The sequence below is a fragment of the Cyanistes caeruleus genome, chromosome 2 (genome assembly GCF_971803275.1).
Source record: "Cyanistes caeruleus chromosome 2, bCyaCae1.hap1.1, whole genome shotgun sequence".
NCBI lineage: Eukaryota > Metazoa > Chordata > Aves > Passeriformes > Paridae > Cyanistes > Cyanistes caeruleus.
Window position 1 is genome coordinate 13,546,450 of NC_141702.1, and position 72,089 is coordinate 13,618,538.

At 36.2% G+C, this 72,089-nt stretch overlaps 2 long non-coding RNA genes across 2 annotated transcripts in view; both read right to left on the reverse strand.

Moving 5' to 3' along the window:
• Window positions 1-2,208, reverse strand: part of LOC111926108 (uncharacterized) — a 6,298-nt gene extending 4,090 nt beyond the window's left edge. Inside the window, exon 1 of the long non-coding RNA XR_002862689.2 lies at window positions 2,100-2,208. This is a non-coding gene — a long non-coding RNA (uncharacterized LOC111926108). The remainder of the gene's footprint in view (window positions 1-2,099) is intronic.
• Window positions 2,209-14,314: 12,106 nt separating this feature from the next.
• On the reverse strand, window positions 14,315-39,640 carry LOC147654619 (uncharacterized). The gene is made up of 5 exons (XR_015282745.1): window positions 39,529-39,640; window positions 32,057-32,583; window positions 30,976-31,078; window positions 21,436-21,486; window positions 14,315-14,435 (listed from the first exon to the last, which is right to left on the reverse strand). It is a non-coding gene; the product is annotated as an uncharacterized LOC147654619 (long non-coding RNA).
• Between the last annotated feature and the right edge of the window lie 32,449 nt (window positions 39,641-72,089).

The following is a 72,089-nucleotide window of genomic DNA, read 5'->3' on the forward strand; positions in this document are numbered from 1 at the left end:
ATATAGAGGAAAAAAAAATTATAAGTCAAGATGTTTGGATCAAATTCAGAATTCCAAGTATGATTAACAAAGTGTTCTGTATTGTGATTTTAATATCACTGCAGAAATTCGACATTATGAAAAAGGAAACAGGTACAGAATTACAATAACTATTAAAGTCACATAGAATGGTTTCTCATATCCTGTAATAATAACAACAATCTAAGTAAAATTTAGAATTTCATGTGGATTCATCTTCATTCAAAATGATGAATCAATTTGAAGAATTCTGAGAATTGTCAGGGCACCTTTCTGAAAACATGTAAGTTATGATTACTGATAAAAAAAAGAATAAATAAATAAAGACTCATTGATCAAAACTAAAACCTGCTTGTTTGTTCAGATGTTCCTTGGGTTTTGTTTGGAAAGCACACAGAGGCCATGTCTCATGACAGAAAATGTACATTATTTTGTTAAAAATTCATATATTTGCACTTTCAATCCTGAAATTTATTCATCAAATATCTGCTTGGAAATACTTCCAGTTTTTAGTTTAGTGGAAATTTAGGTCAGATTCTGTGGTGTGTTCTAAAAAACAGGGTAGTTTTAGATATCCCTTTCATTTTGAATGTCTGCTGTTGTGAGGTGCCTCAGGGAGGCAAAACTTTAGTTTCAGAGAAGCATTGTTAAAGTGAGAGGCATGGCTGTAAGCCAAACTAGTGTGAATTTTGACCTCCTGTGTTGGACATGTGAGCCCTGGATGAAGTTACCCCACCCCAAACCCCTTGGGAGGAGTGGCCCAGGAGTTCTGACTGGGTATGAGTCCCTGGAGTTTCCCCTTTGTGTTTCTTTCAGTCCCTGACCCTGAACTCCACCCTCAAAGGTGGAGACCCCCAAGGGCTCTGTCCCTCAAAACCCATCACCCTGCCTTTGTTCAGGGTTCCCTGTCTCTGGAGGACAGTTTGTTCCCATGCTGAATAAATGGTTTCAAGAACAGAGGCCCCTCTGGTTTGTTTTTCATGCTGGTTCCCAGAAACTGTGGCTTCCCTGGACTTGATCCTGCAGTTGCAGACTGTAACAGTCTGCCTACAGGCCTGAGAAATCTGCTGTGCTTGCTGCTATTACACATCTTGGCTAACATTTCTGGGACTAAGAATGGGGTAAGTTTCTTAGAATACTCCTAAGGAGTCACCACATTAAAGTTCTCAGTATTTCTCCTCAATGCCTGACATTCTGCAGACCTCACACTGCACCAATGAGAATGAAAAACTCAGAGTTAAAAGGTAATCACAATTTGAAAATAAGACTACCAATTTAATTCCTCAGTAAACAGAGGAAGTAAGTCTCTGTGACTATTACCAGCTGTAAGTGGAACTTTCTTTTCTTAAAAAAAATAAAATAATTAAATTTATTGTCTAGAGGTTGTGTGGACAATGTTTTAGAAATATGATTTGACCTACTTTTGTTCATATTAGTAATAGAAGTCAACATCACAGTGGTCCTTGATGAGGATTTGGAGAAGACAGAGTGAAGAACTGGGCTTAGTCATCATATTGAATTGAATTCCACAACCTAACACTTTCAAGCTATTGATAGAAGGCACAAAATACACAAGAAAAAGCAAAATTTATTTTCCCTAGGTGACATTTGAATGTAATCTCTTATTAATATAAATCTTAAAATATAACTGGGTCATTAAGTGAAAATTTAATAAAAAAAATTATTCTTGTCTGTAACATAAAGCACATTTCTAAGGCAATTAGTTTATCTTTTTAGAGTTGCTACAGATAATTTTTTTTTAATCCAATAATATTTAGCAAGTTTTGGTTTTTTGGTTTGTTTTTTTGGTTTTGTTTTGGGTTGGTTTTTTTTTTTGGTTTTGTTGTTTATAATTTTTGGAAGATCTCTTATTTTAGTATGTCTAGGTTTGGTCTTGTCTATCCTTTTTCTGGCAATTTTCTCTCAATTCTCACTAGATTTCTTGACTTTTGACATTTTGTAAAGTAAGGCACCAGGGTTTCAGATTATGAAAAAAAATATTATTATATCATAATTTTTTTTAAAAAAAGCCCGTAGAGAAAACTACAGGTTCTTGGAGCATCTTCTTAGAACTGAATTACCTGTTAGTACCTTTAGCTTCTTTGAGACCAGACCCAATGAAAGTGTTCATAAGACTCAAACCTTCTTGCTTTTCACTTCAGCTGCAAGCTATACTTCTCTGAAGTTACTTTCACTGGCCTAGATGTAAAAGAAAATGAACATATGAAAAATTAAAACACAGAGCTGTATCAAAACACTGAAATGTTAATATTGACAGAAAGTGAGATGGAGAGGGAGAGGACTGCATCTGGCAGACAGTCAGCTCGCTGCTTAGTGCTTCCAGGGTCTGAGGGGGTGCTGCAGTCTGGACTAGAACTACAGCCAATTAGCAAACTTGACTGAGTTTAAAAGAGCCTCATCATTAAACCAAACTACAAGAGCTGCATCATGAAGACACACATCCCTAAAGGGGAGAAGATACTGTCATGGAAAAAGAAGTGGCTGATGTGCTTTCAATAAAAACAAAAAAATAAACAAAAACCCCCAAACAAAACAACAAACAAAACCAAACAAACAAACAAACAAAAACCTTAGGGGAATAATCCACAAATGTAACAACATAATTACCAAATATAATACTGATGCCACCCACATCACAATTCACACCCTGCCACACCCTGATTCACAGCAGCTTTGACATCTTTAATTTTGCTTGTGTTTTTAGTGTACTTCTGAGAACATCTGTATTTGTTTTTTTATTCCCAATATAAAGTCCATCAGATATCCCACAGCAACCTCTGTGCCCAGTTTCAATTACAATGAAAACCTGAAGATACTGTAATCTTATATTCTTTGCTCGAGAAATTTGGTGGAAAACGCTTCGACTTAAAGAGTAATTATATATTAGGGCCCACATTACTTTTCAGCTACAATATGGAGATTTTTCTGCCATCAAACATGAAGTGCTATACAACACATGGAATTTTAGAACTCAGATTACCAGCATTGTGGAGCAGAACACTGGTGTGTCTTATATTTAAGAAAAATATAATTTATTACTTTTATACATGAGGTTTTTCTGTTAAGCATTTATGAAATCTGTCTTCCTACTTACCTTTAGTTATCAGCACCACAAATAAAATCACAGTTTAATATTCTTACCATAATTTCATATAATTATATACTGAAGCAAATATAAAGATATATATTTTTTAAAATAATCTGTTGTTCTCCCCACTAAGGCTCTCAACCAACTGTAGGAACTGGTACTGACAGCTACACTGAACTAATCTGAAACGTGGGATTCTTGGTGTTTGGGTTTTTTTCTATGTTTAGGCCTAAACAAGCCGTGATGACTATAGAGAAGAAGTGTATTAAATAGCAGTGCCTACACTGAGGAAAATGTAGCTTTAATTTAAACATGAGAATGTTCATGTTTCATAAACTAACTTCAAGATGCACTCATAGGAAAAAAAAACCCACCCATTTTAAATATTTTCTTTGAGTGAATAGACATAATTGAGTAGACAAAGCTTGGAGAAAAAGGCTTTCAGGTGTTACTGATACTTCAGGCAAGTACGAACTCCCTCTTGCAGCTTACAGTTTATCAGTTACAGTTATCACCTTACTGCTTTACAGCAGTCCTCAGGCTCCACATCACTGGAAGTGAACCCAGGAGCAGATCACATTAGTGGGGGAGAACTGAACCCTGAGTGCACCTTTCCCCACAGGAGCTCACTCCATCCAGAACAAATGTGCATGATTCTTTGGAAAAAAAACTAAACATGCTGTACCTTTTCCTCTCAGCAGTGGCCCGGAATGTGAACTGCATCCCACGTATTAAAAGGATTTTATTCTTTATAGACTCTATTAATGCCTTACTAAGAAAAAGATTTGATTAACTTGTGGTAAAGGACAAGCTTAAACAAAAAAGACAAGGAGGCAAGACTGTGTTCTGCTCTGAAACCTCAGATAAACTAATTTCCCTCTCAGCTTCTGAAAAATAGAACGGGAGTGATAATCAATAATGTTTCATGACCTTACAGAGATACTGTGTGCATCAATGCATGGCAATATGATGGAATCAAGTCTGTGAAGAAACTCCTAATGTCCTTATTTCTGAACTCTGCAGGAGTTTCATGGTCATAACTATCCTGAAAATTTCCATATCAAAATTACCATAAAGTTGTTGTGGTTGCTCTTGCTGTAGGCAGAGAAGGAGAAAAAAACTGAGAAAAAAAACCATTGAAAGGCAATTTTCTGAGCCACTATCTCCCATTGCTATGCACTCAAGAAGGCTTCAAAAGGCTTGTGAATTAAGCACTCCCCCCTCATGTTTTTGTAAGACATGTGCCTCCTAGGTCTGGACCTTGCCCCACATGATGAAATTGCAGTGCCACAGTTATTCAACTTTGCAACTTTTACCGTGTTGTTGGACTTCTTGAACAAGCAGGATGAATGAGGAAAGGGGGTTGAAATGACAGTGGTTGTTCTATCTCCTTTATAATGTCCAGTAAATTCAGACTTATAGAGCCAAGTGTGAAAACACTTGAACTGTAAAGTTGAAGACACTGAAAAGCTTCTGGCCATTCCCTGACTATTACTGAACTAGGAATGACTAAAATACCATAAAGCATAAATTATATGAAGTCTGCTGGATGCTAATAAATTCCTTTCTGTTTTGAGATGTTTTGAATTAATTGTGCCAACAAAAACTATTCTTTGGCATATGACAGGTATCATTTATCTCATGCAGAACTTATCAAAGAGGGAAAGGTGGAAAAATGGGTATACCTGCTGCTCTGTTCATTCTGTCCATAGACAGGCAGAGTGAATAAAGCACTGCAGAATTTGGCAATGTGTTCTTACAGTTATAATTAATGATGACTTTGAATGAAAAATCTATGGTGCACAGAGATCATAAACTCAGAGAAGCAGCAATGATGCTGTACATTCCCAAACAATACAATTTTTAGGCTTACTTCCTAACACAGAACATTTCCACACTGGCAATCCCAGCTATGTCCTGTAAATCAGTACAGATAATGTACTTCAAATTTTGGCAACTTCCCAGGAAGACTATGCAGCTCATTGCTGAAGAACATAAAATATAAATTGAATGTGAGACCTTGTTTTGAGGAGCTTAATGCTTTCCACTGCTGCTAGATGTACTCACACATTCCACCTGACCTTTCTTAGCTTTCACAGCAAGAGGGACTAGCTTGTATGTGCCACCCGCATTGTCCCTTTTATCCATCCCACCAGAAGTTTAGGTAGCTGAAAATTAGAGCAACATGAAGCTCCAGGGAATGAATTCACAAGCAATGATATTAAATTTTCTTTCAATCTGATGGCCCATGGAGCTGTGACACTTGGATTTCAGATAAAGCCTCATCAAAATGCCCTCACAGGGGGCTGGTCCAGGGAAGAGGCAAAGGACAAGGCTGATACCAGGTAATTCTAATTCTTTCCTTATTCCCTCTACAAGTCATCTTCTAGGAGAAAATAATTTTTCTGGGGAAAGAAGAAGGAATTCTCAATTAGGACAAAAATATACAAGGTAGCTGAATTTGCTGAGCCACCTGCATGAGCAGAAGAAACTTAGTTCAAGGTTTTGAGATGTAGATTTCTAAATTATCCAAATACTCTTAAAATTCATGAAGTGGGAGGTGGCAGATACTTTTGAGAAAGTCTCGGTTGCTAAGGTTTGCTTTTAGCCATGTACCCTTCCTCAAGTCAAGATTCTTCATACAGACTGATTGCATTCTATATTCACAGCATGCAGAACACAAGTGGATTGTTTATATTTGAACCCTTTGGCATCCTGTCTCGGGTTGCAATGCAAGATATAACCAAAAGTATGAATTCTATTAACATCTGTTAAAACCAGATGGGGCAGTGTTCTTTATCTCTTCCATTACCCATCCTCTCTCCAGGGGGATCTTCTGTTAAAGGGCCATTGAGTCTCACTGCAGGACTGATAAAATGACATCATCCCATTGTGAGATGCTCCACCCAGGGGGAGGAGCCAAGCATTCCTACCTGGATATAATCTGAGACTTGGAACACCACAGGCAGCCTTTCTCCACTGGATTCCCAGAGGAAGACCAGACTCATCTACACCACTGGACCTGCAGAGGAAAACTACATCCTTCTACATGATCACTGCTTCAACAGAACCACACCTGTCACTGCAGGAGGACTGCAGCCACCATTTAATCAGACTGCTATCAACACCCGGACCAACAGGGTGTCAGGTTGTATTCTGACTCTCTCAGTGGGCTGTTTGGGTTTTTTGGTTTTTTTGGGTTTTTTTATATTACTGCATTTTAATTTAATTTTAATTTAAAAAACTGTTATTCCTATTCCCATATCTTTGCCTGAGAGCCCCTTGATTTCAAGATTGTAATAATTCGGGGTGGGTGGGGGGGTTGTTTACATTTTTTCCATTTCAAGGGAGATTTCTACCTTCCTTAGCAGACACCTATCTTTTCAAACCAAGACACATCCTAACCTACAGCTGAATTTTCTAATACTTAGAAATATTCCAACCCCTGATTTCTGATTATCAAGGCCCAAACCAATCCAAAATATCAACCTAGTCACTCAAACAAAATAATCTATTTATCTGCTTGAGGCCTCTGCATAGAGAGATAGGTTCATAATTAAAGCAAGTTTCTGTTGTGTTTTTTACAGATATATTGCTGTTCTGTAAATGACATAACAATTGTGGTGGTATTTATTTGTTGACTCCACAAGTGAAAACAAATGCATCAAATGCAAACAGAGTGTATGAATTCTCACGATATCATCCACCACAGAGAAATCTCTTTACAAGAAAGGCAAGAGCAATGATATTTTTACACTCCTTCCCCAAAGGGGTTTTTCATTCAATACATATTTACTTAGAGATAAAGTTCAATGGTAATAGTTATTTTACAAATAGTGTCCTGCAGTTTATGATTATTGAAGTCAACTAGTCAGCAGAGGGCACTGAAGGGAACATTATAATAGATTTTATTGATATAATCACTGCTGTCACCAACTCCTGATGGCTTGAGGCTCAGTATAAATTAAGGTCTGCAGCCCCTTGTATTTTATTAATATTCAAGCCATTTACCTGCTGTGTGTGATGAGGTTTCTTGACAGATGTTATTCTTTATTTTTCTCTCCCTCTGTGCTTTGGGTTTTGTAGAAATATGAGTGATTTTTCTGGTGTTTGTTTTGTTTTGTTTTGCCATTCTTTTGAAACTTTTCTTTCAGGTATCTGAGAAATTCATCACCATTTCTAGATGAATAGTTGCTACTGTTTATCCCTACATATATAGCTACCTATATTAATTTTAAAATGTTGGAGTACTTCATCAGTGACCTATGATTCGTCAAACATTGTTGAAACCAGACAATGAATAACTGCTCTTTTCCTTAGGGCAATTGTCATATTGCATCAGACCAATGGTATGAAAACGATTTAATATTTTCTTTTGATCTCTTATGGCTTAGCACTGGTATTCCATTTAAGGAACAAGATCTGATATTCTGATATTTATCATGTTTTTCACTGTAGCAATTCTTGGTAATTCAAATGAATATTCATTCTCATTTGTTATTTTTTGAGAACCTAAATTACTTCCTGTAGTAATGAGCCTCACCATCTAGAGAGGCAATTAATTTCATTTCCCATCAGTCCTGGTAACTGCATTTAAAGACTTGAGAAGATACTTCCTGTGACATTATATGTAATATGTATCATTGTGTGTATCATGCTAAGCCTATTGCGAATGTAATAACTCATCCTCAGTGATCCTGTGTTTGTCATTATTTAACAATTGTGCAATAACAATTACTCTTGAAGTTGCAGATACAAATCTGCAGCATTTTATCTCATCTGCTAATACTAGAAAAGACATTTACAAAAGGTTGGGTTTTTTTGTTTTGTTTTCTTTTTTGGCACCAGTACATTTCCCACAATAGAAAAGGTATCACAGTTTTATAGATCTTTGACTCTCCATGGAAATACATATCTCATACCTGTATGTATTGCTCACACACATACACACACATATATTCATGTGTTACATAAATATGTACAGATACATTTATGTATCACACCTTACCCTGAAGTGACACAGGCTGGGCACACTCCGGTGGGAGCACAGGTCTGCCAAAAAGGACCTGGGATCCTCTGGGCACAAGCTGGAGAATAAAACCCAGGCAGCTCAATTTTCTGACTACAAACATGAGTCCAGCCAGGAGACAAAGGGAGGGAACCATCCTCTGCTCTACTCAGTGCTCATTAAACCACACCTGGAACAATGCCCCAGGTTCTGGTCCCTTGAAAAGATCTTGATAAACTTAAATGATGTTAATGAGTCTGAAGCACATGATTTATGAGCAGAGCTCAAAGAAGCAAAAGTGAAAGAGAGAGTGAAAAAGTGCATAGGGTGAGCTGAATAAAAGCCCCAGGGCCACAAAAATGTTGAAATCGCCTGGAAAGTGGAACTGCTGACTTTTCCACAGTTCTAATGCCATTCTACTCTGACTTTGAGGCATTTTCAGAAGTCTAAAATCAGTTTTCTTATAATCCCTGCCCTACTGGTGGTTTTTGAATTATTATTTCAGACTTTAATGCTAAATCAACACTCTCTTGAGTATCCAAGAAAAAGTTTCTGTAAATAAACACATAATTTTGAAAGTGATGAAAAGTTTGCTGAGTGGGAAAGGATTTTTTCAAAATTCTTACAGTATTATTTCAAATGCCATTCCTCATTTATCCATTAAAGGTTGCCACTGTATGTTTCAATATATCTTCAGTAAACAAAACACATAATCTGATTTACCGTTGTCTGCAGTTGTCTTCTGTAAAACCAATGTTTTCATTGCTTGATTATTGGTCAGAGTAAGAGCATTTAGTTAATTAAGGAGTAATTCTAATATTATATAGGGGTTATGACTACATATTGATGCAGAATTGACTAAAACCATCAGTGTTCATTTTGGCTGTGTAAGGTAATGTATAGGTTTCACACCCCAGAAGCATACCTAAGTGTCAGGAGTTTTATTAACACTCAAGATGTATCAAGGCCCTGGGAAATATTTTTTTTTTTCTCTCAAAATAATGAAGAGGGAAATTTGCAGGAGAAACAAAGCCACTCACTGAAAAAAATTAACCAATATGCACTTGCATATTGGATTTTCTCCTATTATCACTCTATCCACACCATCCCCTATGGAGACAGCAACATGTTTTTAGCTACATGCCAGAATATCTGGCTAGAGAACTGTGAATGGAATATCTAGAAAATACTGTAAATTATTTTGAAAGAAGAGATTGGATATGAGCATAATTTTGGAAATGGGAAGTGGAACTTTTTTTAATTTTTTATTGCTGGTGTGTGCTTTTAGATTCAGATTAGAGATAAGAATCCAAATACTGTTTTTTCACACTTCAGAATGCAATCACAGTTCTACTCCGTATAATTTTTCCAGTCTGTATTCTTAGTTATAAGTGGCATGCAGTTTTCCAAATTGAGTCTCTGCTTTACAAATATCATTTAAATGTCTCCTGCATATGTTAGAACACTTAATTTGCATAATAATTTTGGTAAACAGAAAACACTTTCAAATAAAACATCATTTACAATATTAAGTAAAAGAGATGCCGACATTGAAATTTCAAAGTACAATTAGTTTTGAAACCCATTGACTTCCCAAGCACAGTGGGGTTGTAGAGTGCAATTAAACCTTATGTATGACAAATAATGCCATTATTAACAGTATTTTTTAAAGAAAAAAGAGGTTGTCTGGTTGAATGAAAATCTAAAATGCTCCAGATATAATAAAAGCTACTGTCAAGCTCAGCACATAAGGTAAGTTATGTCTGAAAAGACATGAAGGTGTCAAGCAGAGGGCTGAGGGTAGGAGTTAGGTGCCCTGCCTGTCACAAAAGGTGCAGGTACAGCCAAGCTCTGAGCCTCCACGTGGTTGCCACAGCTCAGCTAAAGAAGCTCTGCAGAGGAAGTTTAGCTCTGTGGTCTGGTGGCTAATTTGTGAGGACCGCAGCCTAATGAATATTATATACACAAAGAAATGCCCATTACATGCACTGAACTGCAGGACCAGAAATTTTGACTTCTTTTGTCCTCTTGGTGCCGCAGACTTGTGGGAAAGACTTGTTATTCTTGGTTATTGTTACAGATTTTTAAACTGGCATACTGTATGTATTATTATTGCACATAAACTAGACTGCTCATTTGCAAGATAAGAAAATGGACTAACTTCAGAACCATTTAAGTGTGCCATGTTCTGAGGTTCTCTGCTGCATACTGAAATGCCCAACTAAGTTGCTGACTAAACAATCCTATGCTTAGTTTTCTAGTTTCAAAAGCAGTTTAGTGGGGTGGTTTTGCAGAGCTAATTTCCTCTTCAGTTTAATTCAAGACATATGGGCTTTTTTGGTCCTCTTTACTAGAGAGAATTAGACTGTCCTGGTTCTCTGAAGCAGACCAACAAAAGGCCCACTAAGTCTCCATGGAACTGATTAAATCCACCTTAGAATGAGCCATTTTTGTGTTCCATCACAGAGAGCCTGGAACCCAAAGAGTTCAGAGTGTCAAAGTTGCCAACAGCTTTTAAATACGTACACGTCAACATGAAAAAATAAATGAATAAAATTGAAGGATATACATTTGCAATATATGAAGCAGACTCTTCAGTTTTCCCTGATTCCAATATATTCTATCCCTGCTATGCTTTTCTGGCATTTTTGGCCATTAACAGAGAATTTTCCATATCTGTATTTACTTGTTTTGATCAGATCATGAGAGCCAAGATATATTTCAGGAGAGGACAAAATAAATTAGGGAGGAAATACACCCTTTTTCCGCAGGTGGAGTGATACAATTTTTCCTAGAGATCTTTAGGAAGGGAAAGATCTCACCCTTTGTGAATGTACTGAAACATTTGGTATGGCAATTCTAATCAGGAGATATAGCAATATTTCTCGAGGACATGACATTTTCTGGTGCCTGTGATTATTGCATATATTTAGGTTATATAGTTTATATATATTTTGGTCCACTCTGTTCTCCTGACAAACACCTAGAACTTCCTTAGGATCTCAATAAGGCTTTAGTACGTGGACATTTGTATTTCCATTTCCACTTCACTTATTTATCAATTGCCTGGTGACATTCTCTTAAATGAGTTTAGTGGTTGCTTACACATACTGTGAAACATTGCTATTATGCAAGTGCATGCATTCATATAGCAGGTATTTAATCACATTTTAAAAATATATATAAGAATATATTCTAAGAGTTACAGGAGCATCCTTCATGCTAATAGACTGTTTAAAACAAACAAGACATTCATAAAATTGTTGGAAGATATAGCCCAACATTTTTAAAAGGATTTTCAGGGCTGGTGCACAATATACTTCTAAGTTGTCTTTGCACTATGAAACAGTAATTACAACCTAGTTTGAAGTGTCAATGCTTAACAAAAACAAAGGGTGAAGATTAAAGTATATCTGGCATGGACACCCCAATTTCATGATGGCAACTCTACCTACCTTTTTGAATTATTTATCAGAAGAGTGAACTCTTATTCCCTTCTGTGTAATGGGTTTGTCTGAGAGCAGTTGGAAGCAAAATATGTCCCTCAACTGTTGCATTCTTGAATAGGAGCTTTTGGACTTCCTATAGTCAGAGTTAATAAACACACAAAATTGAACAGATTAATGTAGTAGTTCAGAGCATCTGATACTATTTAATGATGGAATGCCTAAGCTGTGAAAATAGTAATTTCAGTTACTTAGGGTAATGAAATGTATCTTTACAGATGTACCTGATAGATTTTCTGTCTATGAACATCAAATTGAGAATTTAGACAATAATTCTCATTACGGCTTCATTCCTCATTTCAAAGACAGTTTCTCATTAATTCACTCTCCTCTCATCCTTTCCAGAAGTAACAAAATAATAGACATGGTTTCTCTGGATATACAGTATAATTTCTAGTAAACTAACTGGCCTGATTCACACATTGTTTTATAGCTATCTTTACTCCAAGCCCTGAGTACTGGTTCTCATACCTGTGAACAAAGTAACATTTTAAAGTCACAAGAGAGACATCACCAAGACTGGTTAACTAAAGTGGAAATTGTAAAAACCACTCTGTCCTTTACTTGAACCTTTGAATGGGTCTAAATACCTGCAAACAGTTCTTTTTTTGAAGAAGTAAAAGGAATGGCAAGCGTGCCCTAAAGAGAAGGAGAAAAGACTTGGAATGTGTTCAGCCAACGTGGTGCTGCTTTCTCAGCCTCAAAATAACCCATTTGGAAACATGAAATGCCTCCTGGTCACTCTGAACTCAGGGCAACACTTTTAAAGCAGATGTTTATTCTTAGGTTTCAAAGTAGTACTTTTGCACATTACTGCCAATCGACGATATGGTAATTTTAAGTTTCTCATTCCCCTAATGAAAGGTAGTCCTAGAATTTACTTCATTACGCTTTTGATGAAGACACTTTCATAAAGTATGCCTTAAGATAATTACAATTGAACAAAGTGTTCCCCAGGTAAATAGTCTATAATTAGTGCAAATTATCCCAAGCATGTATTTTATTTTAGGATTGGTTGGTTTGGTTCCTCCACACGTAAAGGCATTCTGAATAATTACCAATGCAATCTGCATGATGCACTATAATTTCCTACTAGGGACAGAGTGTTTATTTATACTGATAATGTCTGATCATCTAAGGAAATTCTGTCATGGCATCATAATCAGTCTTGGTGTTGACAGAAAAGAACTCTGCTTTGCAATATTTAGGAGATAAAAGAAAGCTAAATTAACCCTACAATATACTACTTTTAAAGTCTGGTTAAAGCCTAATAACCTGAACATATGAGTGCATATATGAGAAGTTAACTCAATGAAACATATTTCTACATATTATACCACACCATAAACTGTAAATTATATTTAATAATGAAGTCCAAAACATTTGGACTCATTTAATATATCCTGGAAAAGTAGAATTAATTATATAAACTTAAACACACTTATTTAACTATTTTGTTTTCTATAAACCTTTTGATATTATACATTAATTTTCACAGATACGTGGATAATAAGTTCTCCAACTCTAAAAACTGTGATTTCACTGACTTGCAGTGAATGTGGGGTGCACCACTTAAATGTTTCAGAAAGATGTATTTTTTCATGCAATTATTTTTTTATTTATTTGTAAAAATCATGGGTTAAAATTCCAGAACTATGATATGAAAACTATTGCACGTCTTTGACAAAGGCTTGAAGACTGCAGAATTTAGTCCTGTTGTTATGAATGTAATCTACCATTGGGGTATAAAGGTATGGCCTTACACTGGGTTCTAGAAAAACTATATGTAATAATCCAATTCATAAGACATCCTCCATGAAAACTTAGGTATAAATATAGCCCTGCACTTGTTACCTTGTTTGATAATTTTTTCTTTAAGTACCTCCTTCTTTGAAAAAAAATGCAATTCTATATTTATAGCTGTACATCCATTTCTCCTTGTATTCAACATTCTCCAAGTTGTTTTTTTGGTTCTTTTTAAATTAAAGTGATCTGCCTTCTTTCATTTTCCTTTCCCTTCATGGCCAATATTTGGTGTTTCAGTACAAAGATATGTAACAGAGCAGAAACATGAGTATATTACACAATTTGTTTCATGTTTACATTCATGTAAATGTGTTTTGTAGTTTTGGTACACAGTGATGAAATCTCCTGGTTTTTTTTCAGTTTAGAATATATTTAAAGTGGATATGGTCACTACTGGTCACCTCCTATGCTCTGGCTCACATCACACAATGACTCTTGAGCACCATGATCTGGATGAAATCACAAGGAACTGAACCCGTGGGTGTTTGGCCCACAGAAATGGCCTAAAATTAGTCTGAATCAAATACCTTCTAAAATATGTGCAAAGTCACTGAGATCGCTCTATAAATCCACTCCTATTTGTCTACACCACTTGCAAATTAATATCTAGTGAAGCCCTGTTCAATGATTAGAACTTTTAACCGAAACTTAAATATAAATAGATAACTGGTGAGTTAATTAAGTTCAGGCCCAGGTAAGTGCCTGACCACAACGTACAAATACCTTGGCTGTGGCTCAAGAATACTTGAAGTATAAATAAGTATAGATACTTGGACAATTTGCTGTTGCTCCATTCACTGTTGCAGCATAAATATATTTCTTAGGTTCAGCTGCAAAGCTTCTAAATAACAGCATTATCACCTTGTTCCTCAAGAAGCCTTCCCACAGTTTTCCCACAGTCCAGGTCTGCTGAATCTTCTGGATGCTGATCAGCTTGAGGACCACCTCAGCATGGATGGCAAACCTCCTGAGGCTGAGGTGGCAGCACCTGCAAGAAAGAAAGATACATTTTCTCCTTCTTGCCCTATATTTTCTTCTGAGCTTATGACAGGGTTATCAGGCACTAAGTGAAAATAGAGAGGAGAAAGTGAGTGACAACACATAATAAAAATATTGACTAAGTGTCACAAGCTGAGAGACTGGGAGATATGATGGGAAGAAAGGAGAATCTGCTAAAGTAAAGAGAAATAGGAAACTGGAATTTAAAAAAAAAAAAAAAAGTGACACCTAGGCCTTCTTTTCAAGGCCTTTGCAATAAATTAATATCCTATGAATTGACTCCACCTCAAAAAATATGCCTTTTTATTTTTTCTTCATCTGAAGCAAATTTTTCATTTTAGTATAAACTCTGTCTCATGTTATCAGAGCATTTAAACACTTACAGCTGTTGTAACTTCCAAAGGGACCATTCTGACCCACTTCTGTATGAATTTATCTTTCATGATGTGAAGCAGAGGGATTTTTGATAATTCCTTTTATATTGTTACAAAATATGAAAGTCATCTTAACACAGTAAAGAATAACATTTAAAGTTTAATGCTTAAAAAAAAAGAAAGAAATGAACAGCCAATCTCTAATATCTAGTGCTAAAGCTATAGATGTCTTAGGACAAAAAAAAAGATACAGTATAATATACCCATGGGTAAATCATGTATTTAGTTTTACACTGAAATTCAACTTTTCTAAAAGTAAAATTCTGGTTTTAATCCTTCCAGCCAGCTCTTGTGGTTCCTTTGACAATTCCTGACTCAAAAAAATTTAAGATATATTTCTTCATCTATTACTACTTTTTTCCTAGACAATTTTGAATAGTTAGTAATCCTTTACTGAGGTACGTTTACCAAAAGTGGACACTAAGTAAATAGTTATTTTGAAAGTGCATATAAAAGTATAATTGCCTTCCAATTTATGTCTGAAGTTTCCCAATTTATCCATGAAATAAGAGAAGCACACATGGACACACTGAAAATCCATGTTCCATGAATTATCACATTATCATGTGGCTTTTTCATCCTTCTTGAGGTCATTGCTTTTCAGAGCAATGGTAAACCTCTCATGCTACAAATATTACCTTTTTCTTATTTCTGTGTGCATGATCTTGTATTTATTTGAATTAAAGCACAAATCCTAAGGCCAGTTTCCTCCTCCACCTGTTTTTGTGAAATTTATAAAACCTGTCTCTGTGATCCGGTCATAAAGATAGCAAACTGAAAAAAATGCAAACTTATCCAAAAGAATTATACAAGAAGTAGCCTTGTTAAAGGAAGATTTCCTATTTATGTTTTATCCTAATTGACTGTTTCTATTCAGAAATCCGTGTTTTCATCTGCCCATATTGTTTTGGTTTTAGATCTGTTCTTTGTCTAGATTCCTGCTATAAATTTTGAATACCCTTCCTTCTCTGACAGTATGAAGCATTTCATTTTTATGGAAAAACAAGAAAGCTAATCCTGTTCTTTCATTAAAATTGATTTACTAATGTGAATATCACAAAACAACCATTTTTTTTTGTGGGAGCTGGACTGTATTTTTCATACACTGACAAAAACATTGAAGAACACTTGATTGGTGTCTGCTTAGCCAGATGATATTTTTCAGACACATGTCTAAAGCATATAGGAGTACTAAAAGTCAGTCTTAATGACTCTGAGAGAATAAGAAGGACTAAGCTCCAAACATCCAGTTTTTAGTAGTTGACTTATGCTTTCCTCTAATCTCTGCTTTTAATCTAGTGTTGGCTCTCAAAAGAGAATAAGGATTCTTAAATGCTTGACTTACTAGAAGGTAAATTTTTGTTCTATGTGGGCATTATTAAAATCAGCAAAGGAATAGAAATTTTGCATGATCTTTGATTAAATTGCATGATTACTAACAGAAGAAAAATAAAAATAATTATATACTTCAGGCAAAAATTTATTTGTATGAAATTAATGCAATTTATGTATTAAACACTGTTCTATAAGATTTTAGATTGTGTTTCAAAGCAAAACCTCCTGATTAGGTTTGTTCTCTTCCTGACCCCAAAATATGATTAAGTTGTATGATAGAGTTTAGAATTATTATCAAAATTGAAAAATTCCACCTTTGTCTCAAGGTGAAATAAAAGATATTAGTCAGGATCACAACATCATGGATTGAAGTACTGTAAAAGCACAGAAAAATTTGGGTACAAACCCAAAAATACAAGAGTGCACAAAGAACTGCACTTAGAAGTTTGTAACTGCTGTTGGCACAGTGGAAGCTCAGGGATGAACATATATTTAGTTTAAATTTCTCTCATTTATATAAAAATTCTGTCTGGAAATGAAATAATCAGTAAACTAAACAAAAATAATAACAATATAAAAGATGTTACTATTAAAATCTAGACCTGGAAAAACAATACATCCAAATCAGAACAATATTCATCAACAGGGAATAGTCAGTGTCATTTGAAAGTGCTTTTTACTTTAACCCAGAACTTCTGGCTCTTGTCTTTTGAATTAATAAAACATGTTCTGGAGATGATTACAATCCTTTTATAACTTTATATACACTGCAGTACAGATGTACATTATCAACTATAATTCTATAGCAATATATTTGAGATGAAAGAAAAATTACAGTTTTACAAACAGGTTGGGACTAATTAGAACCTAGGTTAAAGCTTGTCTTAGCTATTTTCAAAGCTATTAGAACTACTACATTATTAAAATATTAGACAATTAAAACTAATATAATTAGTTTTAAAACTTCATCTCAGGTAAAAAATTGCCCTTATGAAAACATGGCATCTAATTTTTGCTTTTCCATTTAAAGTTTTGGATTTTTACACTGGAAGCAAATTGGGTGTTCTAATCACTCAAATCCTAATCCAGCGGGGTATCACATTTAGATTTTCAGATCTGATTCGTAATCTTTTGACCAAAATACATAAAAGACACATGGTTTCTTACAAGGCTCCCAGTTTGAGAAAGTCTGTTGCTGTGGTATAAATGTATTGTAGAATTTGCATATGGTTGCACAGCCACACAGTAGTCATAATATTATAAATGTAATTATTTGTGTAGAAGCACCACTGGAAAAACAGTAAATGAAATAATACTGTAAACTTTTAATAAAACACATTTTAAAATGTCACTGTTGTTTCAGTCCCATGCATCAGCTCAGATTTTTATCTGAAGTCTAACTATTTCTGATTATCCAGATTTACTCCTTGGCACATTTACTGATGCAAGGCAGACACAGGCAGACACTGTATAATTCAGTGTTAGGCACAGCAAGCCCAGTTGCTCATTTCTTGTTCTTTAGGCCTCTAAGGTAAGAAAATACATGACTTTGTTTTGCAAGCAGCCCAAATTCAGTACCCTGGGAAAATTACTGCATATTCTTTAGACAATGCACAGCCCCAGCCCATAATGCTCAAATAAATATAAAGACCTAGACAGCAAGACCACCAGTCAGGAGAACTGAGCACAATCATGAGGATGATAATTATGTAGGAAACAACAGATTTTTTTCATCTCTAGCCTTGAGATTAAGTGGACCACCATAAATTGCATTGCATTAAAAGCAGTTAATTTCTTTTACGTCTCATAACAGGATGGTGCCATCCAAAGTATGGGATGGAAACGATCCCTGGCTCATGTTAAGCTCATAATGTATGTTCATGGTACCTTGTCCAAGACAAAACTTCAGCAGGAATCCTACTGAGAAATGAAAGATTTAGTCAGTCATGTGGCAGAGCTCAGCCTTCCTCCCTCATCCTTTTGAGCTCTCCTGTGTAATTTGCCTCAGTTGTACACACACATCTGTAGCTCAAAGAACACAGTAAAGCTTTTTTCCTGCTCAGACCACTAGAGCAGCTTTCAGATGTCTGGATTAACCAAAATGATACCTGATCAGGCTGTAGAAATAGAAATAGTTGCAATCAGAATTGATTTAGTTGTATGTGTTGTCTTCTGCACTATCCATTCATCTTCTGTTACTGCTTTGAAGCTAGTTACATCCTCTGCACTTTGCACTCTCCTTTCAGAAGTGCTTCCCCTTGGTCAGCTGAGTTTCTACTTCTTGCTTGTCTTGAATTGAAATCTTTTGTATTTTTAAATAAAGCCAGAATGGTGCCTACAAGTCATCTTGTTCCTGGATTACAGTCAAATACACATGTTTTTAGGAGTAATAAGTGAACTTCATGAAAAGTCTTTAAGAAATATTTTATTTAGCATTGGTAATAAAATTCCACTCTTAAAATATTGTTAAATAACAATCACACTGCTAAAATCCTCCAGATAACATTTTGTCTCTTAAGTCTATACTTTAATCTAAGCTAAATTAGATAAAATTTCTTTGCAGAATTCAAGAATACCCATACAGAGCAGGCTCTTTCTAGAACTTTCTTGGTTTTCTCACTGTATTTCTTCCCCTGAATACAACAATGCAGGGATTATTTTGTCTCCACTGGCAGGATTCATCAGGATAAATATAGACATTGATGTCTGAACTACTTGTCTAAACTTTGGATAATGTCAATGGAAAGAAACAAATACTCTTTGCTTGTGATTCATTTCACACTAAAATAAAAGTCTAAAATAAGTCAGATGAATCATGTTCCAAGAAAACCTCCTTCTCTCCATTACTTATAAAAGGACATCAGTCAATTAGCTCAGATAAAGAGAGCTACATCTGCTCTAATGAATCTCACTCCAGATATTTTCTGGGTTGGTACACTGCCAGTCAATCCAGCCCTCCACGTTGTAGGAGGTATGGGAGCAGGAAATAAAAACCTTACCCTGAAAGGGGAAACTGTTGTCTGTGTCTGATGGTGGCTAAACCTCTCTATCCCAAAAGGTGCCATATGCAGCACTTTCAAAAAGGTAGTCCCACAACTACTGCAGAAAGCTGTTCTACCACTAAAGGATAAATAATGACCATTCTTCTATCCAATCAGTCCTCACAGATCTTCTCTTCTGTATTCTTTTTGGGGCTCTGACACCACAGTTCAAAAGCTGTTGTGAGTTCTATGGTTTCCTGCTCATTTTGTGTGGAGGAAGTCAGAAATAAGCATCTACAACAGCTGAAAATGAGAAACAATGCAAACTGTTTTCACAAGGCCTTCAGGCCATAACAAAAGATGGCTACAGTTTCCTAACACTTTTTTAGTGTTTTTTAGTTTTCACAACTGCAATATAAATAATGTCATAGTGAAATTTCAACCATCATTTTCTAAGAAAGCTTGATTCTAAATTTTTGTGGTTGGGATTTTAGACTTGGTTTTCAGTCATCTAAAAAGACCTTCCTTGTTGCATTTATTTTGTTGTTCTGTAACAAAAAAAAAATTGAGAGCATTGGATAACTAGCTCTTATTTGCCTCAAAATGTGTCATTGTAGCTTACTATCAATCTGTCAGAGAAGTAATCACTATTCATAAAATGTCATCAAATATGACTATTCATAACATCACTATTCATAAAAATGCCATCATTTCTCAGGTATTGTTTAGCACTTTTGGGGCCTAGTTTTCAGAAGTGATGAGCATTTCTGTGCTTGGAGGAGCCAGCCTTTTGTGTGATTGTGTGCTATAAAAATCACATCATGATACTGAAAGGGAACTGAAACAGAAAGTTGTTAAAAGGTAAGCAACTCACTTTGTACTGAAATTCCTGTGATTTTCCAGAAAGATTTGTAGGTCCTAAGAGAAGCCTTTCCAGTGCATTTAACAACAGACATGACTAATGCAACTAGTGTAATAGCTTAATGAGCTTTTGAGAAGTAAAATCAGCTCTTTAAAATTTGTCCATATATCACTAAGCATTTTATCTTAAGTTGCAAACAAAAACCCCTGTGATTATTTTAATTAACCTTTCTGTGACAGCATATAGAAGTGGATGGAATAGATAGTCAATGTTAATCAATCCTCAAAAATGTGTTCTGATCAATATTAGACTGATTTATGTATTATTAATACCTTGTGACAAGAACAGGGAAAATAAATTTTCATCAACCTCAACAGGTGTTTTCTCTTTATTTCACTTGGGCAGGTTTTTCACATGAGAAGGTACAACACTGGAGTCATTCAAGCTGCTCATCCCAAGTTAATTATGTTCTTAAGCACTTTGCTTTTTCAGAGTGTCTGTGATAAGTACAGTGCAGCCTCAGTCCTTGGTGCACAGGAATAACCCACTGATTTTTGGACTTTCTCATAATAATAGCCATAATAACATGCACACAGCAGAAACAAGCTGTAAATTGAGGCAAAAGTTTCCTGTATGACCTTGATTATGATCTTCATTCTCCTCATCTCATATCCATTTTAATTAGCAGGGTAACTGCGCAAATGCACTCTCTGAGGCTAGGAAAGCTGAATCTCAGGAAAATAGATAAAATCCTATGTATGCAGAATTTGAAGCTATCACAAGTTCTAAAATACACTCTACCACCATGTCTGATCCATTGAATGGTCACAGGAGGCTCAATATCTGCATCAACCAAACAGCCCCTTTCTTTCACTTTGTGCCCTGTATCCGTTTTGCTAACATATATATAGATATTCTCTCCTCCTAGTAACTTTCTGAGAAATTAAAAATCCAAACTTCAGGTGCTTTCTCTAATTAGTTTAGAGCTTGTCTGAACAAATTCCCTTTTCTTATCTACCCTAATGGCTGTGACTCACAGCTTAACACGACTCTTTTCCCTTCAAATATAATATCAATACAAGCAGTTCCTGTTTCTATCAGTTTATCCTGCTCTTTCTAGTTCTCATGTCAAACATCACTTTTCCTTGGCATTCTTTCTACACTTCTCTTGCAAATCTCTAGGGTCCTGTAACCAATTGAAAATCTATTTCCTTCAAGCAGTGATTCAATTTTCTAAGTCTGCCTCTAATATACCTTTGACAATGTTCTCATTATGTTTTTATTAATCCTGCTGATGGCCATCTGCCATAGCTATAATTATGAATTCAAATGTGTCTTTCAATTTTTAAGAGGTCCAGAAATAAAACCTCTACTTACTCTAGAAATCAACTTCTCAGTGATGGGCTTCAGGCATGACAGTTCCTGAAACTGAAAATGAATTAAATTAGAAAACATATAGATCTCTTAGAAGGCCATATTTGTTCCTGTAAACTGACAAAACCTGTTAACATACAAAAATCATTCATTGCAAGTTTTAAGTGTTATTCCTTATAAAAGTGTGCAAATACCTTCTTTTATATTTATTGTACCATTCCTAAGGGCAATATTTTTTTAGCATTTTTTTCTCATCCTCTAGGCATAAGGATGGCTGGTGTTACTGTAGTCAGGTGTGGTGGGATGATATAAAGTGCTTTCCACCAGACTGAATGCTTCTCAGAAACAAAACTTTAGTTGTTCATATTTCATTTACCATTTATCTCTCTCACAGGCTTTTCCTCATCTTTAGTTTATTTTTTATTATTTTCCCCTGCCTTTATTTTTTCTCATCCCCCTGAACAATGTCCTTTCCTCCTTAAATTTTTTAATCTAATTTCTTAATATACATTTTGGCTAACAATTACAATTAATTTCCAGTCATTATACACTACATTCTACTTTTTTTCCCCCCATAAGTTTCCTAATAAGCATGTGAATCCTCTTAGAGACCAGAGATATCATTAAGGTATGCAATTAGACACTGCAAGATTATGTATGTTAATTAGCTTCAACCATGTTGAGAGGGAATTCTCCAGGCTTCAGAATAACAATATTTTGGTGACTTATATTAACGTACAAAGAGCATTTTGGTGAATTATAGTAATACTGTAAGAAGAGCAAAGATTTAGAGAAGCTGAATTAATACAAATTTAAATATTTCCACATGGAATATGGATGCTTGATGGTAAGTAGGATATATAATTATCATTGCTATAAAATAAAGCAAAGATTTTAGAAATGCATTAAGACTGGAAAACAAATATACAATGCTAAAGACTATCTAGCCAAACAACTGAGTCAGCACATATGGGATTTATCTTAAGCCTTAATAAGAAGTACTGTGGTAATTGATGTATTTCTTCATACAATTTGGTGTTTTAAGCATTCCACTGCAGGAGAGCTTCCATAAGGGCAGATCAGATGCCATATGGTTTATGCCATAAACCCCAGAAAATTTTACTCATGAAAATGTAATAGATATTAAGATGGCCAAGAGATTAAACAACCATAAACATCTGAGTTACTTGTGTGACTTTTTTTTAAAGCACAGAATTAACAAAACAATGTGCTGCTCTACCTCTTCTCTCTTTCCAGAGAGGGGAACCAGCTGACACTTGCAACAAGATACTATTCCACTCTCCCAAGAATGTAAAAAGAGATCCCCATGGCATTTGCTAGTGAGTAGCATAATAGAAATCAGCTCTAGTTCCTCAGATTTTTAAAATTGTTCTGTACTTCAGGCACACAAAGGACTGTTGATACACATAACTTTTTCTTAATCTGTTGACCCTGGTGAACTTAAGCTACTTCACATTCTTCTGAATTTATTTTAAACTCTAAAAAGATAATAAAATCAAAAGTTATCAACTGGAAGAATAAATTAGTAAAATATGAATATGGTTTAATTTAATTTAATTTTTTCCTTTTCAGCTACTTTTCTACTTTGGATATTCTTTGTTCATATTTAGTAATGCCTACTGAATTTGGCTCCCTTTCTTCAGCATCAAACCCTTCCATCATTTTCTCCTTATGTTCACTGCCAAACCCTGAGTCCCATGAGCCATTCAGTAAAAAAGGAATTGCCATTCCTTGAGGGCTTTCCTGGTGGGTTTTGTTTTATTTTCCTTACTAGCACCATCGTATTAATTGTAATAAGTTTATAGCAGTTTTCAGGATTTCTGCTACAACAGCTTTAAAGTAATTTATTGTTGGATGTAACAAATGTCATAGCTCACTGCTTGCTCTTGACAGAAATCATGCATAACATTTATAATGCTGTTGAGACAGGCAGCGTTTACAGTGCTTTTCCTGCCTTCACCTTTGCCAGCTTTAGGGTTCTTTTCTTGAATTTATAACCCACAGCTCCTAACCTCAAGTGTAATATGGAGTAATATCTGCATTATTATAATCAGATAACCTATACAGTGTGGTTTGTAACTTTTAGATTTAATGAATACACAAGGCATAATCAGATTTTGTATGATAATAGATTTTCATTAATTTTCAAATATAGGGAGAGGAAAAATAAATTTATGGTAAATATATATTTTTATTTTATTTTTCACTATAGATGTGCATTTGTTTTATTTTCATGTCTGCTTTTAGTCATGGCCTTTTTTAATCTACTCAGATAATCAAACTGAAACAATTTTATTTTATCTGATTTTGAGAGGTCCCACTGTTGGAGGTACTTTGCCTTTTCCTTGGGAAGTACTAAATCACCTATAAACATGCAGATACTCAGCCTCCTGGTCTGAAATATCTAATAACTGGTAGAAAAAAAAATGCTACTGCATGAAATTGGAGAGCTACTTGCCTGACTGCTTTTTCCTGTTTGAGGAAAGTTAGTGAGAAAAGTGTCTTGGCATATTTCAGAAGGATATTTATCTTTTGAAAATAACTATTGATTTTTAGTTTGTAATTTGAAACTAATTAAATAGATCTGAGTTTCTGAGTCAAGTTCTCATAGGTTAATGGGAAAAAGGATGTTTCATTGACTAAGCTGCTAAGTGTTGCTTGAGAAAATGTATTATTTTCTTTGTTGTAGTAAACATTGCATTTATGACCTTGGAAATTCAGAACTAGAGTTGCAAAGTAATGTAGCCACTTAAGGATGTAGTTGAGCTAGGAATGGTGATTTGTTCATTTTTTGCACCACTGAAGAGCAATTAAGGCTCAATCTAACTGTTGGTTGGAATTAATCTCCATGCTGTAACTCACCTGCAGAGGTATCTATCCAGTAAAGCAGTCAAAATTTTGGCAGTAGAACATTCTATTCTGATTCAGCTTTGTCCTTGGCCAATTCTTACTCTTCCAGACTATTCCTAAATGCACTCGGAGCATTCAAAGGAGTAGGGAATAAGTTTCCAAAGGCAATTTGGATGAATAAATAATGTTTGGAGGCAAAAAGACTAAGCCAGCAGAGAACATGCCCCTACACCCTGCAGGCCTTACATTAATTTACTATCAGATAGATATAGCCCTTTCTTCCTGGAGATGTACTCAAGTTGGCAAATGTTGCCAAAGAGAATATAATTAAGCAAAAATAACAGGTTAATGAAACTCTCTGGCTCCCAGATCAGAATGGCTTCTTTTCTGCTTGTCTTGGCAGGAGAGCAGAGCCAGCTACAATCTGTACACCACATCCATGTAACCCTATTCCAGGCAAAAGTAATTCTGCCTGAGGGTAACTGAGCTTCTCCAGCTGGCAGGAATGTGACACTGTACCTTCAAGGCCTGTGGAGTTACTGAGCTAGATCATCAAATGGTTCAATACTTTTGAATATATGCCATCTTGTTTGAAAGAACAGGTTTAAAAATTGCATCATTTTTATTTAATTCAGTCTTCACCAAACCTAAAATTTCCCACACTGATGACTGTTTATGTCTTCATCCTATAGTTTCTACAGCCAGTTTCTACTATGACTGGCATATTAAGTGTTCACATGCTTCAAATTACTGCAAACATAGCAAACCATCAGCTTTGCATTTGATCTTCCAGAAACATTTTCACAATGAACTTTCTCTCTTCAGAGGATACAATTGCCAGGATTCCCTCTCCTGCATCTGAGTTTAAGGTGGCACTTTCCAGATTTTTCAAAGAATATAATACAGCCAACTTGAAAAATAAGATAGTTTTCCTCTCATGGAAAAATCAGTCTACTGATCATAATTTAAGGTGATAAACTAATACTCCCAAGACAGTAGAATCAGAGCTTCTTATTTCAATGTAGTTTACCTTGATTAAGAACAAAAAAGTCCAATATAATTTGAAAGGCAGCAAATTATATTAGGCAGGCTCTAAAACACACTTCAGTCACAGAGTTGATCGAAGTCCTTCATTAAAACAGTACCCACAAATTTGTTTGTTTTTATCTCCTTTAGGGTGCTCTGAACTCCTGCTTTATTGGCCTTCTTCAATATGTTCCAAGTGAGTGATAGCCCCGAGATAATGTGATTAAGCAGTTCTAAAACTTTAAGAGCCAGTGAAATTCCACCTACTGAAAAACATATCTTTTGGAGAACGTTTCAAAGAAATTCAGTAATATTATAATGCGTCTTAGGAGCCATAACAAGTAAATAGTGTTGGAAAATGTCTGTAGACACAAGCTCAGCATCTGTAAAATCTGTCAGTAGTAAACTGTAGTCCTACCTTCTGGCCAGTAATATTCATTTGAAAAGAGCAAGACTAAATAAGGACATTTTCTTTAATAATCCTTTCAGCAGTAATTCAAATATACATAAAAGTCCATCATATATTACACATAAAATGCATGTTAAACTACTTATTTTCACTGAGATTTTACTGGCTGTTCCAAAACTAATGGCATACAGGTTCATTATGATGGCAGTGATTCCTTTACATCTAAAAATTTTGAGCTTACCTAAAGTATGATATTTGGAATGTAAAACTTCTTTTTTCTGTCTTTGGGAACCAGATGTGGAGATGAATGTAGACATCCAGTCCTGGTCACCAATTGAGTAAAAGTGAGAAAAACCCCACAAAAGGAGAATAAAGGAAATGTTGAATTCATACAAAATTTTTTAAGCTTGTAGTGATTCATGAAGTTCCTTATCAAAGCCAAATGGTATGTCTAGAACTCAGGTTTCAGGAAATATTTCAGGCCAATCAGACTTTTCAGAATGGAAACTTTGGGTGGTTTTGTCTCTGTGGGGCACTGAAGCTGTATCAGAGCTGTTTTCAACTGGTCTCAAAAAGAAAAGATACAAACTATCATGTAGCATAGTAATTTCTAGTTGATGAGATTATTTTTGAACATGGAAATTGAACTCAGCTATACAGTGACCAGAGAATCAGGAATTTCATAGTGCACAGATAATGGTTTTTTTCCACAGATAATCTTGCTCTATATGTCTGTCTGTTCCTATGAGCAGATATAAGTTTTAACTGTCATTTTGATGTTACTTAGAACATCAAAAATGCCAGATTACATCCCATAGCTATGAGTAACTTTGACTCCAAATATTATTACATGTTCTTTGTAAAGCCTCAGTAGTATGGAAATATATTCTCTTACACAAAACAAGTCACACTATAATTTTATAATCTTTTGGAAAACAAGGGTATATTGACAAAAAATTTCCAATTTTTTTTTCTAAGGGAAAATATGAAACCACATTTTTGAAATCATGCTCTTGAAAGAAAGAATATTTAATTTAGAAGGGTCTGGCTGTAAAATTACAGCATAATATACAGCAAAATAACAACATTTATGAAATCCATCAAATATGATCACCCTTTGGTGTAGCATCCTTTGGCTCTTTTCCAATGTGGCTAGCTGGTTTGTCTCTTCTCAAAAGATAAAATCAGCAAAAAACTTCAATAGTAGAGTTGTTTTTACATCATAAAATATTAACTGAAAGTCTTCTTGTGCCACCACCATGTACTTCCAAAACAGCTACCTACCCCTCAAAAGTGTGGCAGTAGAGACTTTATCTGGGCACAAAGTGGGCAGGCAGCTGGTGGGGCTGGGTGGGTGTGCCTGAAACTGCTCTTTCACACCAGATGGAGCAGCCACATCCAGACAGCATCTGCACACCCCAGGCTGCTCCTGGATGCTCACTGAGTGTGGTGTCTGGGCTGGCAGAGATACCACAGCTCTCCATGCCCTAGCCATTTAGTTGACTAGGACACACACAGCTATGGGGCAGAAAAAAAACAAAGACAAGTAAAGTAAAGTGAATAATACAACAAATAAAACCAGAAAAAAGACAGGTGTTCCACCTTATCCAGTCCCTGACATCAGGCATTTCATTCACTGATAAACTGACAAAAATCTTCAATTACATTGAAATTCTCTGAGTTGGGTCACCCTGCCTTTGATAACAAATTAAATATTTTTATATTTTTATATTTTTATATTATTTTTATCTATCTATCTATCTATCTATCTATCTATCTATCTATCTATCTATCATCTATCTATCTATCTATCTATCTATCTATTCCAAGATGAGTCATGGAGGCCTGAACCTTCTATCTCTCGTCTTAAATAAGGCAGGAGCCTTGTTCAGCAGGGTTGGTGCCTGGCTCACAACTGCTCAATGAACCCAGTTAGACACATCCTCAAATCTCTGATCTTTGAAAACTACATATTGTGAGGACTGATGCTGTTGTGCCTACAGAGTCCTTGAAGAACAGCTGGTTTTTAGACAAAGAAAAGAGGATTTTTTTCTGCTGTTAGTATTTTTAAATTATTCTTGGCAAGTCAGCTTTGTCCAAGATACAAAATTATTTACATGTTGTTTAAGCCCCTCTGTTCAAAATTAGATAAATTGAAAAAACAAATTTTACTCAATATACAAAGTCCAAGCTAAGTATTTTTTTCTCATAATGGGAAGCTTCTCTTTAATAGTCTCAATTTTTCTATTATTTTTCAGATACATCTTATATAGAAATAAGTTAAAATAACCAGTTTTCTCATTTCCCTCTCTCTATATAAAATCTGCTCATTAAGAAAGATTATGGACTATTAATTTGATGATTCTGAAGTTCTACAAAATGGAATGGTGTAAATGGACATAAGGAAAAACTTTTGTCCTCCTTTGATGTAAATGCATTTTGTTGTGAAAATTATCCTCTAAGAACTGCAGTCTTTGAACATGTGAATGACTTTTCCTAGCTTTGAAAAGATTTCACAATAATTTTAACAATGCCTTTATATCTTAAAAGTAATAGATTTCCCAGTATATTTATATTTCTGGATAAGTAATTTTTGAATTAAAATGATATAACCAGAGGAGAATTTTTCAATTTTCTGTTTTTATGACATTCATTTTGACCTTTCACATTTACACTGAATATTTCCTTCTCTGTCATGAAGAGAACACTTCTTCTTGAGAACACTAGAAATCATTCTACTCATTACCAGTTCAAAGTAGGCACATTTTCCAAAAACATCTAGCTGGAGGAGAACATTAGTCCAATTACTGTATTGGAATACATTTCAATTGCAAGATGCAATCTAACCAGTCTTACACCAATTTTCAGTGGATAGGTTTTATTCACCAGTAAACCTTGAAAAAGTCTTCAAAATTTAAAAGTCAATGACAACAAGGAAGCTTTTGTGAGATGAGATGTTTCTCAAGGTATCTTGATGGCTGTTTTATTCTTCTACACAGCACAGTGATTTTCACGACATCTTATGTTTCCTCTGAAATCTGTATTCAATCTGTATAGAGTTTATATGCCATGATAATACTCTATAGGATAACGTTTTGTTTCGTTTTTTCTCATTATCCTTTGTAAGGAAAACAAATGCATGTGTTGCTTTCAAAACTTTATTACAAGAAAAAATATCTTCTAAAGCTATTTTTGCACCAATGGAGAAAAGCATAAGCTTTAAAAGATAGATGTATTTTTCAAGATAGAGTACATTTTTTCTAAATCTTGTTCCAGTTCATTAGCCTTCAGCCATTTATTTTTCAGTCTCACTTGTACTTCCTCAGAGTCACTATTAAAGAGAATCATGATAAATAAAAGATACTCCATGGGCCTTTCTGCTACTTAGTGCAGTGCTTAGTATAATGTTTTTTGGATAAAATTTGCTTTGTATGTGACTTGATAATTTACTTAAGTAAGTGTAAAGAAAATACTTCACCTACATTAAACACCTGACTACTCAGAAGTAAAACTTCCCAGTTATCCCTTTTTAACCCATTTAGAACATGACATCCCTCACTAAAAGTGTTTAGAAAATATGTGATATGAAAAATACGTATGTGTTGGCTGACTTTAAGACCTGATAGAATTTCATTATCTATGACTGGAAAATAATAATGGGAAGAACTAGTGGAGATTCTACCCTTCACAACTGGAAGTATTCCCACCTATGTTTGACAGTTCAGTTGGTCAGGCTCTGGCTTAAGACTTGTGATTATTTTCATTGTCATCATCTTTCAGTATAACCTTAGAAAGGCTATTTATCCCCTCTATGTTCCTTAGTTCCTAGTCTGTCTTGTCTCTTAACCTTGTCGGTTTTGGGGGCTTTTACAATACTTTAGGGAACTTTATATACTCCCAGAATACTGTTAATAGTAATAGATAATATCTTCAAGAAGTTCTGAAGGAAAGTAGGGAAAGATTTATGAATGGCATTGTGTTATCTGTGGTTTCATGTTCAGCAGGAAAAAATTGTGTCCACGTGGAGAGAGGAGCCCACAATGGAGCAGGGCTGCTGGCAGGACCTGTGACCAGAGGATCCACGCTGGAGCAGCCTGTTCCTGAAGGACTGCACCCCACAGGAGGGACCTGGAGCAGGGGAAGAGTGTGAGGCATCCTCCCTGGAGGAAAAAGGTGCAGCAGAGACTGTGTGATGATCTGAGCAGCCTCCATTCCCTGTCCCCCTGTGCCCCTGTGAGGGAACAGGGAGAGAAATTGAGTGAAAAGCAAGGAAGGGGGGAGTAAGGGGAAGGTGAGTTTAGGATCTGAGTTTATTATAATGATTTGCAATAAGTTCAGTTTCCTTAAGGGGAGTCTATTTGGCCTGTGACAGTCACTGGTGAATGATCTCTCCCTGCCCTTAATTCAATATAAAACACATAGACTTTAGTTGTATTTTATCTCCCCTTCCCAGCTGAGAAGGACAGTGATAGAACAGCTTTGGGGACGGAGTGGGGGGCACCTGTCATCCAGACAAGGTCAAACCAACACAAGAGTCTTTTCTTTATTGACAGCATTTTTACTGTTAATTTTTCCAAAAAAAAAGAAAAGTACATTTTTCAAGTTAGATCACTTCCTTGTAATTTTTGTTGCAGTATGCAAATTAAAATTCATCACAATATCATCTAAATACATCTTCCTTAAAACAGCATGCCTATTTCAAATCTAATGCAGGTATGTCTCCATATACCACTGAAATACATTATCCTTCTGTTTTATGTTGAGGAGGTGCTTAACTCTCCTAGAAGTAACATGAAGCACTTTAGAATAAGAAGTAGTTAAAATTTTTGTTAGCCTAATTTCAAGGAGTATTTGAGATGAGCATAGAGCAGCAGATTAATATTTTTTCAAAAGATTTTGTCTAGCACAAACTCAATTCCAAAGATGACATGTTATGATAACTATAAAAATTAGAACCTTCACCCTCTCCTTTCCTATAGATGATTCAATCCTACCTAATTAACTTTTTTTTCCTTCATCTTCTCAATCACCTGTAAGAGTATGTTCAATGTATTCACCTACTCACAAGTACTGACAAAAGTTCAGAAGCGTATTCCAGGCAAGCCAGAATTAAATTTACTGGTTTTCTTCTCAAAGATATTTGTTCCTTTTGTAGCATTAACTTGCAGCAGTCTTGGTATCTGTTGTTCATTTATTTATTTGTTTATTTTTTTAAAATTATTACTTACATTACTTACACTTATTGTCTGTTTTTTTCATAAACTTCAAAACTTCTGTTTTGACTTTTAGTCCAGCCATTAAAAGCCAGATGCAGGCAAAAAACTCAAGACAGAGTGGTACCTAAAGTAAGAAAAAGTTAAAAAGGAAGGTGAAATTACAATTCCCTTCAATTCACTGTCAAGGTTCTTATGAAGAGTGTTGAATTAAAGATTTTCCTGAAAGTGAAAATAAAAGCCCGCTAATGTAATTTTGCTGTGTACAGGTAATACCACTATAGATTAAAGGCAAACCTCACTTACCCTTCAAATACCTAATGAAAACACATTTCAGTGACAGAAAATTCTGCAAATCAGTACTGTATAATATTACAAGCTCTGCATTTAGTAATATGTGTGATAAACTGCAGAAAATAATGGTTATATTAAAGTACAGGCTAGTAAAAGTTGGTGCCTTTGCCTCTAAGTTCTAACAATGAAGGTTATAAGTATTTTTAAACATAAGAAGTTTCAGTGTTGTGATTTCCATGCAAGCTGGTTGATAAAAGACATGAATCAAGGTTTGCCTTCCACCTGTTTCACATAACCTTGAAATCTTCCCACGCAGAGAGATGAGCAGTAATTTCTTCAGCCTTCCCAATGGCTTGGCAAAGTTAACCTTCTTTCCTGGATTGCCATCAAAATTCCTTGTTATCTAAGAGTTTAGACTACAAGGGGTGACACAGAAACAATGTGTTTTATGTTGGAGAATGGAGAAAATATTTCAACAACAACCTTATGAGTATGAGAAATGGAAGTTATAGTTACATATATCATTTTTTTTTCCACAGTGCTCAAAAATGCTGCACACTAAATGCTTACATAGTGAATTCCAATCAAAAAGTGTGAATGATGAAGCTATATATGAAGGGACTTTCATGACAGCATGATATGATACAATTACAAGAGGTGCCTCTCTCTAAATTAAAGTACAAACAAGATCTACCAGAGTAAACAGTATAGATTTTATTTAACAATAAATGTGAGGTAGAGAGATAGAAATATGGGGTGGATGGGAGAAAAGAAAGAGTGTGAGAAAGAGAAACAAGTGCAAAAATTTTACCACCACATGGATCCCTGCAGCAGGGTCCTTCTTTACCCTGGTCTCCAGTGGTGGAGGTCCCAGTGTACCACAGGGATGTACTGCTGGATGTGCCACTTCTATACAGTCCAATTCCTAGTTATCCATGGGATGTAGGTGCCATTCCCACAACTTGGACTGGCATGAGTTTCCTTTCCCACAGTTTACCACTGTGTGAATTTTGTGTCCAGGCCAGTCCTATTTTAAGTTCCCTCAGGCTGCACAGTAGAATTTTGTCCAATATGCTAATTCCAAATCTTCACCTTCATCAGGCCTGGAATTAATGTCTTCCTGTTTTGCCATCTATATTTATCTCAAGTTCCTTTTGTGGTGGCTTATCTTATGGGAACTTCCTTCTTGAGACATGCAATTGAATTCTTCAACTCCTCACTGTCCTGGGGTGACTTTGTGAGCGACCTGGGGTGAGTCACACAGCCCCATTATAATTTTCAGAGTTATATGGAGTTCTGGAGGAATATTTACAAAGGATTTTGTAGAAAGATGCTCCACTTAAATTAAAAGGGAAAAGGAAAAAGGAAGAGGTAAAAACATGTTATCAAAACTAGAAGATATTCTCTTATGCAAATCATGCTAAATACATTTAGTAAGGCATCTCTAAAAGTCTCATAAAATGTGAAAAGTGAATCTGAAAATGAAATTAGATAAAAATATTACTTTAAAAAAAAGCACTTATTGTAGGTGGAAAACAAAGATAAGTTTAAAGTGTATATCTTATTCAAATGACAGAAAAAAGTATGGAGGTATCTAAAAATGCAGAAAAATAATCTGTATAAAATTCTACTTCTCTTTGCAAGGAAGCAGCTGACATTTTTAGTAAAGTGCTTGAAGTAATATAGTTTTAATATACTGCAATACATTTTGAAAAAGTTTTCAGTTTGATAACAAAAATTGTCATACTGCCTTTGAAAAAATCCCCCACTTTGCAGACTAGAACCTTTCTGTTTAAACAAAATGATTTTGCACCATGTCATGTCTTTACAAATGATGTGAATAAGTTGGACTAGCTAGAAGAGCAAGTGGTTTCACTCATCATGGTTTAGGGCTTTGGGTTTCTCTCAACATTTTTCTCTCATGCTATAAATAGTTGAATAGAAAATATATTTAAGATAATAATCATGACAGTTGTGTCCACTAACAGGAAAAGAAACAATGCAGCACTGAAATACAGGAAATTCTTCTTAATCATGAGAGAAAAGATATTATTTAAATGTGGTTGGCACAGGTTGGCCAGGGAATTTGTGGAGTCTTTATCCTTGGGATTATTCAAAATTCAGCTGAACATAGTACTGGGCAGCAAGTTTTAGCTGATCCTATTTTCAGCAGAAGGATCAGACTAGTCTGGTGCTTTCCAATCTCAGCTGCTCTGTACTCCAGCAGAGTGGCTTTGGATATGATAACATGGAAAAGCCTCAGAACAGGTGGTATTTTTGGAGGTCTAGCCAAAAGAAGCATAAAGATTGACTATCCTAAAATACCCTCTACTGCTGAGTTAGAATTATAAAAATCTATGGAAATGTACACACTGCTGAAGAATGTCCATGAAGTTTCTTTCTAGACCACTCCAAGTGTTGACAATAGTAAATAAAGGGCTTGCATCTTTCTCCTGGCCAAGAGTGAAATTGTCAGGAGAGAGAGGAGAACCATCACATCCAGTTCCTTCAGCAGGTTTCTTTATCACAAAGCTGTACTAGCCAAGTAACAAGGCAGCCTGGTTTTGAGCTAGCTCCATCCTGTGCCAACCATCAAGAAGCCCCACTCCACAGCAATTTTTTGCATATAGGGTTAGAAGAGAAAGGCATAATTGTCAACCTTAACTGCAGCAGCAATATAGCTGAACTGTATCTTTGTCTATTTTTGTGTTTCTTGAGGGTGAGGGATCCCAATTTGTATTTTCAGGAATCTAAACTATTTTCTCTTTTCAATTGGATTAGTAATCCACTAACCTTGTGACTGCCTCTTACAGAGCCTCAAAGCTGTGCATGTGTATTTGCACTTTGTACTGCTCTGCTGGAAGAGCAGTTCACATATGCTGGAAGCTTTGCCATTCCAGTCCTTGTCTTTACTGATCCCATTTAACCATTCTGACTCAGCAGATCAAAGCCAGCATCTTCTAACTTCTTGGGCCACAAAAGAGCTTCACCCTCCTCATGCAGCTCCTCAAAAGCATGGGGTCTCAAAGGCACCTATTCATCCCATTTTATCTATTTCTAAGGTCTTTGCCTAGCCCAAGTTTAAGAGGTTGAGGCTGGAGAGTTTCCTTTGCTTTCATCTGGTGAGTGTTCCACCTCTTTGACCTCACTGACAGCTTCTCTTGAAGTCAGCCAACCCAAATCTCTTTTGGGTTTCAGCTGGTTTTCTTAAATCCCTGCACACACACGCACAATTAAATGGCATAAGAGGGGGTAGGAGAGCACATGGTTCTGAGTACTACATGTAGGGAAAACCTAGGCACTCTGCACTAGAATGAGATTTATGACTTTCTGGGGCATACCCCTTATTTTGAAAAATTGAAATTCCTGCTTTATACTTAATTTTCATTAACTTTCATTTTGTAGAAGGATGTTAATGAATTGAAATTTTGTAATCTCACAGTATATTACGGGGATAATTTCATTAAAAAAAAAAGAATGGCACAATAAAAAACATGAAAAGTCTCTTACTGAAAAATGCACACTGAAAGTTCAATGCTGAAATATATTTCAACAATTTTACTCAAAGTCCCACATATGATATCAATTGATCTTTTATAAATCTTAGATAAATAAAAAAAAAGGAAATCCCACAAAAAAGAAATAAAATATACAGATATGCTTTTCTTTTAAGAAATTAAAATTAAGGAACATTTATCAGGCTTGGCAGAATCCTTTTGTACAAATTAAAAATGGACTTAAGATTATCATTTTCCATCTCACACCAGATAATAAAAAAAAAAAATCAATCTGAAGTAAAATTTACTAAAGGATATATATGTACCTTGAAACTGTATTTTTCTGCTGAAGATAAGCAGAAAGACTGCAGTCTATAATATAGTCAAAATCAAAGGTTTTTGCAATAGTGCTTGAACATGGATAACCATCTGGGCAATTTAAATGTTTAATTTTCTAGTAGAAATCTGCCTATCTTTCTGATTCATTTTTCTGCCCATATTCGATAACTAAAGTACATTTTAGGGCACAAGAAAGAAATATGCAACTCCAAAAACACTAAGAAAATTCTTTTGTTTTCGGGCAGTTAGGGACAGTCATGTCTAGCAAACAAAAAGATAGAGTTGTAAATTAATTAAAGATATTTCAAAATATCAGTGAAATCTTTGTACCAGTACAGTGTTTATATCTCCTTTTATATGTGCTTTGCTTTAATATAAGGTTATTTTTTAGGGGAAAAGTGAAGCAGAAGTCAAGCTCCTGTGTTACTGCCTACTTTATTTGGCATAAACTTAAGAAAGTGAGAACTGAGTATCTGAAAAGGGTGGGGTGGGAGTGGAGACAGGGACAGGTGGGGAATCAAGGAAAGGAGCATAACTGAGTAAATCAGATACAGAAGCAGAACTTTGGGAAATTGGGTCCTATTCCCAATTCTGCTGCCAGGCTGCCTGGTGACTTAAAGCAAATTACTTCACTCTAAGCTTTGGTTTCTTACAACACAAACTGCAGATGCTGTCTTGCAGTCATGTGTTGAGATTTATAGAAGGAAAAAGTATTACTCTGGTATCAATAATATTTTCTCACAAGACCCGTATTGCAGCCATGTGCCAGGGGATGCCAGTTGATTGACTGGTGGGTTCTACCTATTTACTGTCAACAACAGAGCACAGAGATACCCAAACAACAACATGAAAGTAATATCCATGGTCAAAGTTATAAATCACTGCTGAAAAATATTTAGTAATACTTGATGCAAATTCTGCTCTGTAAATGAGCCACCTTAACATGTGTTATGCAGAAAATCAAATGAGTCATTACTGAATATTTGTTTCATCCTTAGAAATCAGAGACAGATGGGGAAAACACGATCATCATCAGATGCTGAAAAACTGCAGAATTCCCCAAATCTTTGGAATGAGTTTCCCATACAGCACAATTGCAGGATTATTTTTTTAAAGGGAATGAAAAAAATTTAGACATAATTTTTTTTATCCATTATTTCAGTTCTCCTTGCACACATTGTATTCCTATCGAGATATAATTCAGGTAGTGCTGACAGTTTTGACACAAGTCATTCATAGAGCACTCCTAATTGCATATAAAATAGACTGGAAGCTGCCTCAAGAAATTAAATGATTATTCCTCTAGTCCATAACAAGATTCTGAAGGAGTTCAAAAGCTCCTGTGCACTTTAGTGGCCCTTTGATAGAAGAATAAACTTTGTGCAGAACTTACACGACAAAAAGTGGGGATGTCAAGTCAAAATGGAAACACAAGGTTAATAAATAGAGGAACAGGTAAGAAAAAATTTATTTTATTAATTAATTAAAACTGTAAAATTCATAGGTAAACTTGCCTGAAATGTAAAGTATTAACTAAATATATGTGCAATCAGTACAAGCAGAAGAGTATATTTGTATTTATTCATTTACAATGGACCATTTTCACTGAAAGAGAAAGAACAAACTTTAATTAAAAAATTTGCTTTTATTTTCCCCTAAGGGAAGAAGCCTGTTTTACATTACATGTGGAAAAATATATTAAAGTAAATATTTTTACTGTAAATGTCATGCATCTCAGTACATTTTAATTTCATGAATTCCAAATCACTCTGACATCTTAGACTATTAATGTATGGTAAAATATTTGTTTTAGCAAGAATCAAGAGGCTTACACTTGACAAGAAAATCTGTGGAGTGGAAATATGAGAAGCATTGCATAAATAAGCAAATAGTATGAGAGACAACAAGATGATGAAACAGAAGCACATTTCATTTTTAACTTTGCTGATTATGAGTAAGATACCAGGTATATTAATCTTTCAAAGCTGTTCTCACTCATCTCCAGGAATGATTTATGTCATCAGATCTCAATGACATGTTCTATGATTGAATGCACTTTGTTTAGCACAAGGAGGACATTCTCTATCTATCCACAAGAAACTTATGAGAACTAGAGATGATACATGTTGGGACTCACATCAGCTCCTCTCTACCTTAGCAATTGAACCTTGTCATCCCCTATGAGAGAGGGAATAGTTGACATCTGGACCCAGAGGGCAGTGAGCAAGTGGCCGTGAACAGCACAGTGAATCAGGACTTGCCTCTGAAAAGGGGGATCTGCAAGTCTGGCCCAAGGAGTACTTTTTGAATTGACTTACAGGGTTTTCAATTCAGTAGAAACTAAGGAGCAGAAACCAGGACTCTGAGCTGACCCCAAAACCCAAAAGCCACAAGAGACAGACTGCTTTCTGCTTGCTTTCCTTCTAGCCTCTGTAATCTTTTTAACCCCATCAGTTCTGTTGCAGCTCCAACAGACTGCATGGAAGATGCCTTCTACTTGCCTAGACTTGCAGCTGCAGCGTGATCCCAAAAGATCTGCTTGAATTCCTCAGGTCAACCAAAATGTATGACCTGTATGTCTTCTTCTCAGTAATTGCTCTAGTGAGCGTCAGAGAGAAATGCATGATGCTCTGAAACAGCCAAAACAGCAAGCACTAAGAGCTCAAATGTCCCTACAATTTGTTCCTTTTACCCACTGATATCCACTTAGCTTGGATGTTTCTTGAGCACCAGACTTTCAGGAGCCTTTTTAGGTGTCTTATTCTCATTTTCCTGAAGCTAAGTGGTGTTGCAAAGCCTGGGCCATCCAAGGGGCTTTTGCAGATGCTGCTCAAATGCACTTAATTGGGCCCAGGTGATCAGAAGGGAGATAAAAAGACAGTGTCTTGCTGTGCTTTGTAGTTTCCCACAGTCTCCAGGGTACCCTGTGGCACTCACCTGCCCTTCAGCACCCACCATGGTTAACCCTCTCCTCCCATCCTTCACTCAGTTATAGGTGAGCACTGACTCTCCAAGTCATAGAACAGGATCATAATGACCATTGGGTTGGAAGGGACTTTTAAAGACCATCTTGTTCTTATCCCCTGCTGTGGGCAGGAATGTCTTTCACTACAGCAGGTAGCTCAGAGTCACTGATGTTTATCTTATCTGGTATTTTTATACAGGTGGAACAGGGGAAAAAATGTTTGTCAGCTCTGGGTGGAAGGTACTGTGCATAGAAGGGTGTCAGATGAACCTGGGACAGAAAATCGAGCCACTACCTGTTGCAATTACTTGTGTGAGAGAAATTAGATTGTTTTTCAAGCACTTGTATATTTTTATCTTGTTCAACTCTCCTGTTTAGTCCTTTTTTTTTTAAATATTACTTATATGACCATTTAGTTAGGCCCCAAGTTATGTGTGTGTGGGATGCTGCTCATAAATATTTAAAGATCTAATTGCTAGAGATGAATTCCTTTCCAGCTACAACACTAAAAAACACAAAGCTGTCACAATGTGAAAACCTCCTACACTCTGTAATGCTGTTCTGTCATGGCCATTTTTGTACCTTGTCTTCCTGTATCATACCAAATCTTTCAAAATCCTAGATTTATGTGATTTCACGGTATAAGATGCTATATATGTAAGAAATTTTAAAACACTTGTTTTATACAATCTGGTAGAATATATCTCTACAAGGACTTCAAAGGGAAAAAATGGGAAAAAAGTATGTTCTGATAAACCAAACATCCTACCAAAGCCCAGAAACAGCATATTAAAAAGCACAGAGAGGATTTATATAACCCACACTTCTTGTTATATATCGTTTCTTGAAATTAAAGTAATTATGTTGTTACAGCCAGCAATTAAAATGAACATAAAATTGTTTAGAAGCCAGTGGAAGCTCTCCAGGTACAACGATTAATGGGTCCTGAAATATATTTACCTGTCATAAGTGCTTACAGCACAAGGATGAATTAAAGACACACTTATACTGGAATTAAAAATAGACAAAACAACCTGACACTCTCCTCCAGTTGCAAACTTAAATATGAGAAATACAATAATTAAATGTCAAATATTTTACAAAACTAAAAAATAATGGGCATTCTGTTCCTATCCATTTATAAACAATATTTGATGGGGGGTAAAGGGGGAGACACACTACTGAATTTTCCACAGAGGCAACAAATTCATTTTAAGCACAAGGGGCTTTTTCCATATAGTGTAGTGGATATGTGTAATGCTATTACCAAGAAAAGAATACATTACAAAACTGCACCAATGTCCTTGGAACAACTTCTATTTCTGCTTTTGAAACAGAACTTATTCTATTAGTAAATTGTTTTTTAAATTTGAAATATACTCCACTAGGTATTATTTTATATACTTGGAAATCTCCGTGGTTTAGTTTTCTTTGCTTGTTTTGTCCTCTTACAGTACAATTCAGTTCACAGTAGCCACTTACCTAGGCTAGTGTTATCCATTAGTTTTCAAATCTTTCTTTCTAATGATGGTGTAGAGAGAGTGTGTCTTGATTTCATCCTAAAATTTATGCTGAAGACACATCTGATGGGTACCTGTGACAGCAGTGATATGGTTACAATTAGGCAACATCAATCTCATTTTGTGACACCCTTTAAGACAGGGTTTCTCTGTGACTGACTACAAGACACAGATGAATGTGCAGAAATTAAAGCCATACCTTGAAATTCCCTCTCCATCCTCCCTTTGGACAAGCCCAGCAGTACAACACAACCCATCTGAGCTCTCAGATGAGCAATGCAGCCCACCTCTCTTGTCTATATTACAGACTGGTTTGCTCCACAAGAATACTGACTCAAAAAGGACTGATTTTTAGGAAAAAAAAAGTATTTCCAGAATTTGTGCCCCCTATTTGGCAAAGAGATGCACAAAGAGAAGAATAATGGGATAAAATGTCTCTTTACAAAATTCTGGGTTAAAAAGTTGTTTATTTTTAAAAGCAAAACAACTCTTTGGCTCACTTTTGCAAAAACCTTGATGTAATTACATACAGAATACAAGTCTAAGGAGCAGTGGATTCTAGGGGGATCAGAGGCAGGAAGGGAACTGTGGGGTAGGGTCTGACTTCTTATCATCCAGATAGATGCAGCAGTAATGACATCAGACCTTGACATGGTTTGTTACATTTTAAAAGAGAAGCTACACGCTACACATGAAAAAAACAAAAAACCAAAAAAAACAGTAATATTTTAGTTTCTTTACTAACTTCTTTAGTATATTTATTTTTGTACATTCATTAAATATTTCTTTTTGATCTGTATCAGTTTTACCCAATGTGTACCTCATCTTCTCTGGCAGAAGAACAGTACTGTACGAGCTATTTTTATCTGTTATTTGGCCTGAAACAATGTGGCCACTGAGCAAAGAAACACATTACAGATTCTGTGTGAGAAGCACACACATGACATTTGCAGATGCAACATTAAGGTGTGGCATTAATATGATATTGGAAAATTAAAAAACTCAGAAATTATTTGGGCTACACACTGTCCTTCAGCAAGAAATATTTATTTTAGAAATGCATCCAAACACTAAAACAACTTAAAGTAGGATGTGAAGGTTTGTGGAAAGGGATGTTCATTGAACAAGTACAGTCAATATTTCCTGAAATATAGTGAAATATTTGTCAATGTGCAGCTCACAATTAAAAGCACAGGTTTGTACCTGCAAAGCTTTAAAAAGTCCCACAACAAGAGACACAGCTAATCCTCCTAATCTACACTGCTATGAAACTGATTTCCAGATGAGTTCCAAGCTAATAAATGAAATTTGGTGGGATTGATACCAGTTGTTCTTTCCAGATCTGCTTAAACTGAGGAACCTGCACTTACACTTAAGCCAGTGCAAAAAAATCCATTCACAGCACTGTGGAAAGTCAGTGTGCTCTTCTGTGAACATCAGCTATGCAAAGACAAAATCAATCTAAACCTTCCTTTTGGGGAATAAGGAGATAAATGTAGACTCTACTCACTATCTCTACTCTGTCTATCAATAAATCTCTTCTCAGAGAATCTGTACCTGGCACTGAAAAGGGGAACTGAGAATATTCCATACTGCAAGCCCCCCTGTGACTATTTCCATCACTGACATTCACGCTGCCACATAAATTACAGAGAATAAAACTGAGTCCAGCTCCCACAGATTTTGACCTGAACTCCATGAAGTGGGGATGATGCAGCTGGTTGTGCTGGTCAGCCAAAGAAGGGAGTCACCTTTGCTTGTCCAGTTGACCCCAGAAAGATGTGTTTCAAACACAATACCACGGTACCAATAGCCAGCACAAATGTATTTTCAGAATACAAGAGACAGGATACTTTTTTCAGAGCATGCCATGTTTTATCTGAGGAATAGCAAGTGGACATTTCACAAGTGGTACAGGTGGTCAGGAGTGCCCAAAGTCAAATCTTTCTGGGTGCCTAATCAAAAGAAAGATCAGATCACATTAGTGTGTTCTAAACTGTGCTATTTTCTCCCTTTTTCTTCTCATACTGTATTAATTAACCCAGGAAAGTACATTGGACAGCAGGGTTATTTTTGCAACATGCTGCCTTTTTTTGCCAACCACCACTCCAAACACTTCATACTCAGCTGGAGCAAGCCAAAAGCTTCTTCCTTGAGCATTCCAACAACTCCACCTGGTGAGGAAGCTGAAGGAAAGCTCCTTCAAATAATAAATATCAGAATCCTTGTAAGTAAATATATGTTTGACTTTTGTTTGGGAAATTATATTGTGACTGTCAGTGAGTCATTGTGAAGCTTAAACAAACTAAGATTGTGTTACTGTAAAAATCCTTCTACTTCTGCTTCTAGTAAAATTATTAAGAGTAAACACATCATGGACTGTGTCAGAAACATACAAAATTACCTAAATTACTCAAAGGGACAGAAAGCAAGAAAATCTTAATCTAAATCTTCCTTCTTTTTATTATGTTACCACTCTAATTCATTTTACTGGTGCTTCTATAATCTGCAATGATTGTCAGTCTGTGAATAGTCAGTAAAACAAATAATTTCAAATAAACAACACAAATTTTCAAATTGTCATTTTGCATCCCAGTGGAGCTCCAATATATATCTTATATATAGGGAAATATGTCAGCAGGATGAACAGTCAATAAACAAAAATGTACTTAATAATTGGTGAGAATAATATGTGCATTGCAGATCTAATTCACAGTATTGCACATCTTGAGAAATTAAGAATCAACTGATGGCTATGACTGAATACATTACAACAATAACAACAAAATACATTACAATAACAACAACAGGAATACACTAGGAGGGAAATGGAAAAAAACCCATTGGACTAGAAAATCTAGGGTACTCTTCCTATTTCCAGTTCAGAGGTGGGATTGGTATGTGGAAACTGTTGACTCCCAGTGTCCTGCTCAACCTATCTTTACTACCCAGTTTTGAACACATTTTTTCCTTTAATTTACTCCCATAATATTTTTTTAATATAATACTTCCCATATCTTGGAACCTGGTGATAAAGTGAATTTTATATAGAACATGGTATAACATGAACTTAAGGCCAAATTTTGTTTCTGTTATTATTCTGGTTTGTATTGTTGTGATTATCTCAATGGGTCTATCTACAGCAAATGAACCTGTGGGCTAGAAGCTAAAGAGCTGTGTAATGTCCTAAATAATTTCACCCAACTTTGATTTTATTTATTAAACTAATCTACATTGGAAAATGTCATTTTTCAGTGGAAAAAATCCTTTCCACAATATCAATTAGTACAATGCTTGATGGGCTCCCTAAGCTTGTCTATTAAAAGCAACTTCAAACAGGAAATTTTAACTTCTTATCCATGCTCATAGTAGAAAGCTTAAAATACAAAGAAGATTTACATTAGAATTTATCACAATTGTCTAATGGTAATCAAACAGCAAAGGTCTGACATGACCTATCTGAAAATGCCATGTGGCTTTTTTCACCAAAGATCTTTAACTGGAAGAGTATTTTCCAGGGATAGTCCTGTCTTGGGGTAGGAGGTAGATTGGATGATTCACCAAAACCCCATCAAGCTCTCTTTAATGAGAGAAAAGGGGAGGAACAAGTTGCATCATCTATTATATGACATTAGCCACTATAAAAACTGTGAGGAGCAAAATAAGAAGAGATAACAAACTCTTTCAAAATAATACTGCTAAGAGGAACTTGTTGTGCAGAAAGCCCTATCAACCTTAAAGGGAAGGATAGGCTAATAAAAAATAAAAATAGAATCAGCAGAAAATTTGATCATAATGGAATGGCTGGATAGATTTACTATCATGAATTTAAATTAAAACATGATAAAGTGTTATAAGCAGAAACTCTCACTGGAAAGTACTGAATTTCACCTGCTTTATCCATGCATAAGCAGATTTTGACCTCACCTCTTGCATTTCTTACAAGGCTGATATAAAGCTTTGATGTGTGACAGCATTTAGGTCATGAAAAAATAGAAAAGTAATAAAAGTGTGGGAAGACAGCTTCTCTCAAGGATGCATATTTACAGCTCAGAACTTAGAAAGTAATTGCTAGTTGAGCCTGGCCTTGTATATTTAACTTTAGAATGAAGCAAGAAAACAGTATTTTGTGTTTGATGAACACTTATTTCCCACTTAGAACTCTCACAACTATCAGCAAACCTAAAACCATGATAATGTGTATAAAACTTTGCTGAGAGAACTTCCTAATAACCTCCATGATTTTCACAAGATCTTTGTATTTATTTTTAGCAAACCTATATCACAGTTGTTTTTTTGTTTCCCCTCCACAGAAAGGCAGACCTTCACTCATTGGATATGTGTTTAAAGCCTTGAAGAAAAAAAATTAGGTCTTCTTTATGAGAGAATTTCTTGACAGACATCTACTTGGTCAGACTCATCAGCCAGAAAAAGCGATCAGATCTACTTTAACAGCTGGAGACATGCTGTTACAAATTTAGGATTTTCTTCACTCCCACTGGAGAGGTAAAGTGGAGGAACTTCCTTTGAAATAAATTATAAAGTTTCTGTAATTTTCCAGCTACTATTTTCCTTCATTATTTATCTGCTTTTCCTGTCCTTTCAATCTCAGCTGGAACCTGAAAGACAAACAGACAACCTAACCTTTAAGAAAATGCTGCGAAGTATAGTGCCCAATAAATCATTGTCTGGTGTGACATAATATTTTGTAGGAAGCTGGAAAAAGTTCTACATATCGTATTTAGAGACATAATCCTTCTTTGATGAAGAAAAAGTCTGTACCTCCTACTATGTCATTTTATCCTTAGCATCACAGATTCCCTTATAATTCGTGACTATTAAAAAGACAGATGGGCAACTGAGTCTTTCAAAAAGTCTGGGACACATATTAATCTCCATGCAAAGCATTTTAGGAATTATTTATTCAAAATTAGATGGAGAACCTAGAAAATTGGCCTGTCACTTATGGAAGAACAGTCTTGTCAATGAGAAATTTAGCATTTCTTACAGATACCAACCATTGTAGAATACATTTTAGAGGTGACCTGGATGTGGAGCCAGACAGGAAGATAAAGATATGCTCTGTCATCCACTTACCCAGCTTTGTGCACAGAACCCTGTAAGGAGGTGGTTTGTTTGCCCACAGAAGAAACAGAAACTATATCTCACTGAAGATTTATTTCTCCTTTACCTTGCACTATTTACCTTTCCTGTTATGTAAACACTGACAGTGCCTTGTTGTCCAGCCAGATTCTTCAGATCTCCTCTCTGGGATTTTTGTGACCCATGGCTGATGCTGTCTCAAATGCAAGTTCAGCAGAAAAATTTATTACTTCCATTGCTTGGTGGCATGTAAGGGTACTTACATTCTGTTTTGTGGGCAACTTGCTATGTTTTCTGAATGAGGGCATACTCCATAAAGCTAATCTGAAAGTATGATTTTTTTCTTAAGGAACCTCTAGAAGGTGTTAGTACCTGTCTACTTGATACCTGCTGGCAGCTCATTCCACTGCCATGATTTTGGCCTCTGCATATTTTTCCACCTTGGGGCAGGGTGGAAACTGGTCACGAAATTCTGAAGCGGAATTTTTTTGTAGGAGCATGTTTTTTTAATGAACACTTTTGTTTTAAACCCTTTTCAAAGAAATAGTATAGACAGAGCCTTCTAATTTGCATTTATCTGTTTTCTGCTAGTACAAAGCCTCATACAGAAGCACCTAAGAAGGAAGCTTGACAGAAGGGCCCAAGGCCCATTTCACAGCACTGTAATATGTAAATTTTCCTTTGGTTACATTGTAATATTTCCATATTTTAAGGGATATTTCATCACTACCTATTGTACCTGCAACACTCTAGAGTAATTCTATACATATTTTATTAACAGAAACTTCTGTTGAATATAGATTTACAACATTTTTGGGGGGGTTTTGACATATTTGGAAATCAGTTATCTTAATAGACTGCAAATAGTATTCTCAACATTTGTAAATAGATATATTCAAAACCACCTATCAGGAAATTGCTATAGACATTGTTATTTGTCAATATGACCTTTGGAAATTATTTGGAAATAATTATTTTCCTGTTTTGAGCTGGTAAAGATTAAATGTGTTTGCTTTTCGAATTAATATTTTTGCATTGTAAGTAATTTGTAATGCACACTTCTTAATGTGCAAGTTGCCTAATTTTAAGAAAACACAGCTGCACTGGTGTCTAAAAGACTGTCTTGCAGTTCACCACAGTGAGGACTCTGACTTGAACAATGTTCTTTTTACTAGTGTGCTTCATTATTTGCTTTTAGAAGGCTTTTATTTTTCTTTTTTCTTTTTTTCTCCAGCAGTTTTCCAAACACATGAGAAAAGAAGGTGCTGTGGTTACCAAGGAATTGCATCCTTCTCTAGGTAAGTGTAGGTGGAGGATGTCCCAGTCACAAGTACTGCAGGAGTTCTGCCAGCAGGCTATTGCAGCACACTGCCTGCTCTGAATGCTTTTGTTCTCCCTCAGCTGTTTATCAGGAGAATCATTTGTCTTTAGTTTAGTGTCAGTGTTTCATAAGTTCATTCATTTTAGCTGAAAGGGGCAGCTCCTTCACTCTCTGCAGCACCTGAAATTTCAGGCTGTGCATTTTCTGTGCTCTGCTACCTCTTATGTAAATCCTTCTATTGGGAATATGTTTTGAGTTAAACTATAATTTGCCTCTGCTTAGTTGCAATGCACTTCTTGAATAGGACTGGGAAAGCTTTTTCAGGCTAGAGCAATCATCCATGCACCATTCTCTATTTGGCCTTCAATTACCTGTTTGTTTTTATTCTGCTAACTTGTCCAAGTACCTTTTGTGACTGCACACTCTACAAACCTTTTATTTTTCTGCACTACTTGCATTTATGCAAACTCTTATCCTTCAACTAACTGTTTGTGTCCTCAATGTTATGAATTTCTTTTCTTCTCTTGTCTGTCTAGTCTGACATAATGGTCTTTAGGCTATAATTAACCTAGAGGTAGGGCATTTTTCATCACAGCTTTCTCCATACATTCACAATTTTGCATTTGCATACTATTATCACAATTTTATACTTTTAAATTTTCTTCTCCACAGATTTTGATGTCTTGCCCCCTTTATCATCATGTTTTCTTTGTGCTTCTCAATGAATTATCTTTGTGCTTATTCCCCTTGTGCTTTACATACAGATACAACTTTTTTTTCTGCTTTGTCCTGTGTCAGCAGCTTTCAGAGAAATTACTGTGAGAGCTGCACATTCTTATTCAGGATCTCACCATTAATTTATGCTGAAATATTTGGTCTTTTTTTTTTTTTACACTGGTCAATCATTTCTATATCTTGTCCACAAATAGGAATACTTTTTTCCCCTGGATTCTTTCTTATTGTTTTTAAAAAGCTGTCTATTGCACACACATATCATATTTTGGACTAAAAATGTTTTTACTATTCTTCTATGCAGCACCAGCCATCCCTCCACACAGGCCGCTGACAGAGGAGACATTTTTGATTGTTGTTTACTATGCTTTCCCCAGACTAGGCAGATAAGAGATGCAAACACACAAGTATGTTTTAAAAAGTGTGGTTCATATTCCTTCACTCACACTCAGAAGTTTTCTATGTTCAAATGAAATTCAAAATTTTCTAATTTAAATAAGAATTCTAATTCAAATGGGAATTTTCTAATTCAAATGAGATTCACATCAGGAAGGTAGGAAGGAAGATATACAAAGGCCTCCACAGGAGAGAGACACAGGCAAAATTAGAGGCCTAGAAAGCAATAAATTAAAAATTGCCCCATGTTATTCCTTCAATACATGGGACTGAAGACACTAAAGTGGAACTAAATGTCATTCTGACATAAAAAGTATAAGAGACAGGTAGGAGAACTCATAGCATCCCGTGGCTACTGGATTTCTCACCTTTCTGGGATGAAAAGCAGCTGGCATGGCCACAAGGATAATGTTTGTGCTGCCTCAGAGCAGAACATTGCTTAGGCATTGGGAAGGTAACAGTGACAAACAAATCAAAAATTTAACAAGGTTAACATCTACTTCAATTTTTCATGTGGAAATGGGTCTTCCTGCAGATTTGGATCAGTCTTGGATGCAGCAGAAAAAATAGATCCTTAAATTTTCTTTTAAACTAGTGAAAAACGCAGCAATATTTGGACCCAGTTTTATCTCTACATGCTTGCATTCCCTATCTTTGAACTGAACAATGTTTGTAGCTGGTACACTGCCAGTGTTTATTTTAGAAAGATTATATCACTTTGTCAGGAGCTTAGTGGACTGTTAGCTAGTCACACAATTTAATGGTTTATATAAAAAAAATAGAAAAAGAAAGAGATGTATAAGTTTCCTTCTAAAAGTTTATTTTTTCCTATTAGAAATAAGTGAGAGAGGGAGCAAACGAAATTTGGACCACTTCAGAAGTGTTCCTTTGTTTTGTTTTTCCATTACTTTTGTAATGTAGACAACATATTACCTTTATGACTTTAACAGCACTCTATCATCTTTAAAGGCAAGCAAATAACAGCTGAAGTTGGTCAATGGAGTTTTAGCTACTAAAAGGAGAAATAGTTGAGTGGAAGCAGTGCTCCTTATTTTAAAACACACAGAACCCTCTGGATCAGAGATGCCAGATGCAAATCTAGGTGACAGTGAACTTGAAAGCTTATTCTCATTCATAGCTTTGCCAGTACCACAGGGATCTTGAGCAGCATAGATTGCATTAAAGGCCTTGCTGAATTGCAGTGTCTTTTCCAGCTTCCAGGGACATCATTCTATTTGGCAAAAAGAGAAGATGTAAGCCAACTTCATTCAAGCTGTGTTGCTATTTTCAGATGTTGAGGTGACACACACTGTGGTGCTAGTTTGAGGACTAAGCAGTACCGTTATACGGGTGAATAAATTATTCAGGATCCCAAGCAGTGTTCAGATATCAATTATCTTTACTAAAAAATTGCAGAAGAGAGATATAGACAGTCAAAAAGAGATAATGAATATGCTGCAGGCCTATTTCTACAGAAGGCCACACGTGCATATATTTCTATATTCTTTTTCATGTAGGGGTCCAAACAAGAGAGGACAGAATTGCCTTGAGACATCACAGTAAACTACTCAACTCCTCTAAGAGTCATCACTTAGACTGTCTTCCTCTGTGACATTAACAAAGGTGTTCCAAGATAGTCAAAATGGATTTCTAGATCTGGAATTTGACAGAACTTGGAGTGTCAGAAAAGAACTGGCTTTGAAAGAAAACTTACTTCCTGTTTTTTCACCTGCTTCATACAACATTTTCATATTACAGTCCCCACCGTAGAAATTCCAATAAACCTGTTAAATTTTACTATCCTACTTTGTTTAAGCTCTTTATATTTATCTTTGAACACTGAGATTATAAATGCATGTGAAAATTCATACACATTATTTTCACAAGAAGTTATTTAATAGTAATAAATAGAAAAGAATCTTTTAGAATGAAAAGGACAAGATGACCTTGATTTGCTCTTTTCTTGTTTGGGTTCTAATTGTGTGGAAACAATTTTGTTCCTGCAATTCAGGTTACTTTAAGTTGTTTGACAGATCATAAGGCAAGGTGACTAAGTCAGTTAAACTGCAGGCAAAAATAATTGTGGGCAGGAGTGGCAACAGCTGCCCCTGAAAGAAGAAAGTAAAAACAAAAAAAAAAAGTGGTTTATTTGAAAAGTTTTAAAACTCCTGGTGCTTTTGTTGTGCCTTTAGAATATTTTGACAGTCTTAAAGGCAATATTATTTGGAACAAGTTTTGTTTGGAGAAGAAAATATTCTTTTTCTTAATGAGAAATTAATTAAACCACTTGGAAATGTTTTCTAATTGTTCATCCTGAAAAGGGCCAGACCCCAAAATGTTTGTGTAGCTACTGGGGTTCTACCACTAGTGTCCTTTGAGAAGGTTTTTAAAGTGTTCTCATAAACTGAAAGGAAGCTTCCTATTCACCTTCTGAATCTTGAAAGAACCTGAGAGTACTGGGTGTTCACTGCAGTGTTATCCCTCATAGAGCCAATGACAATTGCTTACTCGTGTCTGGGGATGTTCAGGGTACACAGAGACCAATTCTGACTGCTGCTCTCTTTGATATTGTCATCAGTGATTTGGTTAATAATAGATGTGACAAATTTTACAGAGGATTTACTAACTGGGGGAAGTCTGAACTTCCACTCTGTGTGACATGGATGGACATGGAGATGGCCAACAGGAGTTCAATAAGGTGAGGTTCAATAAGGAGGTGCTCCCACTTTTGCACCTGGGGCAGGAAAACTCCACACAGCAGCATTGGCTGAGGGGAGCATCCCCTCACTATGGACGCTGTGTTGAATACAAGGCAACAAAAGTGCACTCTCATTCCACACAGCTAACTTCCAACAGAACTGCACTAAAAAAAGAGTAGCAAGCAGACTGAAAGAAGTTCCTGTTCTGCTTCCATTAAGGATGGCTGTGGAGAAACTGGAGAGGGTCCATTGGAAGGTACTGTGTAGGGATCCAGACCATGAGGAAAGAGTTTGAGGAAACTTAGCTCACAGATTCTGGTGACAAGAGGGACTAAGGGACTAATAACAACTTACATTTCCTTGAAAGGAATGGCAGAGATGAGGAAGTGGCAGATGCAACAGCAAAGACCAAAGCCACATGCTGCTGTTTATGACATTCAGACTGAATTTCAGAAAGAACTTCTTCACCCCGAGTGTGGTGGGGCACTTTGACTTGGAAGAGCCAGGATCTCTATCCCTGCAGGTTTCCAAGATGTACTTAACAAAGTCATGACTGACAAAGTGTTCATGGGTGTTCTACTTCAAGAAAGCTAGACTAGATGATAGTAGAGATCTTTTTTAACCAACATGATTATGTGAAACCAGATGTTTTACTGTTATATACAAAGAGCCACATTATAATAGCTCTAAGAAGATCTTTGATTACTGATGCTGAGCTATGTTTATTAAAATGCCATAACCATTGGAAAATATAATTTAAATATTTATTAAAATTCATACATGAGAAGAAGCTATGATTTTTAATACTTATCCAAGAAATATTTGCCCACTAGTTAGTAACTGTGCATTTTCTAGAAGTAATTGGAATAAAGCATTTCTGACAATGTTCTTTGAGAAACTTTTCAGCAAGGCTTCAGGAACATGTTTATCTAATGCCACCTTGAGGCTTGGTTTCTGCTCAAGGCTTGATTGTGTGATAAATGGCAGCTTGACAGAGATGCATAGCTACCAGTGATTTTGAAAGCTCCATTTAGTTCTCATTATATACTGGGTGCGTCACTTTGGTTTTATTGGACTTTTCAGGAAAGGGCTACACTATCATTCTTTAATTCTAAATAGAAATGGAAAGCCGTAAATCTCTATATGGAATGACAGCTTACAAAACGTGTTCATTTCTTCAATTCACTTGGCAAGCACACATTTCAAAGTTGAAAAAGTAAGAGAAGCAGCAGGTCAAACCACTAGCACTTTTGATGATTTTTCATCCTGGAGAGGTAGACAGAGAGAGGTTTTAATCCCTAATGAAATACTTTAGCACACTTGTGCAGCTTTATTACCATAAGTTTTTATGGGTAGCCTCAATAGGAAAAAACTTATTTTAGCTCATATAATTTCATGTTGAAAGAAATAAAGCCCATTCCTTTCACAACTGGTACATAATATGAAATGCAAATACAGCAACAAAGAAAATGCCATTGCTCCTCTGACCTAAGCCCATTGGTTGTAATTTGAGGGCTTGAAAGGTTAGTTCAATTGGAGTAAGGAAATTGAAGACATCAGTCAAAGATACAATTTCATGTAACTTTATTTATTTAAATAAAATACACAAAGTACTTTTCCCCAAACACAGCATGAATAGAGGCAAGCAGCTCTACAGCTCTTAATTATCCACATCTGCATCTCAAACTACTACCTACCCACAAAGCCCTGTCTCTTTGTGTCCTGGCCCATTTTCTGATTTCTGAGTCCAGAGTCTGCATATCCTCCATTCTCAGCTGAGGAGCTAATCCCTCCCTAACAGAGACAAAGTTGTATTGCCCTGCATGACAGTCCCTCAGAGATCCTTCTTCCCAACTGTTACCACCAGATGCTCTCATGGCATAAAGCAGCTTCATTTTTTTTGTTTTTTTATCCTTTAATGAATGTCTTGGCATACTGGAAGAGGCTGCCCAGGGTAATGGTTAAGTCACCATCCCTGGAGGTATTTCAGAGATGTGCAGATGTGACACTTAGGGACATTGTTAGGGGTGGGCTTGGCAGTGCTGAATTAATGTATGGGCTCAATGACTGTATAGGCTTTTCCAACCTAAACAATTCTATGATTCTATGTAGTTTTCTCTTATAAATCAAAATACCTATCATAATTTATTGCTATTACTACTATTGCCCTTTAATTTTGAAAAACTTTTCTGACACATTATTTTTGATCTTGATGTAAGATTATTTTTTATTGTAAATACTAATTAATTTCATATTGTCCCTTAGATTTAAGAACTCAGCTGAGAAGAAATATAAACTTGAGTGTCCAAAGTTGGAAACTTGGTTTATAGAAGTGGCACAATGATCTCAGAAACAATTATTTTTTTTTCTTTTTTTTGATGGGAACAATCCTCAGTTAACTAAATAGACTTCAGCAGCACAGTTTTGTTAATACAGTACATGCAATCCAAACAAATAACTAAAACTAATTATAAGATTTTGATTTATATTGTTCAGATCCTTTAAGCTGTTTTGTTAGCAGTAGAGAACAGGGGACACTAACAGATAGTTATTAACTAAGAACAATCTCCTAACTTTAGGACCTATTTAGAGTAGTGATTAATTTTTTTTGGAAGGAGTACAAGAGGAAAGAAAAAACTCATCCTTTAATCACATAGCAAGGAAAAAATAAAGTGGTTCTTCCTCTACCCTTAGACCAAGACCAAAGGGACTACTGAGCCCCACATTAGACCTTTATCATCTGTTTCTTCTAGAACGGCTGGAAACCATCTCATTATTCATTAATCTGATCATTTTATCTGAATTCCTCAAAGTCAAGTTAGTTGATGGCATGAAGCAGTTTATGTCAACTGATATTGATAAATATTTTGAGGGATTTGGTAATCTCTGTAAATTTCATAATACATAAACCCACTGAAGCATGTCTAGGAAAACGAAAAAATACTAGTCCACAGAGAGTCATGTAAATATCACATTGAAATATGTAGCTTCTATACACTGAATGAAAAAAAAATTATAATTTCTTTCAATTTTTCTTTAAGGAACCACTAGGAAAATAAAATAATACTTATCAAAAGAGGAAATTCATATGATAAAAAATAAGTCAAAATATCTTTATAAATTAGTCTTGACAGACCTAAAACAGGCCCTGAAATGTAACAAATAATAAAACATTATATAATTCCTTTCATCTCTCTCTAATCTCATAATAGTTCCATTGTTTTAAATTATCCATACCATGGAATCATAGGATCAGAATCATAGAATCACAGAATCATAGAATCATAGAATCACAGGATCACTGAATGGCCTGAGTTGAAAGGGAACTTTAAAATCATCTAGTTCAAACTCCCTTGCCATGGCCAGTGACAGATTCCACCAGACTCAATGTCCCAACCAACTCTGATCATTTCCAGAGATGAGGCATCCACAGCTTCCCTGGGCAACCTGTCCCAGTACCTCTCCACCCCTTTAGAATTTCTTCCACATATCTAACATAAATTTCCCTTCTTTCAGTTTGAGCCCTTTACTCCTCATCCTGTCACTACAGCTCCTGAGGAAGAGTCCCTCTGGCCTCCCTGTATGCCCCTTTTAGATGATGGAAGGTGGCTATGAGGTCTCCATGCAGTTTTCTGTTTTCCTGACTATGCTGGTTTTGCATTAATTGACATTTGGTGAGAAGGGAAGAAGCCACCCAAGGAAATTATTTTTCTGTTTTCAGAGGAAATCAGACTTAGGGCTTAGTTTAGTTGGTTAATTTACCACACACAAATTTGACTGCTACTTGTCAACACATTGTAAAGTTATTAACTGGAAATAACCTTTAAACCCCTTCCGTTATTTACTGCAATTCTAAAAATTGAGAGCTGGATAATAGAAATCTGGTCTTCTCCCCTACATTAGCTATAAATATTGACCAGGAGAAAGACAAGCTGATAACTGAAAGCAAGGGAAAACAACGCAGCATAAGTTCTGCTCACAGAACAGCACCATCCTATGATAAATGCTATCCAATCCCTTGCATATCCTATGCAAGAATGCAAATCATTAATTTTTCAAGAAACTGAAAAAAGAGATCTGGAAGCATCAAGGTGGAAACCAAGGGGAGACCTTCTACTAAGATGCTTTGGCACAGTAATTTCAAGGGCTCTGTTTCATATGATCATTTTGACAAATTCTTCCAACAACTGCCTCTGGAAATCTCAAGATTGTTGTCCGATATACTTTTTGAATTTAGAAATAATAACTAAACTAGGCCCATTTACAACCATTTACAAATTTAGGGATTGCACTCAGAGAACTAACAGTTAATTTTTGATGTACTGTGATATTCAAGAGCCTTTTGGACTCTAAGCCTCTGACCTGCACTTTTTTTTTAATTGAAGAAATGCAAACGTTTTGTTAGGATTTTTAATGGAATTTTCCCCAAACAATTATTGACAGGAAATATCACATTAGTAATATCAGTGTTCTCCCAGAAGAGCACCCAAGAGAAAAGAGAATATCTGCTCACCATTTTCTTTTATTGTTGACCTTGTACAGAGGCAATAGTAAAGCTTTCTTCCAAGACATTTATTTCTGCTTCCTCAAGATTATTAGTCTTTCTCAGTCCATGATTTATAGTCCTTAAAAATAGCTGCCAATATACAGACTCCCTCAACACACTCCTCCAGGATTAAAGCCTTCACAGAAAAGTAAAAGACAAAAACCTGGCCTCCGAAAAACAACCCTCCATCCCTTAATTTCACCAAGCATTTGACTCTTTTTCATCCTAAAAGACATATAGCAAGGCATATTTGAAATGAAACAAATCCCACAGAATTCATAGAGCAGCTCCTATTCCTCAGTGAGGCAGCCTGTCAACCTAGACTGGAAAAAATAGCTGTTAGCTATTGAATTCTATACACCAAAGAAAGACAAGTAGGGGCTGGTGTTTTCTCTGTCTTGATGGATTAACTCTTCCTTTACCAGAAAGGATATAGACCTAGAGCTAAAGAGTTTTAAAAGGCTACTCTTTTAGAGATTTCTAAGATTCCTTCAGCTCCATCTTCCTTGAATTTAGGTAGAATGTAGATCTAGCTCCCTAAAGATGGAATCTTCTTAATCCTTGATTTTTGTCTACATATACCTGTCTAGTGGCCTAAAGTATGCCAGACTAATACCAATACTGTGTTTTGGTTTTACCTAGCTGCATTTCAGGGGGAAAATGAATAATCAAGCATTACTCCCTTCCCCTGGGAAGGCAAATTCAACCATAGGCCAAGGTAAATACAGATTTCAATTTCATAAACAAGCAGTTTCCCCCTGCACCTGAGACAGAATCCACTTTGATAAAATTGGTTGTGACAGGCTAATTTAGTAACCTGAGGATGCTTGTTTATATCTTGTTCATGTGAAATATTTCACTAAGCCCACTATTGATTTACTTACAATTACATTCAAACTGTATCACTTCTCATGTTTTTCCCCAAATATTTAAGAGTCTGATGGCAGAAGACAACTGTGTATTACACAGATATCAAAAGTCTCCTTTTCATGAGAATAACATGAAAGGATAAAAGATTTTATTTGATTTTGTAACACTTTTATAAATTGAAAACTGTTTTATGTTATTTGAAATCAGTGAATGGACATCAATTCAAAACCAACTTTAGTCCATGTTAAAATACACTCCAAGAGAAAAAGTGTCATTAATTTTCATCACAGAATAATAGAATCATTAAGGTTGGAAAACATGGATGCTAGCTTTGGAACAGGCTGCAGGGAGCTGCAGAAAATGCAGGCCCATGGCCTCTCAGTCCTGCCTGAGAAGCTAGCCTGGGAATTCAAAGGAGGATTTCAAAACAATCCTCAGAGACAGAAAACAACTGCCAGGTGCTGTTTGTCTGTCCTCTTGTTTCCTCTTGCAAAAGAGGGTCAGGGTGGTAGAGTGCCCCTGACCAATGATGGTGATGTAGCACTTTGCTAGCCAATAAGAGTTTCATTTCTGTACTTTCCACGTATCTGTCTATAAGACAGGCCTGAAGCAATAAACTGAGAGAATTCTCGTGTTGAAACTCCCTTGAGAGTTTGTGTCGTTCTTCCTAGCCATTCCCAATCGTAACGACAGGAAAAGACCTTCAAAATCTTTGATTTCAACCTCTGAATGAACAGCACCTTGTCAATTAAACCACAGCAGTGAGTGCCACTCCCAGTCACTTCTGGGACACCTCCAGAGATAGTGATTTCACTGCCTCCTTGGGCAGCCCATTCCAATGCTTGACGATCTGTTCAGTAAAGAAAGTGTTCCCAGTATCCAATTTAAACATTTCCTTGTGAAACTTGTGACTGTGTTCTCTTGTCCTGTGCCAGTGAGAAGATACAGATGCCCACCTGGCTACAGCCTCCTTTCAGGTGCTTGCAGAGAGAGGTAAGGTCACCCCTGAGCCTCCTTTTGGCCAGGCCAAACACCTCCAGCTCCTTCAGCCACTCCTCATGTGACACCCTCTAGACTCTTCACCAGATCTGTTGCCCTTCTCTAGACACGCTCCAGCCCTTCAAAACCTTTCTCCAAGTAAGGGGTACAAGGCTGGACACAGTATTAGAGCCAAATACAGGGGAGCAAACACTTCCCTGGCCCTGCTACACACATGTTTAAAAATAACATTTTACAATTACTTATTTGAATTTTCATTTTGTTAAAAAAATATTTTCTAGTCTGAGAATAAACTAGAAGTATAAATAAGGGGATGGAACAAGTGCAAAAACAAATACAAATATTTAAATCCTCATTCAACTGTTGCAACATATGCAAATGCCAGAAGGTCCATTTGAGAATGATAGGGATGAGGTTAGTTGCAATGAACTAACTGACTGACCAAAAAATTTTGGCCTTTATTCTTTTTTTTTTTTCATAGTGAGTTACAGCTATGTGTAATTTACAGGAGCGGGTGATCATAGTATCACAACAGCTGACAAACTAAATATGAATGAGATTGAGAAAGAGCTAAATTCAGACCCAGAGCCTTTTTCTAACACTGAAAGCTTTTGCCTACTCTGTATAACGAACAAAATAAATTTCATGTTATGATTCTGAGAGTTACTTCCCATAATTTCGTTAACAAAAGAAAGTTTGCCTTAGGAAATTATCAAAAATCAAACCAACAAAAAACCCCAAAAAACAGCCACATCTTGCAAGGTCCAGATGCACTTCCTTTTGAAGCCATCATCATATCCAACCTTTTAAATCAGGGGCAAACTGCTGCAGGATCCTCCACTATGGAACAGAGAGTCAGGTCCAGACCGCAGCTCTGTTTACTTAACCTCTGAATCACCCTTGGCAAAAGCCTCTCCCACTCTCTCTACCTGCTGTGTAAACAAGTTACAGGGGCTATGCTCCCACCTTTGGCATTTCATGCTTCCAGCACAAGACAAAGAACCTTGAGTGCTTTTGCTCAGCCTCTTTTCACTCTTCTTTTATACATGTGCGAGAACCACACATATTATTTGGAAGAATTAAATTACAAAAACAGTACCAAACCACAGTTGTCCTGCACCACTATTCACAACATGTTAATTATCATATTGGTCTCAATACAGAGCTTTATTGAATCAAATCCTCTGATATGGGATGAGTAAATCTATTTAGTATTACCATATTATTATGCAATTCAGTACTGTGTTGCCTCTGTAAAAAATAGGAAGTGTCTTTAGAGCACATTTGTGTTAATTCAAGTTCTGCAATAGGTTTTTTTGGGTTTTTTGTTTGTTTGGTTGGCTTTTTCTTAGATTGCTTGCACTGGCATAGTTTAAAATCCCTTTGGGGGCCAGAGACTTATGCAGTAATTAGGGGCTTGCATTTTACTGTGTGAAAAACACAACACTGAAATTGGAGCTTAATGTCCAGAACACTAAATCCAACCTTGTGCTAGTGCTATTCACTGTTTTCTATAGAAATGTTCCTGTTAAGAGCAAGACTGAATGTTCCTGTGTGATTTGCATAGTTTTCCTCTGAAGCCATTCAAAACTCGTTTCTCTAAACTTATCAACTAACAGCAAATTAACAGTCTCCTACTGATGCTATCATATAAAATCTTCCAAGGATTTTATCCCTGCATCCCAAGCAAAAGCTCATCTTTGGTAACCCACATAGTGGAAGATGTTTTTTGCTGTGGTTGTGCTGGTGAAAGTGGAAGCTGTGATACATAGAAGGAAGATTCATTTTTTATTTTAATTTATCTACGTGTATATTAGGATCCCTACACTTTCTGGGAATGTGTCATAGAACAAGAGGTGAGTCCTGAGACATGTTTGTGATGGTCTGTTCCAGAACCAAGGAAAGCAAAGTGAATCCAAACTACCCCCACACATCCTGCTGTTGATTACACTGGGAAACAGAACTATTCAACAAAGAGCATCTGCTAACCCTGAGCAGCAGGCCAGATAGACAGAGTCTTGTCATTATTTATTTAAAACGAAACAAGAAAATGTCATTGATGCAAACTTTGCTTTGGTAAAATGCTTAAGAAAGTGACAGCTTTGTATGACCTTGGTCTAATCAAACCCTGCATAGGAAAGTCAGCATTGCATAAGCTTTCACAAGTGTTTAACAGAAAGGACGTGTGAATACCAAGAACAATAAAGAATTGTCAAGCAAGCACAAGGCAGTATTTTGCAAGACTAATGGTCTGAAAGCACTAATGCAATCATAGACTGAATATTTGCAAAGTTTTTTTACTGGCAAAACCTTGAGATAGCTTAGCATTAAAGTCTGAAAGGATCTTACAGTTCTTTGTTATTAATTAGTGGGAATTAAAACATGATTTTTCCTTCCAAAGATGGATAGATGGATTCCATAGATGGATAAAGTACACTTTAGAGAATTAATAGGTAAAACCCCTCATATCCAATTCTAAACATTTATTCCTGATTTGTGACTCCAACATGGGACATGCACTGGCACATATGCACACTTTAACTTTTTGTCTCTTTGCCTCATGAGAATCCTGCCCCTTCCTGATTTGAAAGCACGCTGTGATGTCTCAGTGAAGTGTGTATTGTTTCTGAAGAATCCTATATTAGCATGCTCATCCTCAGGAATACTAACCAGCTGGAGCGTGCTCTGTAGATTAAAGCACAGCATGCAACTTGCTTCCACCCTGGCAGAGGCTATGGGGGACATCTTGGGATACTATTGTATGGACTAAATCCTTCTCTAGAATAGGATAAAAGTGAATTTTAAAAACATATGCCTGACAAATTGCAGCTATGTCAACAATAGCTAGTAAAATGCTAATGTCTAAGACAACAGCTAAGGACCCTGAGATTTATGTTACCTTTTTTGTTGTGTGAATGCTATCCTTTTGTGTGAAATTTAATTAAAACACTATTTGTGGAATTAGGGGAGAACTTTTCTTTGTTTCAATTATTTGCTTATGATTATAGCTGTTCAACATTTCAAGTGATGCAGAACAAATGTTAATGGTAAATTGCTGGAGTGTGATAATTGATTTCTTTATTAATAAAGGAGATTTAATGCTCCACAAAAAGCTTGCTCTAGCTCGCCATTAGAAATTTTGCTATATAAGTCATCTACAAAGTACAGTTCTTCACCTTGAAGGCTGCTTATTCTTCTTACTAAGCATAACTGCCTTTGCACAACTGCTCATCATATGTGGGATGAGATATTTTGGAGCTGCTAAGTGCTTAACACTAACATTAACTTCCCTTGGAATTGTGCTCAGCACTTCTAAGAGCGAGCTCTGTGGAGAATGAATCTCCTCTGCCACAAACCTGTGGATGATTAAAGCACAAGGAGACCCCCAGCAGGCTTATGAAGAGGAAGAGCAGGGGCAGGCGTGTCTCGGTGACGGGTTTCGCACGGAGCGCAAGCAGCGAGCGCTGCAGCCCCAGCCCTGCTCACACCCATCACCAGCCATCAGCCACGGGCACTGAGCAGGGACAGCCCACAGGCATTCACAAGCTCTGTCCTACCCTGTTCCATTACATCTTATTAAGAATGTATATCATACATATATAAAAAATCACACATTTGGTGAAGACATTAAAGAGATAACAAGGACCTGCAGAAAAAGCACAGTCACAGTCTCCAAAAGACAGGGTTTGCTCCACCACGACCTCTCAGTCTGCAGAACAGCAGAACTACCCTTCCATAGGATTATGCCCAGCATCCTACCTTCACTGAACAAAACTGACTGTTTTCTGATTTACCCTTCATCACAAATTTCCTCTGCAGAGTCAGCAATTGCGTGTACAGCATCACCTTTACTATGTCTTGTAGTAATGCATTAGAAATATAAAGAGCTCTGTTCATGTGTGTGGGTCAAAAGGACAAGTTAGTACTGAAGAGCAAATCTGGAGAACACATTCTGTCCTTTTATTCCAGCATAAGAAGTTTCCACGCTTTGTGAAGTACCAGGACTCAAAATAAGTCACTAGAAAAAAATAGGAAAAAGGTTCCATGTCTTTCAATCAAAAAAAAAGGGGGAAAAAAAATGTAGTATTTGAAATTTACATATTTTCAGATTCCACCAAAGCAACTTCCTTTGTTTAAATGTGTGCTTCCAAGATGTTATTGATATGAGCCAAGCTTTCAGTCTGAGAGATGTTATCACTGCCCCAGATGTTCTCTGTGCACACACTCCAAGGCTGTTTGTTTAAATCACTTCCAGCTAACAAGAGGTGATATGAGACTAATCTGAGAAGTGTGTGAAAATTGCCTGAGGGCAATTATGAATGCTATTTAAGCAATAGTTTTTCTAGAATACACTGAAGGACTTCCATAAGGATGCCACAGAGCTACTCCAGTGGCATATGTAGGATGCCAAAATGTTTTTAATATGTGTTACAATATGAAATATTTATTCCCTGCTTACTACTTGTGTGAGAATTATTAAACCTCATTTTAGAATTACTAATGACTCATGTCTAACAGACACAAAAATGTTAAGAACCAGAGCTCCAGCTGCTGCAATTCAATACATTCTGAATAAATGGAGCCTCAAGTGCCATCTAGCGTAGACCTGACTCTTCAGTTCCAGCGTGAGTCACTCCTCTCATGTTATTTAACTCCTTAGCATGTCTAATAAAAGAGGTTCATTGCTGGTTTTGGTTTCTACAGACATATAAAAGTATAGTTAGCATTCCAGGAATCTTAATTAACCTCAAATTCTATTATCATTAAGATAGACATTTCAGAAAGATGTTGTTTTTAGTTAGATGTTCAGATCAGGAAGAGAAAATGTCTTTAACACCCAAATATGTTTTTTGTTGGTCAAGAAGAGGAGTTTATAGCGCAGACAGGCACATTAATTTATTTCAATTAAATCCCAAAGATTGATACAGAACTGGAGGGTCTCATTTCTTGTGAGTCTGTGTTCTAGGTACAGTATGTCCAGTATTCTAAGTGAATTCAGAAACCTCTGCTTCCCAGTAGCACTCATTCAGGTCTTTTTCTCTAGCCATGATGAATTTGTTCTCTTTAAGATCACTTCATAGTTTGTGAAAAGTGACCAAAATTGTTGCACATATTCAAAGAAATACTAAGGAAAGTTTAGCAGGCAGTACAATTTAAAAAAAAATCAATAAAAAAAAAATCACACATATAAATTAATAACAAAAGGCAGGTCTGACTGAACTGTGTCAGATTTTCAGACCACTGAACTGTGGTCTGGAAGTACAAATCAAACAAATTAAAATGTTATCAGTGCCATTATACTGTACATAGTATCAGAAATTATTGTTAAAAAAGAGTAGAAGCTTGCTAAATTTCTCTGTGAAAAGATTATTTGATATTTGGGAATTTTACTTATACCATCCCATATTCATAATTTTGTATCCATTGAGAGTAGCCTGGGCACTTTGAAATCACATCACTGTTAAATCTAGAGCTTATAGCTCGCTTTCTCTTGCTTTTAAAAATGATTGTACAAAATACTGTAAATACATTTATAATATTAAAGAAAACCTAAACTGCACACATATAGAGACAAAACTGATGAGAATATTTACTGTTTGTTATTTAGTAGCAGCAAGTACAGACATGTTTTTTCTGCAATGAAAATTTATTTTCCGTAACATTCACTAGGAATAGAATATATTTCTCAACTAATTAACTGTTTTCCCAAATTAGAGAAGCAGACAGAGAATGAAAGTTGAACAGGAAACAAGGACAATACTACCTGCTCAGTCTGTACAAAAATTCCAAGACGGCCTGTCTTGCCATTTTCAAGCATTTATGTCCTCATAAGAAGGCTCTGTCTGACCTTCAGCAGACACACAAGCAAGGGAGAAAGCCTACAAGACAGAATGATCTAACAATTGATTCCAAGAACCTTATTTCTGCAGACCTTCAGATTTACAGAATGTTTTTTTGGATGATTTCTTATTATAGAACAAAAAAGCAAATCAGCAACTTAAAATGCTAGCTTATCATTTGAAGTGCTCCCCAAAATAAAGTAGAAAGTAGTACAGGTGAAGAAATATCTGTTCAAAAGCTACAAAAAGTGTTTTGCATCAACGCCCTGGTTCATCAGGCAGTATATGCAGATGTGAAACTGCAGCTCACTTCAGTAAGAGTGCTATACCTGGAAATGAATCAGAACACAGCACTTCTTTTTCTTTTTCTCCTTTTTTTTTCTTTTCCTTGATTAAATTTATTCTCTTTTTATTATCCAAATATATGTAAAAAATCAGAAACACTTTTAGATTTCCTTACTGGGTCATTATTTCTCACTAGTGATTTAATAGAAATCTCTAACTCAACCAACCTTGTGGCCAAAAATAGATTTGAATAAAATCAGTAGGATGTTGCTGAAGTTTCTAAAGAGAACTGAGACATATTAACAGGTATAATAATTATGGCACTATAGCATGACTTCATTCTACCAGTAGCCTAGTACTGGATTCTGAAACAAAACTACAAATTCATGTCACGTACAAAGAGGACTAAAATAGTTTTTTGGCTACTGATGCTTTCAGCATGGGCATAACAAACATTCATCCATAGCCCTATATTTTTTTATACTAGTTAATAAATATACTATTTATTTCAAATGCCAGAGCAGAAAAAAAACCAAAAAACTACTTGGCATATGCTCTGTGGCAAGCATTAACAAATAGGGATTTTCTGCAGCAACCAGATATACTGCATGCAACTAGCTTATAACTCTTCAACTGTTAACTCAAAATCTGTCCTTATTACTTGCAGTGGAGACAGCTGGCAATTTAAATATAATAATGATTAAAAAAACAGTCATAGGGTGATATAATTATTTGTTTTATTATAAAAATGATACCAGGAAACAAGTTCATTCTACTTAAAGCTCTAATTTTGCTCCTGCAAACATGTTCTTTCTGGTAAAGAGAATATAGAGCACAGTAAATTAAAAGTTTTCCTTGTAATTTTTGCTGTGGCTTCTTTACTGCCATTTTCAAGTCTGATTTAGAGAGCTAATAATTTGAAATCATCTACTTATTAACACTACCCCTTTACACAGCTCCTGAACTGCTCTGCCATCATGTCACATAAAACTCCCATAGACTGTTCCCCACGGAATGAGCAGGCTTGGCTGCTCTCTGAAGTAGCTCATTTCTCCTTTTCTGTGTCAGTCAAGAAACTTAATTTTCATCTTATTCAAGTGTACTTATACATTTCTGCCCTGATCTATTTCTGTAACTGCAGGTGTCCAAATGCTGTTTGGTTATTGGTTTTTTATGTGGATGGTTAAAATTAATACTAATAGCTTTATTATCATCAATACAATTTGTATATTTTTATATATGCATATACATATATATCTACAGATGATTTTCACCAGCTAGAAATTAATGGTGTTTTCTGAGCTACATTAGAAAGTACAATATGGTATTTTATTTTGTGCAGAATGTCTTTGCCTTTTAAAGTAGGCCCAAGAGTCTTGCTAGATTTCCCATCTCTGTGCACTCTGTTATTACAAAGACTTATTAATTGATCATTTCTTCTTGAATCACTCACACATACCATCTCTTATTAGACCAGCAGTGTATGTTTTTTATGCTTGAGACTCATTACAATGTGCTGCTTGTCCTCACATCATTCCTCTTCATTATGCTGTCTTGTATGCACACTGTTATTCTCTAATATTAATATTCCACTCCAGAACTAGAAACTGAGTAAAATCATCATCACTGGGACACATTTCCAACCAGAACAAGCAGATGTCCCTATGAAGAGTAGAGTTTATTTAAAAATAAAATCTATAATGGCTAAAGAGGAAATTAAAACAAAATAAACACAAATAAACAGACAAAAATTACACTGTACTGAAAGAATATGACTGCACTCCCAGCCAAAATCATTGCAGACACAACTTTATCAGCTTCAGTGGAATTGCAACTAATTGCAACAGGGACCAATTTCAAATATTGTCTTTATTTCTACATTTATTCTTTATTTTAAATGTCAGATTTAAGAGGTCAGAACACAAGAAATTGTTATCTATTTATTATCTATGTAAATTCTACTGGTTATCATTACTTAGCCTTCTTTACATTGCTTGGGTTTTGGGGTTTTTTTTTGCTATTAGGTTCTGAGTGTTTTTAAGGTGGAATGAGAGGCATTGTGTTTGGTTTTGGGTTTCTGTTTGGTTGTTTTTTTAATTGGTTTTTATGTGTGTGGTTAAAACTATCCCAGCTCAGACTTTATTATGTTTGTTAGTGTCAGATTAAATGGGTTCTGAAAAAAAAAGAGATCTGAAGAATTCAATGTGATTATTCAAGACCATTCATATCATTCCATTTTTCACAGAAATGCAGAATATGGTGGGCTGGAAGGGACCCACAAGGATCATCAGGTCCAGCTCCTGCCCCGTGCAGGACACCCCAGGAGTTACAGCACCTACCTGAGAACACTGACCAAACGCTTTTCAGACTCTGTCTGGCGCTGTGACCACTCCCTTGGGAAACCTGTTCCGATATCTCACTGCCCTCTGGGTGAACAATTTCCAACCCAAACTTCCCCTGAGACAACTTCAGGCCATTCCCTCAGGTCCCATCTCTGGTCACCCCAGAGCAGAGATCGGTGTCTTTCCCTCCTCTTCCCCTCAGGAGGAGTGGTATTTTTGCCTTACAAGGTCATTGCATTCATATCTTCTGGAGACTTCCTAGACCATACTGTGCTTCTTTGTCTTAAAATAAATCTCCACTTGAAGCTGTAGATACATTCTCCCTTTTCTTTAGGGAGCCACCCAGGAAATTGCAGTCTGATGATGGAAAGGACAGGACAAGAGAGATTTTCAATATCATGGCCAGATAAAACCAAACTTTACAGTGAAAATCCACTAAAATGCTGTTTCTGAGCATTTTAGTGGATTTCTGACAACATTTAAATTTAGAAAGCAAAGAGTCACCAAATATACACAAAATAAGGACACAGAAAGAGGTGTGGTGAAAACAAATTTACAGATACTTTTAAAGACATATAGTTGAATCAAGAAGTTCTAATACATAATTTTGGTGGTTTAAGTTCAAACTTATGTCTAATTCATCAGATAGTTCATTAAATATAGGCTTTGAATCAAGATTATACACTGAACAAAATACTTATTGGCCAGGTATATTAAAAATAAATACATTTATTTTAGCTGCTGTTTTGTTCTAGCCATTGGTTGGTGACCTTTTTTTTTCTCGTTATTATGTATTCTGCAGTTAATGTAGTTTTAATCATTTTGTGCAGTAGTTGCAGCTCAAAATTCCCTGTGTATGTCAAGAAATACCACTAAGTTTTCACTCAGCTGAATATGAGTATTTGCATATTTGCGTGAGTGAAGAAAGACCATGGTGGTTTGCCTTTAAAGTTAGATTAATGTGAGTTGGTGGAGGGAAAGGGACATGGGGGTTTCTAATGCTTACACTGCATAACTAGTTATGCTGTATCCTGTTTCACATGGCATTAACCTTAAAATAGTGGTTTCTGATGACCAGATTGGTGGAGTTTTTAATTTTTTTTCCTTAATTTCCAAAATTGCCTTTCACAGTTCTTACCCAGTGTTTATCCTAGGTCGGACTTCATGCCACATCAAGAAGATTTCCTGCCAGCTTCCAGCAGATGTACATTCACCTACACACAGTACTATATTTAATTTGCATTAAACTAAATATCCTAATAGAAAAAGACAGAATCCTTTAAGGATGCTGTGAAATACTGCAGAAGCATTTTGTATTTTAAGTCAGTATATTCACAAGCCCCCATTTAAGCACATGTATGTTTCATGGCAACACAAATGTAAAAGCACATATCTGAGTAAAAGTCTAATTAGTAAATTATCAACACTATGAATGCTCATATTTTTATTATTTTTCTTCTTATCATCAAGTGTTTAACATGTTAGTGATAAGCATTATTTTTTATATTAATTAAGGTAGAACTGGAACTCATGTTTCTTCTCTTACCCCTTTTCCCAGCATCAGGGCCTCACAGTGGAATTAATTTCACCAGATTTGTTCCTTAGTCATAAGTTTCTTTTGTAATCAACACAAGGCAAAACGGATCTCTATATTAAAATTCATCTGATGTGTTGAAGCTGAGGAATCTTTTCCTCAGATCTTGCATACTCTGGATGTTCAAGGTCGCTTTTGGGCCTTTTGATTCTCACTGCCCTGTGACTGCACAGCACACTTCCCACATTAAGTTAAACTGGGGATATTTCAGTAGCTTGACTCAATCTGAGTTATGATTACGGACCCCTAATAAAAATTACCTCTAGTCCCCAAATCTACCAAGCTAATGTTAAAACTAATGTCTCTTTAACCACCAATCCCCAGAAAAATCACTTTCAGCCTGGAATATCTTTGTAGGGTGGATTTTCTCCAGAATAAAAGCATAAATGTCAAGTATGCTGGCATAAGAATTTTTACTGCTAAATTTAAATATAACTTTGAGTAGTGAGAGAAGCATTAATCAGTAAAGTTTAATGACCCAACACCCACATTTAAAGCTCAGTTTGCATTTTTCAGGGTAGTCCAAGAAGGTACACAAAATGTGTTCATGAAGGTGAAGTCACAAAGCACAGTCTGCAAAGAGTCATTGTACATGTCCTGAGGAAAAGGGGTCAGTTTCTTCCTCTCTATATTGGCATGGTATTGTAATCCTACCAGTGTTCAGTATAATTAGTTTGTTAAATTCAATACCAGCTTTACTCACAGTACTTACCACATACATACAGGGCACTAGAATTTTTGAATAGGAAAATTTGCTGCATATATTGTCCATGGGTATGTAAATAAAGTTACAGGTTTCTAGTAGGATCAGAGTACCTATGAGAATGTAGTAAGTAGAGAACAAAGCCACAATGAGGAGTGATGGCAAATGCCTGCATTTTGTTAGCTGTGTGTACTGTTGACCTCTAGTGACTTTTTCCATTGAGCCTGTTCACTATCTATTGCAGCCACAGAAACTCCAGCAAACAGAATTCTTTATTTCTGGAGGAGAGTGGTGAGAATTTTGGCCTTAGTTCCCTTGAAATGTGAGAGGAATGTGTAATACCTGACACTTTTGCAAATAGAAAGAACTTTTAAGAGACATGAATGTCATTATCACATAAACAAATCTTATGTGAAGGTCAATCACATTTTTTCTAAGTACTCAAATGCAGGCAGGAAATGTTAATAAAAGATTACGAACATTACCTGTGACACAAGGGAGGCCAGGAGCTCTAAAATAGATGTAAAATAGTGTCCAGATGTTAATGCCTGTCCATGGTGTGAGAACTCTATGTTGCTTACATTAAACATACAAATTTCAGTCAAAAAAAGCTGTCAAATTTACTCATAAAATCAATTATAAACTGCTTTGCAAACATTTGATCAATTCTGCAAACATTTGCTTGGACAATAATGAAAATCACAAAACTCCAGGGGACCTACCTACATTTTCCTAGGAAATATCATATTTTGCCTCCTGTGCTTTGCAGTTCTGAAGAGATGTTGCTTCCCTCTCGTTGTGGATATGTGCAAAGAGAAGGAGTTAGGGGAGGTGAGAAAGAGGCTCTAACAGAGCTGCTCTAACAGAGCTGCTCTAGCAGCACACACAGGCTGCTCTGCCTCCTCATCCTTATCTGCTCTTACACAGAGGAATGAGGTTGGCCTTTTATCAAGCCCAGTGGCCTAGTACTGAGAAACAGCACAGGACACAGACAGGGCAGGCTGAAGTGGTTTTCCAGAAGTGCCCATTAGAGGACATGCTGACATTTTGTGGAGATTATGAGAAATGCATGAACTGTGAACAGTAAATGTCGACAGAGTCCTTATAGAGGAGCTCCAACATTGTCTTAGGAGAGATAAGCAAGGAAGCCTTTGCTTTTATTGTTCCTTCACCTCAAGATCAGTGGTCTTCTAAACAGGCATGCCAGATACAGATTAAACACTTATTTAAGTGGAGAAGAAAAGCAAACCAAAACAAACAAAAAACCCAACCAACCTTCAAAGATTCCCATTCAACTTTATGAGGAGTTCCACTATTATGTATAAACTCATAGTTTGGGAATTTTATCGCTCATTTATCAAGGTAACAGATTGTGAATTTTAAGCGGACCATATATCAGCCCAAAAGCATTCTAGGAAAATCACATTTTCATTCAGTTTAGGATTTAGTTTTAGTTTTAGTTGCTCCTAAAGTAATTTCTAGTTTAAGATTCTGTATGAAAAATGATATTCAGATTTTTAGAAAAAAATACATCTGTTTTAGCTTTGCTGGGGAAATATTAGGAGTACTGTGATGATGAAACTAAATTTGTATTCATCTTTTTTAACTATGAACAGACTAAAAAAATCTTGAGAAGAAAATAGTAAGTTACATAGAAGAGATTTTTTGCAAAAAATATATCAAATTTACTATAATATTTTCTTACATAGAAAAACAGTATTTAAAATATCGTTACAGGGTCAAATGCAAAAGGCCACCAAGAATAAGCTGCATGCTAACCTAGCCTTAACTCTGCCATTTAGGCAAATTGTTTGTGTTATTAAGTAATAGATTTTAAATGTTACTTGTGACCTAATGCCATTCTCAAAAGTCACTTCATTAGGAAACATAAGATTAATAAGAAAGTAATGATGTGTGGATTTGTAACTCAGTTGTTAAGCTGTATTGCTCAGGGGTTTTAACTGCATAGCCATTTTAACTGTCAGCCAACAAAATGCTCTATGTTCAAATTTAACTTCATCTTGAACTAGATGATGAAGAAGTTATTTACACACATGCTTTTTTTATTGGCTGCAGCTTTCATCCCATATAAAATCATTGATAAAATTATTTTATGTGGGACACATTCTTCCTCAAACCAAGGCAGAACCAATAAACTTCAGAGCTAAACTTGATTTAGTGACAAAACTTATTGTCTGTCAGTTGGTACAAACTCAGTTAAAATCTACATTGAGGGAAATATGCCACAGAAGGTACAAAACCTCACAAAAACCAAATGTCATCTCACATGAGCAGGTGTGTTCAATTTTGCAGAAGAAAGGCAGGAAGAAACAGTGGCAGAGTGCTCCATCTAGATAAGTGCCAAACCCTCACTGTTATACATAGAAAAGTTTGGAACTGTAAATCGAAGATATGTTGGAGAAAGCAGCCATTCAACAGTGATAAAACCATTTGTAGCAGATAAAACATCCCAGTAATATTTAAAAATCGTCAGTATTGCCACTAGAGCACAAAAGGAACAGTTGTGAGTTGACCCAGGCTGGATACCAGGCACCCACCAAAGCCTCTCTGTCACTCCCCTCTGCAGCTGGATAGGGAGAGAAAATATAACCAAGGGCTCATGAGTTGAGATAGGGACTGGGAGGGATCACCGAATACTATCACAGGCAAAACAGACTCAGATTAGAGATAGTAATTGAATATATTACTAACAATAATCAAAGTAGAGTAATAAGAAGTAAAATCATACATTAAAACCACCTTCCCCCCACTCCATCATCCTTCCTAGTTCTACTTCCTACCCCTGTGTGATGCAGGGAGATGGGAGTGGAGGTTTTGGTCAGTTCATGACAAGATGTTCCTGCCACTGCTGTGGGAGAGGAGTCCTTGCCTGCCCCAGTGTGCCCACAGGAGACAATTCTCCATTAACTTCTCCAGTGTGAGTCTTTCCCACAGCAACAGTTCTCCACAAACTGCTACAACATGGGACAGTCTTCCATGCTGTACAGTTCTTCAAGGACAGGCTGCTCCAAGGTGGGTCCTCCACAGGTTCACAACTCCTGCCAGAAAACCTGGTCCAGTGTGGGCTGCTCTCCCCACAGGTCTGCATGTCCCTGCCCAGAGCCTGCTCCAGCACAGGCCTCCCACAAGGTAACATCCTCCTCTCAGACATTCACCTGTTCCAGCTTGGAACCTCCTCCATGGCTGCAGGTGGATCTCTGGATCCCTCTGCTCCTCCATGGGCTGCAGAGGTGCAGCTGCCTCATCATGGGTTTCACCACAGGCTGCAGATGATCTCTGCTCCAGCACCTGGAGTGCTTCTGCCCCTCCTGCACTGACCTGGGTGTCTGCAGGGTGTTCCTTGCATATATTCTCACCCTTTTCTTTGGTCACAATTACATCTGCTCAATAACATTTTTTTTCTTTATCCTTATTTATGTTATCATGGAGGAGTTGCCAGCATTTCTGATAGGCCCAGCCTTGGTCAGTGGCATGTCCACATTATCTCTGCTGGACATGGGGGAAGCTTCTGGCAGCTTCTCATAGAAGCCACCCCTGCAGCCCTCCTGCTACCAAAACCTGGCCATGCAAACCAAATATATCCATCAATAAATTTCAATCAAATTTGGATTTAAACAGCAGTGTAGTACCCACTCATCCTTACTCCCATCTTCTCATCCTCTTACTCTCAGTTTCTCATCCTTCCTTAGCAAAGTGATTTTACCATTTTTTGCAATTTACCTCTGCTTTTGTCATAAATGTAGGAAGTTACTAAGGCTGAATTCTGAAAAACAAAGATGACTCGTGAATAAAATTTGCTGTAAATATGAAGAAGATATGTCCTGAGTAAAAAACAATGGAACAATTTAGTAATGTTATGTTTTGTGATCCTAAAGGTGAATGTGGAGACATAAGTAATGAAGAACAAAGACACTTTATTAGATGAAATATACTCTTGTGCTGCTGTGTCACTTGGAATACATGCTTCTACTATGTGCCACCATCAGTCTGAGGTTTGGAGTATTTTCTAGGTTTGTGTAACTGCAAACTGCAAACAATGGAATTTACAAGTCAATTAGCTTCAGAGGAAAGAATTTATAAAACCTGGGCAAGACATATTTTTCTGGGTTATTGCACTTCTCTTCCAAACACACAGCCTAGGGAAATGATATGCAAAACTTCTACAGGTAATGAAACAATATCAACCAATAATACCAAAGCTGGAAATAAAAACCAGTAATGCCAGAAAGTTCCAAAGCCACAGTTTCTCCCACAGTTTATAGTTAACATCCTTATCTGTCTGTGGAATTCTTATTTTAGTTTCTGTGTTAACTAGTCACTCTCTTAATGTCTTCTTGCTTATTAATAAAGTCTAAAAAATACAGGGCAAACAGTTTTTAGTGTCCTTGAAATGCTAACACTGTTCAGTTTTCAGTGAATTTCACTGCAGACTCTTCAGTAGTCAAAATCTTAAAGTTTGAGATCATTTAAGTAGAATTTATGCGAAGTGTTTTTGAGTAAGGGAGTTTATAATATGAGAAAGCTATTACCTGTATTTTGTACACCCATACACGATAACAGTATACAGCATTTCCATGAAAGGTGACAATCCACAGGGAAATTCAGACTGAATTAATCCTTTTGAAAGGAGAAGGAAGAAAAAAAAGAAAGGATGTGAGAATGTATGTAGGGAATATCTGGTATGAGCTTCCTACCTTCCTCAATATGTCAGCGCTGCAGGCAGTAAGATGCTGCAACCATGTTCAGCTCTGCTGAAAGAATTGACAAGAGGGGCATACCCTCACTGTGTGGTGAGGTGGATCTAGGTAATCTGATATTAGTTCTCCTCTCCCAGGCAAAATCTCCACATACAAAAAGCAAGAAAGTGGAAAGAAACAAAAGGAGAAAACACAAAATGTCGGTAATAATATTCAGAATGGAGTACTCAGGTCAGAAAATTTAGTGGGATGCTAAATGGTCCAACACAGAAATACCAGAGCATGACTTCCACCACTTTTTAGCATTTCCCTATGGTCACACATGCCATGTCCTTCTTTAGTGCAATGAACTATATATTCACTTTTGGGTCATTT